Source organism: Amphiura filiformis, unplaced genomic scaffold, assembly GCF_039555335.1.
Source record: "Amphiura filiformis unplaced genomic scaffold, Afil_fr2py scaffold_28, whole genome shotgun sequence".
In the NCBI taxonomy this organism is placed as follows: domain Eukaryota; kingdom Metazoa; phylum Echinodermata; class Ophiuroidea; order Amphilepidida; family Amphiuridae; genus Amphiura; species Amphiura filiformis.
Genome location: NW_027305492.1, coordinates 405190 through 477278, shown reverse-complemented (window position 1 = coordinate 477278; position 72089 = coordinate 405190). Strand labels below are relative to the sequence as shown.

Below are 72089 nucleotides of genomic sequence, written 5' to 3'. Positions count from 1 at the left end.
GATGTTGAAAATATTTCCGTAGGTTTGCAAGTCTGCGTTAGGTTCAAAGTGTAATTTTTCAACAATAGTTGAAAAATTCATTTGGTGGTGTAATAAATTCTTGCAAAAATGATATAATTCAGTTATATTCTAAGTATGTACATTTTCTACTTAAACAGGGCTGCCTATATTAATGACCACCATTACAGCCGCTATTGGTAGAGAACATTTGCACAACAAAGAAAGGTATTACTGTAATAAATAATTAAATAGTTTAACAATCAGTGAATCGATATATAAACCTAAACTATTTACATATGTAACGTTCGACCTTATTGGGTAAGGCCAATTTAACAGAAAAGATTAGCCATGATGATATAAAAATATACAATGGTTAACAACTAGTCCTCAAGCAAACAGGCTTAACCGGCTTGTCATACAGCAATAATTAGCCTACGCCTCTCTTGAAAAGAGAAATACTGGTAGCTTGTATAATCTCATAAGGTATTTGATTCCAATTTTTTGGACCATAGGAGATAACGGTACTTGTTTTATTATGCTTGATTTTAGTATTATAACTGTGAATATCCTTGAAATGTTTAAATATTGCATTAAATGATTTGGTGAATATAGAGCGTGGGTTTACTTACATAAAAAGAGACCACTTTTTCCTATATATAAATTATGTATATAACTTCGACACATATAAAAGGTTTGCCGACCACTAGCCATCTAGTGACAGGGATAAATAAGGTATAGTCGACAAACTTACAAGATTTCTTTTTTTATTTAGTAACAATCTGTAATATTGTTCTACTTAGGTGTTGGTTGGCAGGACCATTTATTTGGGCCTTCATCGCACCTGTGATTGCCATTCTGACGGTACATATTTAGGTTGTTTTTTAATATTAAGTAATATTGTGTATTTGTTTTTAAATTCTAAGTTCTATGTGTCCACTTCTTGCGCATTTATATATATAGCCAGAATTAAAATGACTAGTTTGCGTATGACGTCACCTGTCAATCAAACTCAGGATCGAGTTGTCGTGATGGTTGAGCGGCTGGAAAAAGCGTGCCTTTATTATGGTTAAAAAGTTAGGTTTTAGTAATATAAAACTTTCCTTCCTGAAGGCGACATGTAAATAATGCCTAGATAAGTTGTTTTGCTACTACTACTACTACTACTACTACTACTACTACTACTACTACTACTACTACTACTACTACTACTACTACTACAATGGTCCTTAAATTTAAATTTGTGCTATTTTCTTTATTTATTAACCGATTTTAATCAAATAAAAAGGTAATTATACATAATAAACAATTGCCATTCTTCTAAACACATTAAATTTGATCTACGATAATCGTATAAGCAAAATTTGTTATTTTTTATTAAGTATTGGCCATTAGTGGACACTGTTAGGGACCAAAAGTGATGGCATGTTAATTGATCTTTATAGATGATGTTCAGGTACAAATTAGACAGAAATACATAGTTTAATTGTTATTTTGATATTTTAGCATCATAACTCTACTACTGATTATAAAATGACCCTATGCAACCACCTGACGAAAAATGAAGTTGTCTTATATTAAGACCTAACATGCATGAAATGTTTATTTTGATGAAATTGTGCAAAACACCAATAGACCATAGTTTCTTTATTTCCATCACAATTAAGCTCAAATTTTCAGGGAAGGAGGTCAGACACGCCCTAATACACATATCAGATGATGGGTTAAATACTATTCAAATAAAGAGCTTTTAATCGATTTTGCGTTTTTCACGTATCATGTCCTCTGATGTGCAATGTTCACTCCCGCTTACGTCAATGCACATAGACCATTTTGGGAAAGTCGAATATTCTTTTAAATAAACTATACAATTGATCAACACTCTAATGATTTATTAGTAAATCATTATGAAAGCAAATTGCACGCAATTTAAAAATCAAATATAAAGAACTAAAGCGTCAGTGATTGAAAAAGAAAAAACGCCGTTGAGGGCGCTAAAACACTTCATTAAGTAAAATGATTATTTTTTTCATTAAATGTGACCACTTGTATAGGGTCAATAAAGATATGTCAATGTATGCAAAATGTGCATCTTGCACCACCATACTGCGATTTTGTGCACTAAAATGAATCCCTATTAAGTATCACCCTCTTTCATCATTGCATGCTTAATTAAACATTAGCTCTTGGAAGTAGCTACGATCAGTAGATCGTGGGGGTTGGTTTAAGGGGAAATGTGACTAAAATGTACCTATATAGGCTAAAAGTACAAGTCCTAAATCTCTAAAATATCACGGCGGACCCCGGGGGTCGAGCACGTGGGGGAAGGGCAATATATCCCACAGGAGCAGCTTCACCCACTCCTTCCCCACTACGCCATTGGTCCCATGTAAAGTAGGAGGACAGGTTCAGCATGTAAACCATTCGTGAATTTTAGTACGTATTAGCTTGCAAATTATGCAAATGTGTTAATGTTATTACTGCTGACAGCAATTATGAAATTATTCATTAATGTTTAAAACAGTAATTATGCAACTTTTATCGGCGTATGGTAACTTTGTGGAGCAGGGTCATTTGGTGTCATCGAAATTATGCAATTTATTATTGCTATCTACTGAAGACAGTTGTTAGGTAATTTATATGGCAATCTACTGGAGACGGCAATTAGGCCCTATTTAATTAATTCTGGGAGTAAGTTTAGGGTAACTGTGGCGTCAGTAGTCATTTGTGGTCACTTTGAAGACAGACTAATTAAGGTCCCTTTGTGGAGCAGCGTCATTTGGAGTCACTATCTACTGAAGACAATATTGATATCGTTATCTATTGAATACAGTGATCAATTGTATATTGCTATCTACCGGAGACAGTAATTATTTAATGTATTCTTACTATCTCCTGAAGACAGTCATAATAGAATAATTATACTGAAGAAGAAGTATGTGTGTTATTATTGTTATTATACTGACAGTAATCATTCAATTCATTATTACTATCTATACTATAGAAAGCAGTAATTATGTAATTAATCATTACTGTATAGGTCTATACGCTATTGGTGCCAAGTGGATTAGGAGGACGGGCAGCGTATGTAAACCTTGCTATAATTAGGCCTATGTTAATTAATCCCATTTACACTAAAAATGTTATTGTTTTTTTACCTGGATGCATAAAAGGGGCGATATTTCACATAAGCTCGAGTAAAATCCATAATCTATTTAACTAACATAAATCCCCTTTAAGATAACTAAATGAATTATGACTATAAAAACGCCTATACTTTAAAGATATAAAACCTTGAAATTATTTTGGGATACATTACTGTCACTATAGTGGGTTTCTTTAAGGCCTACATTGTACATTTTTTTTATTGGTTTGCATTTTGATTTTGTAACTGTTACGGTAAAGCCACTTTAGGCCTGCTTTTATATAAGGTATGTAATATAGGCCTAATCGCATTAGTATTTTTTAGAAACGCGTTTGTAGAATCCGCATGACCGAAATCTAATACGCTAGCTAATCTAGTATCCCAGACATTTTTCCTAAATGCATATGCATTTTGGGATCATCACATGATGGCGCCCTACTCATTCACTCCAGCCGGGGTATGTTCCCTATTAAACATGTTAAAGTGCCTTACACATGTTTTGAAGAACAGAATGTTCAGTTACTATACTGTAGCCTATACTGGTACACAATAGGCATAATTATGATTATTTCATAGTGTACATTTAGAGACAAAGCAATAATAATTCCTGTTTTATTATTACTGAAGCTGTGTACAAAAAAAATAGTAAGACACGTCAGTCAAGCAAATTGTCGGGGTAACAAAAATGGCAAACAAGTGCGTGCAGAGATTTATTTTTAAAGGCTAAATTCTATAGGTCCAATCTGTAATAGAGGTTATGAAATAGCTTGTAACTTTCATTTTGCGAGGACTTTAAAATGATGACTGTTAATGTACGCGCACGAAGAGTTTATGTTTAATTAAAAAAATAAGAGGGGGAGGGTAAAAGCGCAATATGTGTAGAAGCGATTGTGAATGTAGTAAAAACAAAGTCTGATTTTTGTTTTTTTCTTCTTGAAATATACCTCAATTTAAAATTGTTACGTATTATGCCTAATGAGACTGTCGTCTAGTATAAAGGGTATATTACAGTATTATACTGTATAGGCCTACATAATATCACAATAGCAGTGAGGACTGTGCACTAAAATGATGCGATGACCCGGTGCTGCGTGCAAAAGCACATACTTATGCAAAATATGATGTTTTGCATATGCAAAACTACATACTTTATGAAAGTATGTACTTTTGCATATGCAAAAAACACATACTACGCAAAACATGGAGTTTTGCATAAGCAAAACATCATACTTTACGGTAAGTAGAGGGCTATACAAAAATAGATGTTTTGTCTAGAAACACGTGATGGGGCATACGGGCTCGCTATATGGAATCAGGGCGCATACGGGGCACACCACTAAATAATCGTCCCATTGAAATACACGTGAAAACACAAGAAAGTAAATTCGTTTTTCTACCCTTTTGCCTAAAGTTGAGAAAATGTCGTATGGATTTTCTAAAAGTATAAAGTCTGAAATTTAATAAAAATTTATTTTTTGGGGTCCCTTCAGTCGAACTTTTGAGCTACGGGCACCTGAACAGCGCCCTCACGAATTTCAGCCGATAATTTCGCCTCTTTGCCAGTTCCGGCCTTGATATTATTCCGACAGCCTGTCACTAATTCACAATCGATTTGAAACATTTTTGGAACAGATTTTTAATGTTGAGGTCCTACTCTATTCTTTTCATAAACACAAGCACGATTCACTTAAATTCAGTACCCTCTAGAGGCTGATATATTTCCTTGAGGCGCTATTTTTTACCGGGACTATACAAGGTTACACCAAATGCGAAAAGGATTTAGTGTAGTGCCCCATTATAAGAAGAAAAATTCATTTTTTTCCTTTATTTTTTTAAATATTTTGAAAGAATAGACAGTTTAAAGAAAAAGTGTCAAATATTTTTCTTCTATGTATCTTAATTACGTAATGAGAGCGTTTTTCCGAAAAATGGCAAATGCCGCTTTTGTCAAATTTGAGCCAAAAAAGCACGTTTATCTTGCATTAGGCCTTTACCCAAAACACGTGATGTAGGCCTATCTAGTTTTACCTCTAAATGCTCAAATTTTCTTTAAATAAAAGAAAGCCACGTCAATAATTAATTGGAAGGGTCCAGTAGCTAAAAATTGTGCAGTAATTTACCCCCCCCCCCCCTCATAAAAACAAGTTTGGAAGGGTTTAAGGACCCGGGCAGATTTATAACCTTCAAACCAAATCAATTAAAATCATAGAAATCTTATTTTTTTCACATATCTCGACACTTTGTTCAGCTTTGAAGCCCCCTGGCGGAATTATATCAAGCACGATTTGCATCTAATTCGATTTAAAATTACACATTAACATCTAAACTATCAATATAAATCGAAATTAACATAATTCAAGCAAAAGCCGACTTTAATTTTGCCTGAATTTATTAAAAAAAAGCGGATTATAGCCCCAGTTGAAAAAAGCGCCTTCGAAGGGGCACACCACTAAATAATCGTCCCATTGAAATACACGTGAAGAAAAGTAAATTTTTCTACCCTTTTGCCTAAAGTTGAAAATGTCTTTATGGATTTTCTAAAAGTATAAAGTCTGAAATTTAAAAAAATTTTTTTTTGGGGTCCCTTCAGTCGAACTTTTGAGCTACGGGCAGTCCTGAACAGCGCCCTCACGAAATTTCAGCCGATAATTTCGCCTCTTTGCCAGTTCGTGCCTTGATATTATTATGAAAGCCTGTCACTAATTCACAATCGATTTGAAACATTTTTGGAACAGATTTTTAATGTTGAGGTCCTACTCTATTCTTTTCATAAAAACAAGCACGATTCACTTAAATTCAGTACCCTCTAGAGGCTGATATATGTCGCCCAGGCGCTATTTTTACCGGGACTATACAAGGTTACACCAAATGCGGAAGGATTTGGTGTAGTGCCCCCTTCAAGGGGGGCACACCACTAAATAATCGTCCCATTGAAATTTACTTTCTTGTGTTTTCACGTGTATTTCAATGGGAAATTATTTAGTGGTGTGCCCTTCGAAGGCGCTTTTTCAACTGGGGCTATAATCGGCTTTTTGATAAATTCAGGCAAAATGAAAGTCGGCTTTTGTTTGATTTATGTTAATTTCGATTTATATTGATAGTTTAGATGTTAATGTGTAATTTTAAATCGAAATAGATGCAAATCGTGCTTGATATAATTCCGTCAGGGGGCTTCAAAGCTAAACAAAGTGTCGAGATATGTGAAAAAATAAGATTTCTATGATTTTAATTGATTTGGTTTGAAGGTTATAAATCTGCCCGGGTCCTTAAACCCTTCCAAACTTGTTTTTATGAGGGGGGGGGGTAATTACTGCACAATTTTTAGCTACTGGACCCTAACAATTAATTATTGACGTGACTTTCTTTTATTTAAAGAAAATTTGAGCATTTAGAGGCAAAACTTGATAGGCCTACATCACGTGTTTTGGATAAAGGCCTAATGCAAGATAAACGTGCTTTTTTGGCTTAAATGTGACAAAAGCGGCATTTGCCATTTTTCGGAAAAACGCTCTCATTACGTAATTAAGATATATAGAAGAAAAATATTTGACAATTTTTCTTTAAACTGTCTATTCTTTCAAAATATTTAAAAAATAAAAAAAAAAAAAAATTTTTCTCCTTATAAGGGGGCACTACACTAAAACCTTCAGCATTTGGTGTAACCTTGTATAGTCCCGGTAAAAAATAGCGCCTAGGCGAAATATATCAGCCTCAAGAGGGTACTGAATTTAAGTGAATCGTGCTTGTTTTTATGAAAAGAATAGAGTAGGACCTCAACATTAAAAATCTGTTCCAAAAATGTTTCAAATCGATTGTGAATTAGTGAGAGGCTGTCGGAATAATATCAAGGCCGGAACTGGTAAAGAGGCGAAATTATCGGCTGAAATTCGTGAGGGCGCTGTTCAGGTGCCCGTAGCTCAAAAGTTCGACTGAAGGGACCCCCAAAAAATAAATTTTTATTAAATTTCAGACTTTATACTTTTAGAAAATCCATACGACATTTTCTCAACTTTAGGCAAAAGGGTAGAAAAACGAATTTACTTTCTTGTGTTTTCACGTGTATTTCAATGGGACGATTATTTAGTGGTGTGCCCCCATACTACCAAAGCGGGAGCACACCACTTAATAATGTGCCGTACCATTCATTCCACGGAGCTTTTTGAGGTAGCTGGAGGTATTTGGTATTTTAACAGTCTCATCTCTCGCTTATACCTCATCCAAACTGAGATTTGGCTATCATCCTTAGCTCATTTACTTCCAATTTTACTAATTATATTTAGTACACTGTGTGAAAGAAATACGGGTAAAAAACTACGGGCAAAACGTGAGTGGGGGGGGGGGCAATCACCGTAATGATGTACAATAGGCCTAAGACATTTCTTTTATACGTTTATTATTATATATGCTTATATATATAGGCCTACCAAGTTGCATATGCAAAGCACATACTTTTGGAAAAATATGTCACTTTGCATTGGCCCAATCATGCAAAATGACATATTTTGCAAACGTACGGTATGAAAGTTGGCATAATTAGTAAACTTAGGGGTAAAAGTGGTATGGTGCATAACCACCACCGGAAATATAATTTTTAATTCTAATAATGTCTTAGTGTATTCTATATTAACAAACGTATAATAAGTTGCATAAGCAACATACTTTTGGAAAATGTAATTTTGCATAACCATGCAAAATGATATATTTATGTATGTGGTTTTGGCCAAACAAAAACAGGGGGTGCATAAACCACACCAAAATATAATGTACTGTAAGACATTAGGTCTTTATACTAAGTTGCATAAGTAAAAGCATACACTTTTGGAAAAGTATGTAATTTTGTATAACCATGCAAAATGACATACTTTGCCAAAGTATATGGTTTTGGCAATAAAAGGGGGGGGGGCAGGCATAAACCACCACCAGAAATGTACTGTATTATAAGACATTATGTCTTATATACCTTTATTATTATAGTATAGACTAATGAGTTGCATACTAAAGCAAAAGCACACATTTTTGGAAAAGTATTTAATTTTGTATAACCATGCAAAATGATTATGCAAAAGTATGTGGTTTGGGGAAAAAACGGGGAGGGGGTGCATAAACCACCACCAGAAATATAATATACTATAAGACATTAGGTCTTACATATACGTTTATTAATATAGTATAGGCTTGAGTATGTTGAATCAACAAAAGCACACACGTTTGGAAAAGCATATGTAATTTTGTATAACCATGCAAAATAATATATTTTGCAAAAGTATGTGGTTTTGGCAACAACGGATGGGGGTGCATAAATCACCACCATCAGAATTATAATGTACTATAAGACATTAGGTCTTATATGTTTATTAATATAGTATAGACCTATACTAAGTTGCATAAGCAAAAGCACACACTTTTGGAAAAGTATGTAATTTTGCATAACCATGCAAAATTACAAATTTGGCAAAAGTATGTAGTTTTAGCAAAAGGGGGTGGGTGAATAAACCACCACCAGAAATAGAATGTACTATAAGACATTGTCTTATACGTTTATTAATGTACTATATAAGACATTAGGTCATTCATATAATGGTAATGTACTATAAGACATTAGGTCATTCATATGACATAGGCAAAATGCAAAATGACATATCTTGCAAAAGTATGTGTTTTTGGCAAAAACGGGGAGGGGAGTGCATAAACCACCACCAGAAATAATGTAGGCCTACTATAAGACATTAGGTCTTATATACGTTTATTAATATAGTATATACTAAGTTGAATAAGCAAAAGCACATACTTTTGGAAAAGTATATGTAATTTTGTATAACCATGCTAGTATATACTAAGTTGTTGAAACAAAACCACACCTTTGGAAAAGTATGTAATTTTGCATAACCATGCAAAATGACATACTTTGCAAAAGTATGAAAAAAAAAAAAAAACAGGGGGGTGTATAAACCACCACCGAAAGTATAATGTACTATAAGACATTAGGCCTTATATACTAGTATACGTTTATTAATATAGTGTCGGCCTATACTAAGTTACATAAGCAAAAACACACACTTTTGGAAAAGTATGTAATTTTGTATAATCATGCAAAATGACATATTTTGCAAAAGCATGTGGTTTTGGCAAAAACAAGATATTAGGTCTTATACGTTTATTTAAAATATAGTTACTAAGTTGCATAAGCAAAAGCACATACTTTTGGAAAAGTATGTAATTTTGCATAATCATGCAAAATTACACTATTTGCACGAATGTGGTTTTGCATTGACGCAGGATTGTTCATTGCTTGAAAGGGTAGGCATACGCTTTAATATGCTTGTCCTGAAAAATCTTAAAAGAGATACTTTTAATTGAAAGTGTCTTTCACAAAGCAGCAATTAAAAATCATTTGCAAAATATGTAATGGCCTATAATAACATTCTGGATTGATATTTTGAATATTGTACACATAGATTTAGCATGTTATATATGTCATGTAGGCTAATAAGGCTTGTTATGTCTCAAAGTCCACGACAGTTTCAAAAACGAATGCGAAATGAGGAGGGTTTTTTAAGATATCTTTTTTTTAAATTTTCGACTGCTCAAAAGTACACAACATAAAATTGTGGTTGATTTACACAATTGAAGTACAATATTCATTGTTTTTTGCCTAAACAATGCGAGTATTGAATCAAGTAACTCTTCTTCCAAATTTGTCAGAATTTCATGATTTTACGGCAAAAATGAATTTGCTGTTTCTTAGCCTAAACAAACACCAAATAAGTCTGTGAGCTAATCATGTAGTTGGACTTCTCACAAATTATGTGCATTTTTTCCACTTGACAAGTAGAACAGTGTTCAAATAACCATAACCAGGAACTGGTATGCTCTGCTGTAGTGTTACTCATTGTCATTGAATCACACAAGTAAACAATTCACAAATAACATTATGCTTTGATAACCTTTATTTCCCAAATCACTGTTGACACAATGTGACAAAAAATTGCAGGTAATACTTTGTTTCACCTTGTATTTGGTAATGAAGTGACATCTGTTTGTTGTGTGTTTACGAAGCGCCCTTGTACATACAGGTAACACAACTTTTAAAAGTTTCCCCGCATAAATGTTTTTCAACCGATTATGTAATTGTATGGCATGTTGGGCATCTTCAGTGTTAAATATGCAATGATGCTTCACATGTTTCAGAGCAATTGAACAAAATTTGAAATGAAAAGTTGCAATGGCATGATATCAGAAGCACATTCTTCGTATTCGGAATGCAATTCGATTTGTTTGCTGTGCTCTCATGCCACACAAAAAATACTGTGCACACGCTCATACCAGTCCAGAGCCCTTAAAAAGAGCTTTACTGTAACTTTTAAAACATGATATAAAAACTGGGAAAATCTGTTCCAACTGACCAGCTGGGGAATCAAAGGATACAATCAGTGTCACACTTACCCACTAGCAATGGATGAAATTAAAAACAGGGGAAATATGACAACATCCATGGGGGAGTAACAGTAACACTAAACATATAAAAAAAGTTTAAAATCCGATGTTTTTAAAAGACAATTTTTTTCTTTTTCAAGGATTAAATAAGAGACCTGCTCTCAATATAGTGGAGACCAGCTCTCTTAAAATATGGTCAAACTTTGTTCAACTACTCATAGTAACTTAAAATAGCTTGAATGGATTTCCTTTAAAAAACACTGAAGATGCACAACATGTTTTTTATTATATTATGCTTTTTCTGTTTTTAAATAGGCTAAAACTACATTAAATTTATTCAAACATTTATCAGGGGGAACTTAGAAGTTGTATTATCTGTATATATGAATAATGTTTATACACTCTGTAGATTTGGGACAGCAGGTGCGATTCAACAGCAACGTGAGTCAAATATTGTTACCGAGTCGTCAAGGCCAAACACACCTTTCACCCAAATTCACTTCAGAATGCACAAGAAAAAAATGTTTGAAAAGTTAACAGTATTTGAATAAATAAAAGTAAAATATGATTTATAATGTTCTGATACATAAACATAAATAAATGTCCAGTTCTATTAGCACATTACATATTCACTCTTTCACAAAATACGATGTAATCTGGAAATTCCCAAGCCTAATTTTAAACATTAACCTTTCACTTCCTGGGGAATTTCCAAAATGATGTTATATCTACTTTACACTAGGGAATTGTGAGTACATAGTCCTGACTTTGTTTACTGTGATTACACGGTAAAGGGAATTCCCAACTTTCATGCAGTAGCTTTAAATTGTAAACAAAGAAAAATTTTCAAATTGAATTACTCAGGGCTACTGTAATAATGTTCTCAAGCAGAAGCAGATGTGTCTAAATGTTTAAAAACCTATGCCTTGGAATGAATTGGATAATGTGACATGTGGTCTCAACAATTTGGTTATTTTGATACACAAAATAACATTGCATAGCTTGAGATGTTTCCAAAACTAAGGAAATGATAATTGATTTCAGGACGTCAAGTACAACTCCAAGCCCTATAGTGGTGAAGGGTAGTAAGGTTAGCCCTACTAGTATATGGCCTTTTGACTGTGGTGATCCAAAACCATGCTATATCATAAAACCTGGCTATATCCAGAGAACTGCTAAACCCTGTGACTGCTATTCCCCAGAAATCGGGTGGAGCGGTTATAGTGGGTTTTAGCAGTTCTCGGATATAGTGTGTTTAAAAGGCCCTATAGTAGGGCTAAGTAAAGTGGAGCATATGTCCTCATATAAATATCTTGGCACTATGATTGATGACAAACTCAATTGGCATACACATGTAGAATACTTGATCAAAAGACTGAACTCTAGAATCACATTGGCACCTCATTCGCTAGTCAAACTGGGTAACAATGTGTGACCTACAATCCCGGAAAAAAATGTGTTCGAACACCCACTGTAATTCCCATGTTCTTCTTAGTATAGTGTGCACACTATATCCACTGGAAACTAAGGATTATAGTAGTGTTGTCTCAATGTTTATCTTAAGCATACTCCCTCCCCTTTCCCCAGTCAACAATGTTGGGAGAAGATATGGTGAAGATGCGCATATTGGGCATGCTAATATTGTAAGGGGGTAGAAGGGGGACCATTTCCAATAAGGCCTTAAAAGTGTTCAAACAATTTTTTCTAAGATTGTAGTTCTTTTTACGTGATAATCAGAAAGAGCAGAAGGACACAGCTGAAGTAATTTGCTGAATAGTACAATAAAGTATTACTTGACTTGACTGGACTTGACTTGGCTAATCATTCACAAAATCTAATCATTCACAATATAATTATAGTTTACATTATTTGCTAAATATAGTTTCCATATGTTTTAATAACATGCTTCTCATTCTAATAAGGTAGGGATTTGACTTGAATTTTTAGCCATGCTGTCAGCTTTACAATGAGTTCTGCTAACACTGGTAATATGAAATGACCAGTCACTGACATTTCCTTCGAAACAAATCCATGTAAATGTGCTGGTCTTAAAAGCCTTGCTTTTTTAAATAGATAAAGTGTATATATTTGTTCATCATATTTATGCAGCTTGTATCATTCATTTTTATACACATCTGTGGATGTTGACAATTGAGAAAGTTTCCCCGCTGCTAAACATGAATGACTGTGTCGCTGTTGTCACTTGTTCCCTTGTAGCATCAATGAGGGCATCAAATGATTCTACGGATAAAAAGAGTCAGAGAAAGAGAAGATAATAAGAAATACATACATTTGTACAATTGACTGTGGATACTCATGAATGTGTTATTAGCATTTTGGAACAGTAAATTCTATAATTAATGGAACTTAATTTAATATCCTGATCTACTCGTACTGTTAGCCACACTCCAGCAATAGTGGAATTCCTTTCTTTTGTTTGAATAAACATAGTTCAAAAGCATTTGGGACCAGGTTGCTTTTGTATTACATTAATTTGAAAATGGCACATGGACACTTAAAATGACATGCGTAAGAATATTTGTGTTGTGTATCTGGATAATATTGTTTCCAGAATTGCTAAGTGGAATAAGATTTATATATAGACAAAGCAACTTCAAACAGTGCAATAGGGGAGACCGGAGGAGTCTTTGCCCTTTTTCCGACTAGTATCTATATGTCAATTTTAAGGTTAGAAGGGACCTGACTGACCCATATGAGAGCCATGTGTCTTGGCTACATACAAACCCAATCTCAGGACTGCAAGCCTTACAATACTAAGAGAGTAAAGCAGACAAACAAATTTAGGGAGCAGGGCAGGATGGCCCATATGGTAGGTCAGTTCGCCCTAAAAAGTTAAAAATAACTAAACAAACATTTAGTAAAGGGTACTAGTATATTGGGCAGTTATTTACTTCCGGGGAAGAACAGGGTAAAGGGTAAAGTTCAAAATTACGCAGACCTGTTCAAAACTCACACCATCGTGACTCTCTGGCAATACTACTTCAGATAAGGTATACTTTGACCAATCTATGATGTACGGTTATGGAGTTATGGGCATTGGGGGCTAAAATGGAACTTGCTCTGATTTTGATGAAACTAGTCTCAAATTATTTGTATTGTTGCAAGAAATAGTTTTAACGATCTTGGGATTAATAGGGGCTGTCAGCCAATTTCGCCATCTTGTGGATACAAATGATCTGTGTGTTCATGTGTTAGACACTACGCGCAGGTCGCAGCTTGCCACGCATCGATGGTGCGTTTAGCTGTTCACATATAGATCGAACGACCATCGCAGCGTGCACCCACAAGATAGCGGCATACAACATCACACTGATTATCTCTATTTTATATGCAAAAACTCAATATGAACTGTGAAAAGGGCTAGTGTAGGTTCATGGCTAAAGCCCCAAGAAGTAAGAGAATTAACTGAAATTGCAGGGCAAAAATGCAACCTGTAATTATAGAAATGTATACAAATAAGCCTGACAGGGGGGGTCCAGGGAGGCATTTACGTTTTAGACCTTCAGCTAAAAATATTCTAATTATATGAAAATATAGGGATTATAGGGCTGAGAAATCTTAAAAATATAGGAAATATATGGCCACTTGCAGCCCTGCTCATAGAGCTACATGATACACCTTACCTAACTCAAGCACCTGTAAAATGTACAACATTGTCTGATTGCAGCTCTTGTAGGGTTCAGCAGAGAGAACAGGAAAGTATGTTTGCAACTGTTACAGCACTCTTGTTGTATTAAATCTCGTTTCACATATTCAGCTCCGACTACTTTCAACATGCAAAATCTGGAAAAGAAAAAATATAGGTTGAAGACGAACTTCTCATAACAATACTAATTATGGCGTGTCCGTCCGTCCCTCTGTCCGCGCGCTATCGCATATTTATGAATATAAATGAGCTTATTTGCAAATTTTACCTACATTTCATTCATTATTCCACTCTGCAGATTAAACGCAATCACCGATCACCTTCAAACTTGGTATTGTAATGGTGGCCTGACGTGCAGTATAGTTTTGTGCCATGTTATTTGCATATCATTATGAATATTTATGTCCTTATTTACAAATGTATTTGCATTTGCATATATGCAAAACCACATACTTTCAAAAAAGTATATACTTTTTTTGCAAAACCATGTGGTTTTGCATGCAGTACTGATCTCCCTCTCTTAACTTTGTATTGCATTTTTATATGAAAATGGAAATGGTCGTGTGTAATGAAGTGGTGTTCCTTTGTGCAGTAAATTTCAATGATCGCGCATCATTGCATTGAAACACTCCTAATTTACTAAATATAGACCCTATCATAGTAAATGTGTATATTTTCTGAAAGGAAAATGTCCAGTCTGTCCAAATATGGCATGTCAGTAGGGGCTAGTCTGTGCAAATCCTTGTATGCATGAAAATGATGTCAACAAGAAGCACCGCCTCAAAAACATGTAACATCTAAACCACAGCACATATAAAAAACCCAACCTTATCAGTGCAATGGCCCACCTAAATATATACTTTGAAAAGGTTGCCACTAGTTGATGAACTGTTATGATGTACACGGAATGACATATTACAAAATTTTCAGTCAAAATAAGTGGAAAATACAGGATATAATGCTTGGACTGCTTAAGACTTGCCCCTTTTTTGGAAAGAGTAAACTTCTTTCTTCAAGAAAATGTATAATTTTGATATAATATGTAGTTTGTAAATTAAGAATGTTTCAATGTATGATGGTGCGCGATATGTGTCCCAGGAACCAGGGAAGTGAGACAGATGGAACATAGCTATTGAATTATTTACGTAACATTGTATAGAAGGTACACGCCAAGCTATTGTGCTAACAATGTAGTCAGCCGCACAGCATGCCTTTTCAGTGGATCAGGTATGCCGCTTCTATTTCAGTTTATTTACAGGTTTATATTGTTATTAAAGGGGCATTTCGTGATCCACAGCCTCATCCCCCCACTTTTCTCAAAAAAAGTTGAGATTTTTATATCACTGGAAACCTCTGGCTACATAATGTACAAAATATTTCTTGCATATTAATTCGTTTAGCAAAGATATCGTGAAATTTGAATTTCGTTCTGGTGCACCAGAACGAAATTACAACGTATTGTCTATGGAGCAGTGTAATACACATAATCATGCATAACTCGCAAACGCAATATCGGAATCAACTGAAATTTTGGGAATATGCTTTTTTCGTGGATATGTACTGAAAAATGTCATAAAAAGAGGATACTAGGATCACGAAATACTCCTTTAACAAAAATTTTTATTTTCTCGTTTAATTTTCACATAAAATGTGACAGGACTTAGTTAACATCAAATTTATAGTCCATAAATTGCACAAAATCAACCAAAAATAATCATATTCTGCCATATGCTTACAGAATTAGAATATTGGAAATCAGTCATTTACATTAAAACCGCCAATTATTGCTATAAATATGCGCATTTGACACGTAAATTTATCTCACATCTATATGTGAGCCCAGGCCACCCCAAAATTGCTGTTGACGAAAATATTCTTGACTCTTGAGTCTGGTATTATATTTCCATTTTGCGTAAAATTAATTTCATTTCATTTTATTTTCTGTTTTGTCACTGCTATGAAAGTATGTATTTTTGCACATACCCGGTACATGTATGTAGAAATTGCATTTATGGCTACAGGAGACTGACTACATAGGGAAAATTATTTTGCAAAAGTATGTAGGTCCCTACTTTTGCATGTACATGCATGTATGCAAAACCACATACTTTTGGAAAAGTAACGGGTATGTAAACCGTAAACAAAATTTAACAGTAGGCCTACATACTACAGTATATGTATGTGCTTTTGCACGCTGCTAGTTCTGGGTCAATAATGAGATCAAGTAGCGTAGGGTATGCATTTTTGCATCCTTTGTGACCTGAACCGAGTTACTTTGAGATTAACTCTAGCGTCAAATTTGCACATGTAGACTATACAAATTCCATGCTAGAGTCCTTTGCCATTTTTTTTTTTTTTGGGGTCGATCAGCGTTGATTTAATATCATAAGTTCATAACGTAAATCATGAAATGTACGGTTGTCGGTTGGCATGACATCACTTGTGATAGATCGCTTTTGCTGAGATTTGGCTGAATTCCATTTGGCTCACCCCCTCAGACACGAAGGGGACACATACCGTTGCACTATGGGGGAAATTGTCTTGAACTAAGAGGTCCTGCACAAACCAATAGGGATTTCACAAGGGTGTCCCCTTTGACAGACATTCTCTTGGTCGGGCTGTTTAGATCTATTGCACCCATGCACTTTCGGACAAGTTTTGTGATTTCACCCACTGATTGCAACAGCAATTCAAGTGTCCCCTTTTGTAAGACAGGGGCCGAGATGGAACAGCCAAATCTTGGCAAAAGCAACCAATGGGTTTATATTCGAGAACTCCAGCTTCAAATTTGCACACGATAGTTACCGGTACTAGAGTACTGTGCCATGTTTTGTTGGTCAGACAGCGGTGCAATTTTTTGCACCGAAGGTTATTTATTGTAATTTTAGGAACATTTTTGATGCAATCGCCTGTGGTTATCAGCTGTATGTGTTTAATTCTGAACTTCCATTGCTTTAATTTATACGGTGTCATGCTTCAGCGAATCCTACTAAATTTTGAATGCAATGGTCTCTAGCCTAGAATGTGAAGCTATCGGTGAGCAAATTCTTGACTAAACTTCACGAGCAATGGAAGAAGCGATCTATCACAAGTAACGTCAGGCCGACCCGTCCGAAAGAATGACTGAGAAGTGGGCAAGTGATCTAGATGGAACTAGCATCCAATGTGATGTGAAGCTTCATGTACACCGGCAGCGTGTTCGCCCATGAGTGCGTACCGCAGTGAATCCAACCATGGCCATGCCATCGCACTCGTGATTAGTTTAGTACTATAATTAAGACTTAAAGCCATATTATCATAACATTTGCTGAGGAGAACGCCCTCAATTTTTTTTTTAATTCTGCGATTGTAATGTACGTTATTTTACGATTGTAATGTACTTTAGTCAATAAAGATACTCTGCAAAAATCAAGACTTTAGGTGCTGTAGTTTTGTCAAAATCCGAGATTTTGAATAAAACGATGGAACCGGCATTTTACGATGGAAATATTTGTCTAGTAACACGTATGCACAGTAGGCCTACGTACATGGTGTGCAGGATCTACTAATCTATTTTTACAGAGACGTTAGTATGGCTTTAATTATTGTATCCAAGACAAGGGTTGTTCGTTCGTGTTGTAGTTTGAAATGTATGTGATAGGACCTAATTTGAATCGCGGTTGGATCGTCACGTGTACAGGCTACAGCTGTTCAACTTCAAGCAGTGTTTTAACTTTGAAAGCTAAAAGCTGTTGAAATTTCTAGCTGATACATACATCAAACGTATGGAGCTGCAGTATATTAAAAGCCGAAACCCGAGAAAAATAGATAGAGAAGCGACACTCTCTGCAAACTGCCTATACCGTGCTATACCGCAGCTGAAGACATCTAATACAGCAGAGTGAGCAGCCAGTACATGTACAATGTGATTCTCTCATTTATAATTAGGATTACGTCATTGCCAGAGCTTTGTTTTGTGAGCGGTACAAAGCGTATAAGTCCGCCCACCGCTGTCAATCATTCTAATGAACAAATAAACAAGCTCTGGCAATGACGTAATCCTAATTATAAATGAAAGAATCACATTGTACATGTACCGTCTGCTGTACTAGATGTCTTCCAACAAGTGCCGGAGTGTCGCGGTCCTGCCGAAACTCACATACCTGATACATGACATACATGTACATGTATCTATCTATGACAATATATTGACATGTCTATGTACTGTGTACATTAGCCCGACACATCATGGCCCTACGTTGCTCCTTCCTCACAGTACGGAGAAGGCCAGTGGAAATCGTAGTACAGAGGTGTGAGTACCTCGCTCTATGTGTACATGCGATGCATGGTCACGATGGTGGATGTATGTAATGGGGTGTAGCGTGTGTAGTAAACACTGACACGTCGTATCTTATAACTAATTTGCAAAGACTTACCTGGCTACGAGGAATGATTCAACCACACCAACTATCTGTCAGTGATGCACAGATTCTCACATCGAATAAATATACACTACTTCGCCTAGCTGAGCGATATAAAGCGGTGGACATTATTGCGAGAATGACAAGCTGTCTATATTCATGATATTGGAAAGCACCGCACACCACTAAAATCGTCGTCATTGATTTTGCCACGCAAGTTCCATAACTTTTTTTTTATGCAAAAGAAGATTTTTTTCTTTACAGTTTCGAATTATAAATTCTGTATCATCTTAGAGAAGAATATTTTTCATAACAAAGCATGAATGGCTCAATATTATGAACATTGCTCGTCTACTTGTTGAGAAAACTAGCGATATATAAAATTCCGACTGCTAACTACATTTTGGCCTTGTATATTCATGCGCAGATAGCCGTAAATATTGCCCAAAAATTCCTGTTTTATTTAAACCTGTGTGGCATTCACATTTACAAATTCTATTCAAACATAGTTTTGAACACTAAAATTGCTAATATTGTATCAATTTGTCACATTTTGTATGTAAAGATGGCACTACATGACTGATAAACTTAGGCAGAAGTCTGATTTAGTGGTATAAGCCCTGGAATTAAAATGACCACGTGGTGATACATAACTGGGTGGAATATTTTCTAAAACAATGCAAAAATTCTTCAAATTATTTGCGAACCACGCAAAAGGTTAATCAAAATTGTTAGGATATAATGCAATATATTTCTTAATTCACATTTGATTCACAAGTTGACAAATATTTTTAAAGTTACGAACACGTATATTTCATTATATATCACCAAACTCGATTGAAGAGTCTATGCAAAACATCATACTTTAAAAGTATGTACTAAATTATGCTATACCGGGGCGATGACATGATCAAAGTGTATTGAAGGTCTGGTTTGTAGGCCTATACATGCACAGAAGGGCGAGAACTCACAAAACGCAAGATAGAAAAAAAGGTACACAATTTTGTTTTACTTCGTATCCGCGTGAATATTTCTCACACCTTTATATAGTTTGGAGCAAATTTGTGGAAAAGGAAAATCGTGCTTATGAAAAACATGAATACAAATGTGTATAATTAAGAATTAAAGTTTAAGTTAGAATAAAATATGATTTTCATTATCATGTAAAGGCAGTCTACTGTTGGAGGGCACTTATAGCATTACAATGAAGGGCGTATGTTCAGATTAAGAATCCATAACTTCGGCCTAACCTAGGACAAATCTTATTTAATAGTTGTTTTAATTGCAAACTTTATACACATTCTTGATTTTGTTAAATGAGTTGATTAGCAAAAATGCCATAGGTCATGGTTATAGGTATAATATCCTAACCAAAAGTGTAATTATAGGGTGGGGGAAGATTCCATTTGCTTTATTTCACAATAGTGATTAGTGAAACTGTAGAATCAAGCCTGTTCGTGAGAAAGGTTGAATCATGCGAAGTGTTTTAATATGGAGCAGACTCAAATAAGGGGCTATTTATAACTTTTTATCGGTAGTCAAACTTTGGTGGCAAGAAGAGGTCCTTTGGCACTTTTTTTGCAGGTCACTTTTAGCCCTGAAATTAAGAATTAAAGAAGCATAATTCTTTCTTTAAAAGTAATTAAATAGATTTAGAGTCGAATTTATAAGACCTGAACATACAAAGAGCTACCAAAGTTACTCCTATGAGCTGAAGTTATTTCCTTTTACTGTAATTATTTTAAGGGAAGCACCCAAAAGTCATATATGAAGTCCTATGAAAATTACCTATTTACAGACCTGTTTTATTTACAAATGTAATTGATGTTTAACTCCTCCCCTCTTTTTGGCTCTAAAAATCTCTCCAAGAACATTAATTTCTAAGTAGCCAAGTTTATAAAGTTTAAAGTGTGTGTTTGTATTTTACTTCTGATACATGTGCATTTTTCTTTATACAGACAAAGTTACCCTCCTTTAAAACCCTTGTTAAATATATCATTATATAAACTATGACATATAAATAAATAATTAAAAATAAATAAATAAATAAATAAATAAATAAATAAATAAATAAATAAATAAATAAATAAATAAATAAATAAATAAATAAATATCCGTGTAATGTTTTGTTTTTAATTTGATAATTTTATGTTACATCTTGAATTTTTATCATTGCATGTGATGAGCATTAAATATACCAGCACCAAGGATCTTGGCGTTGTTATTTTACATTTAGTTGTCTCATCTTTATAGGATGTATCGTTCTTTTAATATTAATGAATAAATAAGTAAATAGATAAATTTCTCATCTTTATAGAATGTATTGTTCTTTTAGTATAAATAAATAAATAAATAAATAAATAAATAAATAAATAAATAAATAAATAAATAAATAAATAAATAAATAAATAAATAAATAAAAATAGCTGTGTAATGTGCTTTTGTTATAATTGTATGTTTCATCTTGCATTTTTATCATTGCCCGTGATGAGCACTAAACGATTATGGCGTTGTTATTTTGCATTTAGATATCTCATCTTCATAGCATGTATCGTGGTTTTAATATTAATAAATATATAAATAAGTAAATAAATAAATGTCCCATCTTTATAGGATGTATCATTCTTTTAATAAATAAATAAATAAATAAATAAATAAATAAATAAATAAATAAATAAATAAATAAATATATATAAACATATAATTATATAAATATATAAATAGATATATAAATAAATAAAGGAAAGAATAAAATAACAATGCCCCAATTCTTCACCAGCCTGCTTTTAAACGTGTATTACGTATTGGAATTGTGCAATACACATTAAAAAAATCATACCAATTGGGGCAAAATATTCTCATTTTTATTTATCAAACGTAAAAATTAAACAATTTTACAAAAGAGCGCACTCTACCACTGACCTCACCAACACATCAGAATATTTACACTCATCCACACCCACCTCATACCCATCCCCACCTTATTACTTCACCCACACCCCGACACACGAATAAGCCTACGCCTATCAACCAAAGCAACGAATACACACGTATACGCACCCCCTGTAACCACACACTACACCCCCTCAATATAACCCGTGTTTTGCAGTTTTCACGTTGTGACAACAGAGGGCGCTGTGATTGAAATGCATGGTGTCTACTACTACTACTACTACTACTACTACTACTATACTACTACTACTACTACTACTACTACTACTACTACTACTACTACTACTACTACTACTACTACTACTACTACTACTACTACTACTACTACTACTACTACTAAATATGTTATTTTATCATCATTATCTTATCTATTTAGACAAATTTAGCAATATTGCTGGTTGTCGTATACAAAACTCAGGCTGCTGCAGGATTGCATGCAAGGATTCAATTTATTCCGTCAAGTAGGTTATATAAACTATAACAAATGTACTGTTTAAATTATGTTTTACATAGAATTATTGACATTAAAATCGGGAATGTATTATTTATGTTTTTTGCATTTCTTCCTTAATCTTGAGACTTTATTACAAGGACTTTTTTATTAGGCAAATGACTTTTTTTTATTCAAATAGTCGTATTTTATTTTTCATTATGTTTTTAATAATATAAAAATCAAGCCCTGAACTGAAATTGTAACATTAAGTGTATTGTATGATCAATGAAGCAGTGTGTTTTTATAACAAATACTAATTTTGAGTAAAAAAAATTATCTTTGAAGAATTGGTCTGCGGTGTACAGTCTTATTACTGCCGATGATTGGAGTAGGCTGGTTAGTTGGTTTCTTGGGGAATCTGCATATCAACATTGCGTATATTTTCGATATACTGAGTTCCTTACAGGTAAGGTTAGACATGCACTTAGTACCTTCGCACTTCAAAGTAAAAAAAAACCCAAAGCAATCTCAGAACGGAAGAAAATACTTACAATTAATATCATAATACGAACTCTTCTATGCATCTTCTTAATGTTCAGAAATTGGGACAAAACTCGAGGACTTTTCAAGCGACATAGTTCATCTAAAAAAATGTTGAGTGTGTTCTCCAACTTTAATTTAGCGGCGATAAACAAAGGTTTAACGAAAACTGAGTTTATCGTTCAATAGTTTTTCGATATGCTCAGTAATTACAAATTTCGATTGATAAACCAAGTCTATCGGCGCAAAGCAGAGCTTATCAAATTACTGAGCATTTAGCTCGGCATCTGGAAAGGAACCCAGCAAACACAAAAACGTTTTTAAAACGTTTTTAAATAAGTTATATTTTGGGTTTTGGTTTATATAAAAACGTTTTAATAACATTAAAATGTCGGGTTATATAAAGGTCATGAAATCGTTTTGTATGAAAACACACTACAACAATATTTTTAAAATGTTTTTGATATGTCATTGTAAACTATTTTTGCAAACATATTTGGCCAAATATTTTGTCAACACTTTAAAAATAACATTATGTTAAAATATTTGCACCCAGCAAACACAGAAATGTCCTTAAAATGTTTTTTACAAAACGTTTTAATAACATTTAAATGTCGGGTTATATAAAGGACGTGAAATCATTTTAAAAACGTTCTTGTAAATATTTTGGGCAAACATATTTTGCAAAATATTTTTCAACCCCAAAATAACATTCTGTTTAGAATGATTTGTACCAAGTTTTCAAAAATGTTTTTGGAATGTTATTAAAACGTTTTTACACCCTTTATATAACCCGACATTTAAATGTTTTCTGTAAAACATTTGTGTTTGCTGTGCAGTAAATTGCCAACAAATGTTATTTAATGTTATGAAAACGTTTAATACCATTAATGTTCCCTTTATATAACCCGACATTTAAACGTTTTCTGAAATCCTTTTATAACCTTTTGCGAATGATGTCGAAAACGTTTTGTGTTTGCTGGGAAACCACTGTTATAGTGTTCATTCTCTACCTACATCAAATGACATTAATGTTAACGTTATTTTCTGTTTAATACAGGGAGTGTATCTCGTTGTTGTTACCTGCATTATTAACTCAGAGGTATGTTACCAAAACTTTCACATGCACGGGGATTTTCTTCTTGAAAAATCTTGATAATTTACGTGCAGCGTTTAATAACTCGACCTTCTTTGCTACCAGTACCAAGAGTACACAATCATGAGCCTCAGGGAAAATAAAAAACTGCCAAAAACTGTTAGTAACTGTTTACGTGTTGCTTGGAACTATCAAGCCTCTATTGTGATTTTGATTAGAACATAATTTGGCCAATTAGTATTTGAAATTCAAACATTTTTTGTATTATGTAATTCTAATGATTTTTCATTATGTTCTCTCAGTCTTTTGTAATTTATTATTATTATTATTATTATTATTATTATTATTATTATTATTATTATTATTATTATTATTATTATTATTATTATTATTATTATTTATTTATTTATTTATTTATTTATTTATTTCAGGTCCGAATGGCATTGAAACGAGAGTGGACGCGAAAAAATGGACAGGTCGGTCAAGTAAGCACAATTTTTAATTTTCTGAAATCTGAAGAATAAGTATAGCTGGGCAAATTAGTGTATAGTTTGACCACACGGTAATACAAACAACAGTATTAGCATATTCATGAGGGTTGGACACGCATTACGAAACTACGTTAGCCAATAAGCTGCCTTTGTGCAATCCAAGAATTTTAAGGCCAAAGTTTATACAAATTTCTAAAGTGTTGTATAAAACAAATTCCAAACTATTCCGCTAGACATAGTGATTCAGAAAATATACAGTAATATATCGACCTTTTCAATAAAGAGAAGTTGTCAGATTTTTATGTTCTGTATTCTATTTTACATTGAGACAATATGCTTCCAAATTGTGAGTTTTGTTCCAGCGGTTTTGATATGGGAACCAAAGACGTGCGTGTCCCATACGATAGTCAATAGATCCTGTTGTGGTATACCTCAACTCACCACGTTTTTGTTCATCACATTTAAACAAACAAATCTTGGCATTAGATTTTACTGTAATAGTGAGAAGAATATGACCTGATACCAAACTCTTAGTTTTTATGACGAAATATGGGGGATGAGGCTGTAGATTGGGTCAGGGACTTTTAATTGCCTTTATACTGATAAGTCGTAGGTATGTCAAGCTATATTACGAATCCATATGATCAACGGCATATTTTGAATAGCTTTTAAAGAGGGATCCAGCTGACCAGGCAAACTTTCAAGGACAACCCAATTAAGTAGGCTTAAAATATAATCAAATCAATGTTCCCCTCTATACCACCAAACTTTGTACAGCTCCCAACTTAATGTGTTTTCCAGATATTCATAGCGGCCTAATAAGAACATTTGAGCAATTACTAATTTTTACCCCCTTGGATTTATTAGATTAAACAGATGGATTGCCATCACCCCAAGTGAGTCGGATTAGGATTATTAGATTTAAGATTTAGGGCTAAGATTAGGGAAATGTGATGTTGAAGGGTTATGGTTAGGTTGGGATTAAGAGATTAAAGTGAGGATTACGGTTGTGTGTGGATTCAATTGCTACTGTATAGTTTTAATCGAAATTAAAAAATAAACAGAGCGAAAGTACACACATTTAACGAAAACTAGTTTATGTGAATGATATTCTATACTTGTTTGTATTTTGTAGGTACGAACGATCCAAGTCCAACCAAGGCAAGAAACTCAAGACACAAATGGGTAAAATGACGTCGTATTGTTTGTTTGTTTTTCACTCACACAGGAGACTTCTATACTATGATTGAATTTTATAATGGCTCTTAACCTTTATCATTGCTGCTTTTCAGTTTACAGATATAAAATGTACTTAGAAAGTCTAACGAGCTACCTACAATCCTGGACTAAATGGTTGACGCTTTTATATTAAAAATCGAAATGTGTGCCTCATCAAAATTGGAGAGGTTGACATATTCATGCAATTATATGTAAAACCTGTATCTCACCTTTCTCCACTTCCCATATTTCAATGTTGGAGGGTGTCACGGACCTGCTGAAACAATTAGGCTTCCATTGACATTGAAATTTTGGAGCGGGCCAGAGATACACTAAAAGACGGCAAAAGTGTACCAAACTTTTACCAGGATTGTAGTTTCTACACTTAGGTAGTCCACTAAGATGTTCTTAATCAATCTTGTCAAAAATTATGACCACTCAAAATATTATGTGCGGTATTAAGAACATTTTCCGGGTGGTGACCAAGATGATTCGACCCCAGTCACAAAAAAGACAAACTTATTTAACACATGTAAAATACATGTATAACCAATCCTTGTGGAGGCAACACAACAGCACCCAACAAGCACAGATATGTTTTCTTAAAACTTTTAGGGGCTAAAACGTTGCAAACATTTAAATGTCGGTTATTTAGTGTCGTGATTGTTCTTATGCATCAGATAGTGTAAACATAGTTTGGAAATAAATCCAATTATTGAAACAAGACAAATTAAAAAACTTTGCTACGTGGCGTCATGAACCACCAGACTTCATCAGAGAACTGACCAGCTATAATGGTCACGTAATGTTGACCAAATTTGGGAACTTTCGAATGCCACTTTAATACTTTTCGAATCGGGGGATATATTCAAACAACAACATGTGTCCCGATGGCGATTATCTTGTGTATGGAAAGCTTCCAACACGAAGCCTTAAAGTCGTACCCTGGTACCAAACCTGGTTACGTTTTGACGATGGTGACATGGTGTATTAGATTATGACTGGTTGGCAACAGGTGGTGAATGACGTGCATTCTCTAAATTCAGTAAATTTCCATCGTCAACCGTGTAATTGAATGGGATTATTTTGAAATTTTAAAACGCTTGAAATATCACAAACAAATATGCCTATGTTAATAAATAATATAAATACAAGCTAAAACCGTTGGGGTTCGATAATGAACCCCACAAAACTAACCGAGTATATGAAAAATACCATACGGCCGGGCGGTTTCACAAGTTGCCGGCTCTATCATGCCACTCGCCGCCTGGTTGGCAACCTAAGGTTACCAATATGGTTTGCAAAATTGCGTCCTACCGATGTGAGGATATTATATTGAATTATATGGATGCAATTTCGCAATTTCTATATATGTAATAAGATTAGCAGCATGAACCAGATTTAATTATTATCAAGTGTTATTCGTGGATGTACCGTTAATATAGCACAGGCTGTATTGTATTATTGCTCAATACAGGCTGTGTTGTATTAATACAGTCTGTATTGTATTATTGCTCGTTTTTGGTGTTTTTTAAAAAAGCCCGATTCTTTCACACGTATCCATTTGAAATAATCAGACTTTAGAATCTAAACTATAAAATACAATGTCTGGTAATTTTAAGTGGATCTAATGTTTAGAAGAAGCGGGATTTCAAAACACCCAAAAACAGTAGTTGCAGGAAAAAAAATCAGCTCTTGTACTACACGTCCTACAGATGTGAGAAAATTAAATTGAATTATATTGATGCAATGTATATATTTATCATATCAACCAGAAAAGGTGAAATAAGAATAGAAAGTAGTTTGAAATCATTTTACAGATACTTTGTTCGCAATTTGTATATATGTAATAATGGTAATAATGGTAGCAGAATAAGCCCGAATCAATCATTATCAAGTGTTTTTCGTGATGTTCTGTCAGTGAATATAATACAGGCTTTATCAAAATAATTGCTCGTTTTGGTGTTTTTGAAAAAGCCCGATACCTTCACACGCATCCATTTGATATAACCAGATCTTTAAATCTAAAGCTAGAGTACAATGTCTAAGTGGACCCAATGGTGCGTTTGGAAGATCGAGGCTGTCTTTTCAAAAATACCCCAACGGTCAAATGCAAAAAAAAAAAAAAATTGTACTAGGACTGGTTGGCATTCCCATTACGGTATGTTGAATAGTGTTTTTTCCCCACGTCCTACCGATTTGAGGATATTAAATTTAATTACATGGATGCAATTTCGCATTTTTATATAACATTGTAATAAGAGCAGAATAAGCCTGATTTAATCATTATCAAGTGTTATTCGTGGAAGTTCTGTCAATATAACGCAGGCTGTATCAAAATGATCGCTCGTTTTTGGTGTTTTTGAGATTCACACGTATCCACTTGAAATAACCATATTTTAAAATCTCAACTATAAAGTACAATGTCTGGTCATTTTAAGTGGATCCAATGGTGTGTTTGGAAAAAAACGGGATTGTCAAAAACACCACAAAAAACGGTCAATTGCAAAATCAATCAGCCCTTGAATTACATGGATGCAATGTATGTATTTATTATTTCAACCAGAAAAGATTATAAGAATAGACTTTTAAATCTAAAGCATTAAGTACAATGTCTGGTCATTGTAAGTGAATCCAGTGGTGCGTTTGGGTGAGGCTTCATTTCAAAAACACACCAATTGAAAAAAAAATTATATATGTAATTTATGTATTTATTATTTCAAGCAGAAATGATGAATTCAGAATAGAAAGTAGTTTTTGGTCCTTGAAATCATCTTACAGATACTTTTTTGGCAATTTTTTTTAAATGTCTATTGATGTAATTATTACGTGTATAGTATAAGTGTTATTCGTGGATGTACTGTCAAAACGTATTGCATTAGATTAGGACTGGTTGGCAACCTAAGATTTCCATTACGGTATGTTGCATACTGGTTTTTTTATTCATCACACTTCCTACACGTCCTACCGATTTGAGCTTAATTCCAAACCGTGTTAAGTCCACAAGACTCACTATAAAAAATAAGAAGTTATGGCAATGAACAATAGTTAAATTTCTATAAAATTACTCTGAAGTAAAGGTGACATACATGACCATAAAAACATGTTAAGTTAAAATCAGGTGAATTTTGATTTTTTTTTAATGAATGGATTTGTTTTAAAGAAGTGAGTGGACTTAAAACTGTTTGGAATTGTTCTTCATAATATAGATGCAATTTCGCAATTTGTATATTAAATAAGAGTAGCAGAATGAGCCTGATTGATCATTATCAAGTGTTGTTCTGTCAATATAATACAGGCTTTTAAAAAAGCTCAATTTACACGCATCCACTTGAAATAACCAGATTTTTACATCTAAACTATAAAGTGCAATGTCTGGTCATTTTAAGTGGATCCAATGGTGCGTTTGGATAAGGCGGGATTTTCAAAAACACCCCCAAAACGGTCAATTGCAAATTCAATCAGCCTTTGTACTACGCGTCCTACCAGCGGGGGGGGGGGGGGCCTGTGGGAAGGGTCCCCCCACCATTCGGCAAAATGGCCCATTTTGTATTCTTTTCAGCCACTTTTTAACAATTTTGGCCGGTTGTCACCCCTGCACATTTCAAGCCGGTTTGGCGCTAATGTGTCCTACAAATGTGAGAAAATTAAACTGAATTATATGGATGTAGTTTATGTAGTTATTATTTCGAGCAGAAAAGGTGAATTTCGGAATAGAAAGTAGTTTGTGACCATTGAAATCTTTTTACATATACTTTTTGGTATATATGTAATAATAGGTAGCAGAATAAGCATGATTTAATAATTACCGATTGTTATTTGCAGATGTAAACCCCATTTACTCTAACTGTAAAGGTTACTGATAATTGATAATTCCCTGTTGATAAACACCAAACTACATTACTGCACACTAGAGAGGTTTATTATCAACAACTGATAAATTTGGCATAATATTTGAGACTAATATACTGTGTATATGTGTAACTTATCATTTTTATGACTTTTTGTGCACCCTTTTGGAACTTGCGGTTAGTGAAATCAATATTAACGTAGTAAATTAAAACAAATCCAATCTAACATTCACTCTTAGAACGAATGGGGTTACTGACCCACACAGGCTGTATCAAAATGATTGCTGTTTTTTTTTGGTGTTTTTGAACATGCCCAATTCTTTCACACGCATGCACTAGAAAGAACCAGATAATTTAAACCGAAAGTATAAAGTACAATGTCTGTTCATTTTAAGTGGCCCCAACACCACCAAAAAGGATTTAAAAAAAAAAAAAAAAAAAAAATAGCAGAATAAATGAAAATTGGAACTCTCAACACTCTTTGAAATACTTTTACAGATGTGCTTCGCATACAATTTGTATGTAACTTATAATATTATCAGAGTAAGCCTGATTTACTCATTAAAGTGTTTTTCGTAGACATGGTAGATGTAGTTCAAAATGTATAGAGCACATGTGTGGGCCGTTCCCTCAAAATCTGGAACGTGTCGAAAATTCTAGGCCTCTAAATATCGGTTATATATATATTTTATTAAAGTAGGCCTGGTTGGCAACCTAAGTACGTTATTAATATTTTGCACAGGTTTTTTCAGCACCTTTTTCTACACGTCCTATATTGTGATATTATAATGAATGTTATGGATGCAATGTAGTTATTATGTCCAGCAGACATGGTGAGGACGGAATTGAAAGCAATTTGTGACCATCGAAATCCTTCTAGATACTTTCATAATTAGTTTTTGTGTACTTTGTACTTTTTATTCGGTATTTAGAAATTTATCAGGGTGGGAACCAAGCTCATCTAACCCCGATCACAAATAAGCCAAACATGTGTAAAAATGACGTATGCCTACGACCCAGTATAACCATGAAGATTTTTAGGCCCGATTTCGTGAAGCTTGGCTATTGGTCAGGCTTCCTAAACTAGTAGGCTGGCCCTACCATTGTGGATCCATTTTATTGATTTATCTTTCTAGGTGATCTATGGTGCAAAATTGTAAGCACTGGTATATAGGACCAATTAGGCTTAAGTCTGATGGCTTAGGAAGCCTGGCCACTATCCATACTTCAACGAAATCGGCCACAATAGGCTAATATGACCCTAAAATATCACCAAAATGTTGCAAAAAATAATGTGATCATTTTTTTACAAACATATGAAAATGTCCCCAAAACGGCTGATTTTACATGATTTTAGGGAAAAAGTTTTAAAAAAGAAAAAAAAATCCACCCGAAACGCACAATCTGGGTCAGTCGGGCCTAATGAATGTTTTTGTTTGTCAATGGTCGTGTACCTCCAAGATTTCTAGTTACTATAAGGTACCCAGCAAACACAAAACGTTTTCGACATCATTCGCAAAAGGTTATAAAAGGTTGTCAGAAAACGTTTAAATGTCGGGTTATATAAAGGGTATATTAAGAGTATAAAACGTTTTCATAACCTTAAAAAACACTTTTTGATAATCTACTGCTCAGCAAACAAAAATGTTTTACAGAAAACGTTTAAATGTCGGGTTATATAAAGGGTATAAAAAACGTTTTAATAACATTCCAAAAACATTCTTGAAAACTTGATACAAAACATTCTAAACAGAATATTATTTTGGGGTTGAAAAAATATTTTGCGAAAAATGTTTGCCCAAAATATTTTTAATAACGTTTTAAAAACGTTTTCATGACCTTTATATAACCCGACATTTAAAAGTCATTTAGTCAATAAAAGGTTTTGAAAAAAAACATTTTTAGAACATTTCTGTGTTTGCTGGGTTCAAATATTTTAACTTAATGCTATTTTAAGTATTGACACAATATTTGGCAAAAATGTTTGCAAAAATAGTTTACAATAACATTTTTTGAAAACATTTAAAAATAATGTTGTAGTGTGTTTCCATACAAAACGTTTTAAAACGTTATCATGACCTTTATATAACCCGACATTTTAATGTTATTAAAACGTTTTTACCTAAACCAAAAGCCAAAATATAACTTATTTAAAATGTTTTTAAAACGTTTTTGTGTTTGCTGGGTATAGGTCAAAGGTCATTATTAACATTGTACATGGGTAAATTATTCGAAATGCTCCAATTAAACGCGTCTTCACAAATAAAAATAAAAATGTTTTGCTGAGAAGTCACCTTATTCTAGAATCATGGGTCCGAGTTCAACAACCCTATTATATCATTATACAGTATATGTAGCCTTTACAGTTCAGAGGTCAAAGCATGAAATCTAGACTCCGTAGATATGACAAACTATATCCTATTTTGTGTTTAATTATCAAGACGGATAATTTGAGACCATTTCATTGCAATTGGAGCGTTGTGAAAATGTTACCCATGTACAATTTTGTTTTAACCATTTAACCTATTTTGAAATATTATCACATTAATTGGGCAATCTAGAGATATACGATCATTTACTTGTTTTTTACTCCTTAGGACCCAAAGAAAAACGTTGTTATATTTTTATTTAAGCATTTTAAAATTTTATCTCCGTGTGACATTTGACCTAAATAAAGCAATTTGCTTAACGGTGCCTTTATGGCTCTTGGCGAATTCTGAATCTACATACTCCTGGTTGTTACTTAAAAGAAAAATGATACATAATGAAAAATAATTCACACCCATACGGCCATTTCCTCGACTATACCCCTTGTAAAAGACAGCACGGCAGCAAACCCAGAAATTTTTTAAATAACGTATTGTTTTGTTGCCAAAATGTTTTGAACATTTATATGTCGGTTATAGTGTAGTAGATTGTATTATAGTAGGTCTGGTTGGCAACCCAAAATTACTTTTGGGTATTTCGCACAGTGTTTTTTTTCACTCAAAACTATTCCTACACTTATTAAATTATATGGAAGCAATTTTTGCAGTTTTTTAAATAAAAAATTCTATTTGGAAAATATTGGAATAGAAAGTAATTTAGATAAAGATAAAGGACAATTAAGACGAATATTATGAGAAAATAAAAATTATAATAATTTGATGAAAATGTGAAAAAGATATATTTCAATTGTTGATCTTATAGAGTAAGCCCAATGGGCATTGAAATCGTAATGCACTGTGGGACAGTTTTTGCAGTTTTGGAACACTTTGCCCTCCCACCTATCAGGATATTTTTTTAGTACAAAATATTATTTGAAATGTTTTACTAGTATAAATGAAAATGAAAAAAACATGCAAATTTCATAAATCAATTATTTAAAATATTTTAATTATAACACGTCACGCGGGTACCCTTGACCAAATTGGGTTATTGAGGTCAAAGGTCGCACATGGGAATTTTCAAATATTTTATTCAAGTTCAAAAAAGGTTTTCCGCTGGTCCCAAGGAAGAAAAAAAGTCAATGGTCGTGTACCTCCAAGATTTCTAGTTACTAAGGTATAGGTCAAAGGTCATTATTAACATTGTACATGGGTAAATTATTCGAAATGCTCCAATTGAATGCGTCTTCACAAATTAAAACAAAAATGTTTTGCTGAGAAGTCATCTTATTCTAGAATCATGGGTCCGAGTTCAACAACCCTATTATATCATTATACAGTATATGTAGCCTTTACAGTTCAGAGGTCATAGCATGAAATCTAGACTCCGTATGACAAACTAATATCCTATTTTGTGTTTCATTATCAAGACGGATAATTTGAGATTGCAATTGGAGCGTTGTGAAAATGTTACCCATGTACAATTTTGTTTTAACCATTTAACCTATTTTGAAATATTAGCACATTAATTGGGCAATCTAGAGATATACGATCATTTACTTTTTTTTTACTCCTTAGGACCCAAAGAAAAACGTTGTTATATTTTTATTTAAGCATTTTAAAATTTTATCTCCGTGTGACATTTGACCTAAATAAAGCAATTTGCTTAACGGTGCCTTTATGGCTCTTGGCGAATTCTGAATCTACATACTCCTGGTTGTTACTTAAAAGAAAAATGATACATAATGAAAAATAATTCACACCCATACGGCCATTTCCTCGACTATACCCCTTGTAAAAGACAGCACGGCAGCAAACCCAGAAATTGTTTTAATAACGTTTTGTTTTGTTGCTAAAATGTTTAAAACATTTATATGTCGGTTAGAGTGTAGTAGATTGTATTATAGTAGGTCTGGTTGGCAACCCAAAATTACTTTTGGGTATTTCGCACAGTGTTTTTTTTTTCACTCAAAACTATTCCTACACTTATTAAATTATATGGAAGCAATTTTTGCATTTTTTTAAATAAAAAATTCAATTTGGAAAAATTTGGAATAAAAAGTAATTTAGATAAAGATAAAGGACAAGTAAGACGAATATTATGAGAAAATGAAAATTGTAATAATTTGATGAAAATGTGAAAAAGATATATTTCAATTGTTGAGCGAATTATAAATAATAAAAATCTTATAGACTAAGCCCAATGGGCATTGAAATCGTAATGCACTGTGGGACAGTTTTTGCAGTTTTGGGACACTTTGCTCAAAATGACACAAAATATTATTTGAAATGTTTTACTAGTATAAATGAAAAAGAAAAAACATGGAAATTTCATAAATTCATTACTTATTATTTTAATTATAAAATTTATAATAAATGAATAATAATTAAAACAATTTCCCTGATTGTCAGATGGCAAAGTGTTCCAAAACTGCCAAAACCGTCGCACAATGCTTTTGGAATTTGTAATGCCGATGTCGCTGATTGTATATGCCTACTATAAATAAAAGATGAATAAGAACAGAGAAGTGTTGGAAGAATGAAAGGGAAATATACCATAGGTAATAAAAACAATAAGGATATAAACAATTAACACATATATAAAATTAATAGAGTTGTAATGAACCTGGAAAAAAAACCCAGAACGGTGGAAAGAAAGAATAGAAATTCAAAAACAACGATATTAATGGTACATGAATAAATAAAAATCAATGAATAAAATCAATGAAAATAACTATATGAATATGAAAATGAAGAACAACGAAATAAATATATGTCAGCACACTGAAAATATTAGGTAGTTCTGAAATGTGTATTGTTTGATAGAAGATTTAAAGAACATAATTAGAATGGCTGAAAATGGCCGAAAAATTAATCTATGATCATTTATGTTTTTGAAACTGTTTTTTTATATTTCAAACTCAAATCGTGACCCGCAGGTCAAATTGCTAGAATTGTACATTAAACACACCCAAACAGACACATTGCAATTTGCAGGCAGCAGCTTAATCAGCGCCAATATTGCGACATTGAAACAAACAACTATACAAACATCCAATCCCACCCAACCACATCCCCCCCAAGAAGGCAATGAGGATAAAGTGCCTTGCCCAAGGACACAACACGTTGGCACGAGCGGGGCTCGAACTCACAACCTATGTATTATGAGTCGGGCGCCTTATCCACTCGGCCACACGTGCTCTTACGCGTCACGGATGGTAATGAACAGTGGGCGTGGCAATTCGAAAAAGCCCACTTTTTATTTTAACTTACAATAGTCACATGACAAAAGCATTTTATTACACGAATAATCTAAAGTGAAAAAAAAATGTTATACTCCCGGCTAATATTACTATGTTGCTTAATTATATTAATATAACAACTATTTTGTGAGCATTATGTATAACTGTTCAGACTGAAATCATTATCAGCAAATTTTCTATTTGTAAATAAGAATTGTTTAATAAAAATATAAACGAGCTAGGGTGAACTGGCATAATATACTAAGTGAGTGAAAGTAAAATTCAGAACCAGCTAGGTTTCGATCCCAGGCTCACTATATTATTTCTGGTCTTTACCCCCCCCCCTCCCCTTGGATGCAAAGACCACACTGCGCAGAATAGTAATATACCTATATCGTTAAAATATAATCTATGGAAATAGTAAAGATTTATTGAGCACAAAATGGCAAAAACTGTTATTGGACCGATGTTTCGTAGAATTGCCTATATGTATGAGTGAGTTCTCGGCGATGGTAGAAGGTAAATATTAATAACCACGACCGTCATCGAAAAGTTGTCGTTTTCACAACAACGCAGAGTTTGTCCCAGCAGTGTTCTAGAAACTAGAGAATGACGGAATTGAAAAGGTGACATACATCCAAGTGTCAATATCCGGTCGCAGATTTACCCGTCGTTCCAAACGAAAACTCGCTAATGTAGTATGTAATATGTAGTACGATGAGAAGAAAGTTGATAGTTTAAACAACGGGATTTCACAGCTGCTAAAATGGACATCAGTATTCCTTAATACAACGGATGCTACTCGTTTTTATGCAAAAAAACATTTGTTTGAAACACCGACCACTCGGCTCTTTCTGGAAAGGTAACCACACTTCTCTATCCGGTGCAATATAGTAGCCTAGTTTTATTTTATTATAGAAACACTTGTCAGCTTGTGTACCGCGGTGTAATTCACACACCGCACGTGGTTATTCATTATGCAGCCTATCCGCCCAAGGTTAGAGCAAAAAAGCCCATTTGATTTACACCAACGAGTAAACGAGAGTTTACCACAAGTAGTGTTTTAGAAACTGGAGGATGACGGAATTCATTTGAAAAGATGACGCATGCGCACATACCTCCAAGTGTCAATATCCGGTAGCACATTTTTCCGTCGTCCCAAACGAAAACTCGCTAATGTAGTATGTAGTACGATGAGAAGAAATTTGATTGTTTAAACAACGGGACTTCACAGCTGATCAATATTCCTTAAGGGCGTACTACACCCGTATATTGGTTTGATTGGTCTAAAAAAATGTTTTTTTCATTTATAGCTAGGCGATATATGCACTGATCATTTGAAAAAAACAAATATGAAAAAACATCATAAAAGTGTTCTTTTTCACCTATTTGTCTTAAAGTTGACTGGTTGTTAAGGACGCTTATTTTTTAGCGATCCACGATATTCACATACAGTATTAGACTCGCTACCAGTCCAAAATGCGACCTGCCTATGTATATTTATGGCTGACACGTCAATTTGTATTACCAAAAGAAAATAATACACAGGTCAGACGTTTGAAAATAATTCTTTAAGATTTGGTCAAAAAATTGGTAGCCGCCTCATTATGCTATACCTAATCAGAAATTTTGTCGAAATAAAATTAAGGATCGAATGCGTTTTAGTTTCCAAAAAGGCAAAATTACCGTCAAACTTTCGCCGAATTCTACACTCTTGCGAAGCGCTCGAGCGGGTGCACAGTTAAATCGGGAATAAAAAATATCCGACCTTTGCGATCAAAAACAACAAATTACAACTTTGGACCATGTTTGGACGTACTATAGGCAAAAAACACTATTGGCAAATAATATAGAATAGAACATTTGACATCAACTTGACAAACTAATGAAGAAAATGTGCTCCATAAACATTAGATAAGTGCGCAAAATGATCCCTATTCAAATGCGTGTATAAAACTGAACAGGGCCGGACGGCTACTAGACTACCGCATAAGTTCAAAGTTCTCGTGTTGCCAGATTCAAACATGAGCATGTATGCCTAGCGCCTTCTCTTGGTAAAATCCCTGATAAAATCAAGTGTTATTAAAATTGAATTTTAAGCGTTGGAACTTAACACAAATGACCATAGGACCTACGGGTATGCTCTCCCGGAAAGACCCCTCCTTTTTTTGGATTCCGCAGCTCCAAAAGAACCGTGACCAAAATAGAGCTTTTATAGCATACGTAAACACGGAAACTTGACAATTTCAGCTCTAAAAGACCTACATTGCTCGATCATTCTTCACATTTCTGGGTTTTTTTTTCAGGCGTTATTCAACCAGAAAGCCAAGAAAGACCCAATTTTGACTATTCGCAGCTCCAAAAGACCCCCTTCTATATTTGTTGGCAGCTCCAAAACATCCCTTGCCGGCATGACGCCGTCATCTCCCCCGGCGCTCCCCGGGACCCACCACCTACTAAATTCTGAGGGAGCCTACCTTAGGAGCATACCCACCAGAAATGTATGTTGTGCCCTCCCTGTGAAGTGGCGTCATGGGGGATCATGGGCGTAGCTAGGACTTTTTAGGGGGTCAAAGGAGTCAAAGGGGCAACCCTCATTCAAGGGGGAAATCTTTAACGAAACAAAATAGGCCGAAAAGTACAAAAAAGACCCTAGTAAAATTCTTCCGGGCGACCGCAGGGGGTGGGGGTAGCTTTCCCTATTGCCCCCTTTTGTACGGCACTGGACGTATGAGAAATTTGCTTAATTCCGCAATTTGAACATTTTTACATATCCGCATTAATTTTAGACATTTTAAATGGTAGGGCCTAGTTAAGTTTAAAAAAAGTGAGTAGAAAAAGTGAACATATTAAATATTATAGGCTAGTAGGACTATACCCCGGGTCGGGCCCAGGGCTGGCTTTTGCAATAATATAGGCCTTCGTGCCAAAACTTGCTTGCCCCTTCTCAGCCTGCCTAAAACTGAATACCGGCTGCCATGTAGGCCTAGGTATAGGGGGACAATGTTTTGGTATGTCGATAGATGGGGGGTTGGCATGTCAAAGCGGAGACTGGCAAAGATATGTTGGCATGATGGGGAAAGCAATTCACCACCCTAGATGACGAGTTGCGATAATATAAACTGAATCAGCGGTGAAAAGCACGAGTATTATAGGCCTACACTGATTCCGCAAGTACATTTTAAAGGTAACACTGGAAAATGAATGTTAAAGGTTATAGCCCGGGGTCATATAACACTACTAAAATATTAGAGGATGAAATAAGCATGATAAAATTTTTAAAAATGGTCTCACTGGGGGATTTCCAAATGGTGTAGGCCTACCAACATGACCAACTGAAATTTTTTACCCCTTCCCCGGCCTTCATAATCGCCTTTGTTGTCCCTGTTTGTTGTTATATAGTGTCCGTAGAAATGCTATTTCATTTTAGCTTAGTATTAGTGGTTTAGCCAAACGCCGAGTAAAGACAAAATCTCATCTCGGGAAAAAATCAGACGAATCTGATTAGCTAAGCCTATAGGCCACCTACATTATCAACTTTGTCAATTGGCCTACTGCTGTTAGGATCCTATGACAAATATTATATTTTAAAAATACCTAATGACAATTTAAATGACTTAACCTTTACTTTTAGACATTATAAACAATTTTGATTTTTCACACTTTGCTGGGATCACTGGATAGGCCTTTAAAATTGTCTAGATGGAATGTCTAAATGCGAGCGTAGGGCCTACGTTATATGCGTGCCGGATAACGTGCAGGAAATTTTTTCATATTTTGACTGCGTTTCTTACTTTCTTTAGGCGTAGGCCTACCCGTGACGTGCCTCCAAAGCATCATTGTGCGTGCTATTTAAAAATCAGTCTTGTCCCATTTAATGTGCGCCAAATATCGCTTTGCCCGTTTGATCTGCCACTTTTTCCCAAATTCTTTGCCCCCTCCCGTCTTGGCTTGTCCAAAATTTGTTTTTTCCTACTCCATGGCTCCGTATATATTGCCCCATACGCCGGAATTTGAGCTTAAAAATACCTAAATATACACATGTAATAAAACTCGGCAACTCGTTATAACGCAATGGATTGTGGGTGACTTAGTTAAAATGGCCGTATGTCAAAATTCGGATACCGTGGCGACGTGCAGAATTCTATGGAATATATTTGATTTTTTTTGCCTTGGGCAGCGACAATCATAGGTAAGACACAAATTATATTAATCTGCTTAAAATATGATATCACTGTATCAATTTTGGAGTTCATAGTTGAAATGGATTAGAAACAAAGCTAAAATAGTTACCAAAATCGGCAAATTTTAAGCTTAACGGCCTTATGCGAAATATGGTGGTATGGTGACGAGAAATGCAATTTTTCAACATTGCTGTAGTATGGTTGTGGTAACCTTTTACCTATGGCTTAATAAAGTTTCAGTGAAATAATGTCGCTAGTTAAAAATACAAAATATAGCTCAACATTGAAAATAGAAGCATTTTAACCAGTTCGTTTTTGATAGATGTGGAGCACTGAAGATCACCAAGTTCATGAAGCCATCAGGAACCACTTATTCCCATTTTACATATCAACATTATTTCTCTAATGTGTTAGCAACACGTATCCAAAATTTAACGAAATCCGTTGATAGTAAGCTTTCCAAAATGAAGTGACTTTAAAACATCAGTGATGTACCACCTTTTGGCTTCTAGATTTAAAAGTATGTAAGCTACGTTGATACCGATGCCACCAATATAACGAGAAGATTTGCCCCTTCATTTTGCATACCTCTTTTTTTCTCATTTCTTCACAAAATGCAAAAAACCCGCAAAAAATGTGATGGGTGTAGTACCCCCTTAATACAACGGATGCTACTCGGTTTTTTCAAAAACCATTGTTTGAAACACCTACCAATCGGCTTTTTCTGGAAAGGTAACCATACTTCTCTATCCTGTGCATTAAGGTAGCCTTGTTTTATTTTCTTCTAGAAACACTTGTCAGTTTGGTGTACCGCGGTGTAATTCACACACCGCACGTGGTTACTCATTATGCAGATTTACACCAACGACAAAAACGAGAGTTTGCCACAAGTAGTCTTCTAGAAACTTGAACTTTCTTTGATTGTTTTTATATTGTGGAAATGGAGCAAAACAACATAAAAATATAATAATAATAACAATAAAACAGCATTTATATAGCGCATTGTGAATCGCAGATTCCTCAAAGCGCTTTAGAGTAAAACGAAATATTCACAAAATAATGATACATCGGGATATAATGAAATCAGTATAAAAATTTTAAAAAGCCTTAAAAATACTAAACCTATACATCAACAAGCATATATATTTTGAAAACCAGACCAGCTGTGAATAAAATGATTAATTACAGAATTAAACATAGAATTGCACAACAAGAAAATAAACATGATAAAATAGCACAACAATCATAAATAACAAAATAAATAAATTTCAGATAATAATAAGACGGCAAGACCGAGTGCACCCAGCCACTTCCCACACGGAGAAGCGACTGCGTGCAGACACATCTCGAGAGATAATAATAATCAATACAGTGCATAATAGATGGCCAGACTGAGTGCACCTAGCCCCTTCCGAACCAGGAAGTGACTGCGTGCACACAGACCAAAAAGCAATGTGAGACCCACTGACATGGCTCAAGGGAGCAAGTCAGTGCACCTCACATGGAGCGAGAATCAAAAACAAAGTGTAGTTCAATACAAACCAGGAACACATCAGATTTCAACAAGCATAAATAAATACAGTACATACAATTAATAATCACATAGATGGCCAGACTGAGTGCACCCAGCCCCTTCCCAACCAGGAAGTGACTGCGTGCACACAGACCAAAACCAATGTGAGACCCACTGACATGGTTCCGGGGAGCCAGTCAGTGCACCTCACATGGAGCAGGGGCCAAAACAAAGTATAATTCAATACAAATTAAAAGGGCATTTCGTGATCCACAGCCTCATCCCCCCACTTTTCTCAAAAAAAGTTGAGATTTTTACATCACTGGAAACCTCTGGCTACATAATGTTTATGTACAAAACATTTCTTGCAGATTAATTCGTTGAGCAAAGATATCGTGAAATTTGAATTTTGTTCTGGTGCACCAGAACGAAATTACAACGCATTGTCTAAGGAGCAGTGTAATACACATAATCATGCATAACTCGCGAACTCAAAATCGGAATCAACTGACATTTTGGGAATAGGTTTTTTTCGTGGATATCTAATGAAAAATTACATAAATAGAGGATGCTAGGATCACGAAATACTCCTTTAAGCAACATATATTATTATACGAAGGATAATAATAATGAAAAATAACACAGTCATAAATAAATACAGTACACTAATAATCAAATAGACTAGGTGCACCCAGCCTCTTCCCTACCAGGAAGTGACTGCGTGCACACAGACCGAAACAATGTGAAACCCACTGACATGGCTCCTGGGAGCCAGTCAGTGCACCTCACATGGAGCAGGGGCCAAAACAAAGTATAATTCAATACAAATCAAGCAACATAATTTTTATACCAAAGATATTGATGATGAAAAATAACACTGTCATAAATAAATACATACAGGCTGTATCAAAATGATTGGTACCCATCTGTTTTCATGTTTATTGACAAGCATGCTGCTTCCAAATGCAGCGTTGGATCACAGTAACATTGCATCAATTTGTAGTTTATAATAACACTACTTTTTCCAAAATACGTTGGTTTAGAACTGTCTTAAAAATAGGTTTTTGTATAATACCATTCATTTAAAATGTACTAGCACATGAAAACAAGGCTAGTATTGATTATGTGGAAACGAAGAGTGGCGTGTAAAATTTGTCATAGTAATAAAGAGATCACACCACTAAATCAGGTCAACCCTATCTGACTGAAGAAATTTCCATTCGCTGAGCATACCTGGTACATTAAAATGGGAAGAAAGTTTGGAATGAAGGCTGATGTGCCCATTTTTGTGATAATTGTGCTCTGTGGATATTTTTCTCAATATCTAAGCATAAAAATATTTTAAAATGGGTATGAATAAGCAAAATAAGAAAAAGAATGAATACATAAAGGTTGGTCTTAACCCTGGAATAAGGAAATTTTCGGGTTGCTAAATTGTTGATCTTAAGTATATTAGAGTATACATATTTAGATTGCCAAAGACTCGATAAAAAATGCTCATTTCGTGGGAAACTTAATTATTTGGGTAGATTAACGCCACAACTTAACATAACCAAATAGTTGTAGTTGAAGAATAAATCAGCTATCACATACTTTTTAAATTTTGACAATTGACCATACCGTTCTTGAAATATAAGAATTTTACGAAACTCCCTTATTTTCAAGGTTTTCCACGGATTCAAATATCAATCGATGATCTATATATCGCCCGTTTTTTCGCGTTATTCCTGCTGGATTGAGTAAATCAGTTTTTTCGGCTGTTTTATTTTTTCCCTATCCACCACACAAAAATCTCACATCTGATATCGTCCTACGTCAACATAGCCCAAAGCGTAAATCTTAATAAAAATTTCTTCATTTTGACCACAGTGAAACCTCCCTGAGAGATGAAAAGGTGGTACATTCTTGCCATAGATACACAAAATTAAAGTAAAAGAAATATTAATTAACTTGGGCTTATTTTTACATTATAGATAAAAAAAATAAGATGGCATAATCACTGCGCATCATCAGTGTCTGCTGTCATATATAGATATTGACTCCGTGGAAAAGCTTGAAAATTGAGTTTCGTAAAATTCTTTTATTTCAAAAACAGAGCGGTCAATTGTAAAAGTTACGTTTGGTTTATGCGTTAAAGTATCCCTAAATATCAGTTCCCTATGATACAGTTCTTTCAGGGACACCCTGTATTAGCAACAAGCACCCATTTCTTTAATCACGTCAATACTGACGTATCATCACCATGGAAATAAACAAACTCTTTCTGCATCAACATTTATAATGCCAAATATCTAATTCAGAACCAGTAACTGTCTATTGGAATTGGCAAATACGTTAAATATAATTTTATGGTGATTAAAGTAGAACAGTGAACAATATATACAAATATGGACAAAACTATCTTTTCTAGGTGCACGTGGGAGTGTTTTGTAGCTATAATTTGCTGTATTATACTTGGCTTTGGAGTAAAGGGTGAGTATTATAACCCCTCTATTACTACTATAACTACTACTATCAAGACTACTAACAGTAGTAACAACAATAATAGCAGCAACAACAACAACTTTTATTGTAATTATAATTATTTCAAACGATTGTCTCTCTAATTTGGGATAGGCCAAACTTTTGATATCATTATTGCCAAATAGATCACTATCTCAATGAAATACAAATCAAGGGCGTACAGAACTTGCAGGAAATGTTTAAATGTTTGGGATATAAAGGTTATAAATAGCGTTTTAACATTTTCAAACGATTTGAAAACGTTACCACCGTTACGCATACCATTGTAACATCATATTGTTTAAGTGTTGAGAAACACGTAATTTATATTTTACAAAATATCTAACATAAAATATATTTCTTCAAAAGATCTTTGACAATACCTTTTTTATGTCATGCTTTGGTTTTCCTAATCCTTTAATAACCTGACATATTTAACGTTATTTAAACATTTTAAAAAAGACGTGCCCCTTTACATTGAAATCAAGTAGCATGGGACCTGTGTTATTGATGTTGATTATATGGCTCCCGTAAATATTTCTTTTCTGTTAAAATCATTTTGTTGAAGATTGAAGCTTTTTCAAAATACCCATCTAATCATTTTGATGATGTTAGTAGGGTTTCAAATCGATGAGGGCAAGAAATAGGATATGATTAATCGTCAATTTTGTTTTAAAATCCTTGACGGGAAATATATAGGCTTAATCAACTGTAGTTGCATGCCCTTAATATTGATTTTATGGTACAAGAAATCATCAGAATTACGTGTTTACACACCCTTGGGTAAGTTTGTTATAGCATGGTTATAGTAAAGAGTCCACTTTGGTCAATCTGCTCCAGTTCAGATTTTCGTGCAACATTAAGATAAAGCGTCTTATCGTGTTAAAATGTATTTACACATGCCGATCTTTTCATTTTACCCAGCTGTCATGTCTGTAAAGTGACATGGGCTAAGATATTTGTGTTGATAAATGCAGTTTTGGCGATTATTTTTACCTAATTTTAATGTAAATATTAAAGAAGCTAGAACTTTGAATGTAAATTAAGTATGAACTCCATACTCGCTGTTAAGAATACATGTTACATATTCAACATTCGTTAACCAAAAAAATTACACATTAATATCTTGATCCATTATTTGTGAGAAAATACATTATTTTGGTGATGTAAAAAGTAGAATTTACAAGGTAAATCGTGTATTTTTATTATTGTTATTTATATTTGAAATACAAAATATACCAATGTATTGGTATGAATGTGTACATCAAAAAATTAAATCATGACAACTTCGTGAAACCAAAGATTTTTCACCAATACAGTTTTGCCATTTCTGGCCAAAAATTTGCATTTCGTCATCCTAATTATGATTTGTTTGCTATACAAATTTTTTTTATTGCAATGTATATTATTTATGTGAACTGGTACTTCAAGTTCACCCGTGTGATATTTACCATGGGAAACACCAATTTATACCCTCTCAAGCAATCAGTGATTGTCTCCTCACAGTCTTTGACTACACTACACGGTTGAGTGCATAGCAATGTAAGAGCTGTGGAGCTTCTAGCTGAAAAATAGGCCTCTTTGATTGTTTTTTGTCGAAACCTCAAGTGTTCAATTCATCCAATCAGATTTTTTTAAATATCAAACGAAAGCTAACACTTCCCCTTAAAAACACTTTTGTCACTATGTCAACATATAACGCAATTCAATGTTATAGCAAGGCGAATGTGGTAGGTTTTAAAAGTCAAAACCTCAAGTGTTCCTTACAATATTTTTCAAATTTATGCCATAAAATGAAAAAGCACATTTATACTGTCCATATACTAGCGTCACTAGAATGAGCCATGGCCAATTCTCTGTAAATTGCAAAGTTACTATTTTCTACTGTTTTGTCATACGGTTGTAAATTCAATGAACTGTGACTTTGCTAAAGAGCTCTTACAAATTGATATGTAAAATGGATGATTTTCAATTCGCTCTTGTAAAATTATTCCAAGTGATACTGACTTTTTACTTGCTAGTTAGGTTAAAATAGTCATTTTATTTTATATTGTGGAGAAAATTCGGTCAATATCGCATTTTATAGAATTTATAGCCGAAAATCAATTTTGCCTAGATACTTTTGTACATAGCCAGAATTTCCCACATTTGCATGGCCCCTCATATTATGACGTCATAGCGACATTATGTGGGGAATGTTTGTACTTATTTTGGTATCACTGGACAGAGAAGACCCATAACTATACATTGGCACCAAATATAACGGTATATAATTGAAAATTGGGGTGCGCCCTTCGTAGTCCGTGTTACAATATGGCTCAGTAGTTCTAGGGCAAATATAAGGTGTCCCTGAAAGAACTGTATCGTCAGGAACTGATTTTTTTGGTACTTTAACGCATAAACCACACTTAACTAAATAACTGATGATATTGAGAAACACATCATTTTTGAATTTTGACAATTGCCTGCTCCGTTTTTAAAGAATTAAAAAAAAAAGGTAAAGGAGTCGATCCTGTATAAACAGTGATCGGAGTGCCCATCTCTCTTTCATTGGCGATTGGGCAAGACTCCTCCATGTAATGTTGCTATAGGGGGTCGCTACACCTCCTCTACAGCGAGTCTGTTAGCTTCCCAGCATTTAAGAATGCCGGTACCCATTTAAACACCTGGGTGGAGAGGAGTAATCGAGATAAAGTGCCTTACTCAAGGGCACAACACGATGGCGTCGACGGGGCTCGAACCCGCTAACTTTCGATTATGAGTCAGTGCCCGTTCCGCTAGGCCACCGTGCTCCCCATTAAAGAATTTACGAAACTATATGTACCTAATTTTCAATCCGTTCCACTGAGTCAATATCTACCAATGACAACAGACGTATCATGCGCTGATGATACGCAGTGATTAGGCCATCTTAATTTAATTGTTCGTCTCAAAGACCTTCCTAAAGCCATATTATAACATTTGCTGAGGAAGACGCCCTCACTGAATTTTTAAAATTCCTTTTTTTAAACGATTAAATTGTACTTTATTAAACCAATATACCCTGCAAAAATCAAGACTCTAAGTGCTGTAGTTTTGTCAAAATCCGTGATTTTGAATTAAAGGCTGATTCAGCCCTTTATTATTATGATGGAATTATTAGTCGAACGCATACACGATGTTCATAACACAGAGTACGTCACGGCGTGCGGGACGGTGATATACACAAGAAAGGGTCGTACCACAACATGACCGAAGGCGTGGTACGTATTGGCGACATGTGCGCTGGTAGTAAATTCCAATTGTCTTTGCTTTGCCGTAGTTATTCGGCTCAAAAATAAAAGGGGATATATCTGACAGTAAAAGCTAACATTTTATGGCAAAGAAATGCTAATCTATATTGTTTGAAAATGTTATAATATTGCTTTAAAGTTAAAAACCTAATACGGAATGCAGTATTATTTAATTAATTGTTTTAATTATTTTTTACTTTAATTTTCTGTATCTGTGGCAAGAATAGACCACCTTTTCATCTCTCAAGGAGGTTGTACTGTGGTCAAGTTGAAGACTTTGTATTGATATTACGGTTTAGGCTATTTGGACGTCTGACGACGTGAGATTTTTGTGTGGTGGATCGACCATAGTGCCCTGGCGACTTTATGCTCATTTTGTTGTAGGAGCAGGTGATTGTTAGTTGAGGCTTTCTGGCTTTCAACCCTCAATATGCATTACCTTTATATCATGCCTAACAAACTCCGGCAGTTGCTATTTATTAAACAAAGTGTTCCATTTGACCAAATCCGTATAAATACGTTGTGTTAATAATAATTCAGGTTGTCATTGAACAAAACACACATTAACTGTATCGAAATAGTGATTTGTGGGAAATATGGAATAATGAATAATGAAAACTGAATAATAGAAAGGAAATCATCGATTGTTTCTAAAGCTTTCACGGGAACCATATAATCAATTCTACTAGACTTACTATCGTGTGTAAGAAATCGACGGAAGAAAGTTTCTGCACACCCTTTAAACGAAGCTTTACTTCTGAAACAAACTTTGGCCTAAACAACAATTCCCATTCCCACAACAATTCTACAACGTGATATGCTTCGCACTGTTTATCATATAAACTGCTCAAATAAAGAAATCCCGCAGTCATGTAACCTGTCCTACACCAAAACCTGATCTTGTTATGACAATTTAATTAATAAGGTCGTGTGCAGAATCTTGTTAGCTCCATTTTGACACCAAATTTGCTACCAAACACTCCTAAATTCAGATAAATTGATCCCGGGAGATTGATACCAGTATATAAAATTTGGTGCATTTTCAAAAGTTGCAAATTAAAAACGGACCACGCGAATCTGTAGAGGTGAATGGCAGAGCGCGACCATTGACATTTTGGTGTAGGACAGGTTACATGACTGCGGACTTTATTTATTAGAGCAGTTTATTGTAAACCTGGCATCCTAAATTATTCAGTGCCAATAACATCAGAGAAACCGGTTTTAAAGAGAGGATTGTTCATTTTTGTTACAAATATTACAAATAGGCCATTTTGAAACAGCTTAGAATTTTTGATATTAGATTGGGTCCATTGTCCATAGAATTGCTGATAATGACGGTCTACATCCATCAAACTAAATAATTCAGTTCATGAGTTATGAACAATAGCAGAGTGAGGATGCTAAACGCGACGGTTGTCAAGTATCCTATGTTATGGAATGCGCTACCAGAAAATGTTGTCTGTTGTCCCACATTGTCCGCTTTCAGGGCTGCAGTTAAAACCCTTCAATAGTTGTCTTTTTTTATCTTGTTTTTGCTTTTCAGTTTATTTTTGTTCGCTTTGTATGTAGGGCTTCCATTTAATTTAGTGCTCTTTGAGCACTATTGGGTATTGCCTGTGCTTTTTGCCAAATGTAATAAATAAATAAATAAATAAATAAAGTATCCTATTCTCGATTCATCATGATATTCAAAGGCGCGCGTCATGTAGACATTTATAGCAGCACTAAGTGATGGCTTCAAAACCCAACAGTCGGTGTAGTCATTCATCGCTATGGAACAATAGACGAGTTAATATGCCGAACGCGGCGGTTATCAAGTAATCTATTATTCTCGATTCGCTTCCGTGATGACCAATTAGACGAATGCATCATGGCATTAAAAGGTGGGTGTCATGTAGACATTCATCAGCATGGAAAAATATTTCTTTCACTTCAGGAAATAATATGAAAGCGACAAACATTCATATGGTCAATTAGGCCAATTGATCATTTCCTAGTGCAATCATCAGGAATATTTTAAAATGTCATAACAATGAACTTGTGGTTAAATATCACTAAGTGTTGGCTTCAAAACCTAACACTCAGTGTACTGCTGGCACACTGGCAGACCCGATGGTTAACGTTTATTAACCGGGTTTAATTGTTCCGACAAAATAGAAACCAGGCCTGATCACTGCAGTATATTGCGTACAAACAATTCAACTCCCAACGTTCAAACAATTTTAAAGTCAACATAAAGGTTTGTGTTACACTATTTGGACGGTGTTAATAGAATACACAAGTGAGCCACTGAGTGGGAATAACATTGCTATTATTACCGCATCTATCAAATCACTGGTATGGATTAGTGGTAAATATTTGGAAGTTCGGTCTTGGTTCAAACCCCGCTAGCACCTCTCTTTGATTTTTGATAAACTCATTTGTTTAAATCGTAGTTTTTACATTTTTATTAAAGCCATAATATACGATTTCGGGCAAATTTGAAGTTTTGTTATTCCAAAAATTATAACAATATTTATAATAATTAGTAAATAACTGTCCGGAAGGTTTTCTGTTACATTTGAAGCAGAAGTAGCGAGATAAAATGAAAGAAAACACTTCTTGACCGCTTGGGGGATTTAATATCTTAATAAGACACCACAGTTAGTTACTCTATCTAGACAACGGACTTGGCTGATTCCAATTAGGTGTAATCCGAGGTGTAAGTTGGACGTTGTGTAAAAAATACAAATATGCCAAAATATTAGGTTTGAAATTCGTGCATCTCCTGATTTGATATGTATGCATAAAAGCTCATAAGATATGTAGTCGATAGGGGAGGGGTCTAGTCCAATTTTAAAAAATCGTGAAAATTTGTGTTGACGTTCCTTTATTTGATATACAGGGTGTAACAATAAAATTTATACAATTGCATTTTGACTTCTCAGCAAGAAACTAAAAGAGTTATGGCACAATTATACAATACAAGAAGAAATATCTTGGCTAGAAGAAGACGTTTAGTTGGTTTCTTTACTAGCTTGGGTTTAAAAGTTACGTGCGATTAATTAAATCGACCAGAAAACATGTTGGGTCACTTTTGCCATGTTTGCGCATATCAAGTTTGAACCGCGTAGATATGCTAATCGTTCATTAAACATCAAAGAACGGACACGAAAGAATTACAAGTGGTGTTTCTGCATATAATTAACATAATAATATGACATTTCTTTAAAATCTATAAATGAAGTCATGAAATTTCTTTCAAATTATCTTATAAATAAAGTAATTTCTTATATCCCTTAGATATCATTGGTAAAACTGAGAATAGTTTTTGCATCTATAAGTACAAAACAATAAAATTTTAAAATCATAGTTCAGCTGGGCTTCTAGCTGTTCTGGGGCGATCACTATTGCCAGCATTTAACAAATTCTAGATACTTCTCATAGTTATATGTAATTGTATGCCTTGTTGGAGTTGGTTTCTGCTTGACCCCATGTGCGCTCTTCCAACGTGAATTGGGGTTGAAGTTGTTATGCTGCAGTCACGATTTCTAGTAGATGAGGTTGTTATGTCAGTGCTTAGTTGTGACTTTCAAAAACTCAAGGAGATATTCTATTATGTAATCATTTCGACCAGTTCGAATATCCCATTGTTTAAAACTACCTATCATAAGAGCGTCGTCCAACTGGTCCATGGCTCAACTCTATCACTCAGTCACTTTTGTAACACTTAGACAAAAGTGGCCCAAGCGGTTTTAAGACTAGGTTACATAATTGGCCATATCTTCACTTGTATACCATGGATTTTGTTGGAACAAAGTTTATCTGGTGGCTAAAGAAATTATCTTGATAGAAATGTAAATATCAAACCAAAAACTAAGCGGCATACTTGTTTCATCATATTTTCAAAATTGTACAAATGTTATTGTTACACCCTGTATATTCTTGAACTTTTAAAAATTACTTAACTTTGATATGCTTTATTTCATATTGAAAGCTACTGAACTTTTTTTTAATGCTACTGAGTAGGATTAGGCCTAAATATGAAATATTTAGTAACAAGAAATAAATCATGAAAAAAGTGGGCCTTCAAGCTGACATTCATTAGGCCTATACTATTAAAGACAAAAGGGAGAGGGGGAAAAAGAAGAAAAACAAACTGAAAAATTCCAAATCATCGATAAGGATAACATGGGAATTGAACTCTAAACCATGTGCACTTTCATGACTTTGGGTTTACACTTTTCAGGAATCAATGGTCCTGAAGTGTATTTGTGCTAATGTCATTGGTTATTGTTAAAAGGCAATAAGGTGTGTAATTGCAATATTTCCTCTGAATAGGAAAGACTCTCTACATCGAACTATGGATGCTGGTGGTTCGCAATACTGTTAGTTTGGGGAAGGTATCTTCCAAACCCAGTTCCAAATGGTTACTCCCCACCCAACCCCATCCATGATGTAACCTATTTGTTTTGATTATGATCAGGGGACTCACAGTGGGATTCATGAGTGGAGTTAACATGCATCTGGGAAGTGAGAGTATTCTATTCTCACTTTCCTGCATTTGTGTAGCCATGTACTTAATGGTACCCGTACCCATGGGTACGGGTACCATTCAGTACATGGTACCAGGACCATGAGTACAAGTTCGGGTACAGGTCCCAGGCCATGAGTACGGGTACGGGTACAGATCGCAGTCCATAAGTACGGGTACGGTTCCGAGGTCGAAATAGGGCATGAGTACGGGTACGGGTACGGGTCTAAAGCCATGGGTACAAGTACCGGTACGGGTACAACAAGTATGGCATTCCCCTCCCTGTCAAATGAAAAACAATATGGGAACGTCCACTGTTATAAAAACATATCAAATAAAGACTGTTCAATGTTTTTTTATAAATTTGGGCATGGTACCCTTATTTCCTAACAAAACACACAGGCGTCCAGAACTTTAGCAGACAATAACTGTTGCTCTAACCATCCTCCCTCGGGTCGACGGAGAGCATTACCTAGCGGTGGTTGCGCACATGTTTGAAGTGTGGTGTGGGTTCTATAAAGGATATCCCAAGACTTGATAAAATGGATGTCATTTCTACCCCGTATGCGTGGTTAATTAAATCAAGAACCACAAGACATATGGAAATGTAAATCGGTTTCGGTGACTCATTTCCTTTAATATATTAATATTTAGAAGTTCATCCCTGGAAAAATAGGCTTCCTGCCATCTCGTTATCTTCCCTTAGCTGGCATCGATTTAATTACCCTTCTGGTTCTAAAATTCTTATTCAAAATTTTCCACCGAATTTAAAAACCTATACTTACTCGCGAAAGCGCTGGTCAGGGGAGTTAAAATTTTACTTTTTCTACAATGCAATTCCAGTATTTGGTAAGCTATTGATCACTTTTTGGTGTAAAATTACAAATTTTAATGACAATTATTAATCTTATCATTCAAAGTAATTTTGATGTTGAAAAACGACAACATTTCGGCAAAAATCATGTTTTTTTACCTTTTTTTTATAAATATTTTTTCAAATGCTTTGGAACAATTAATTATATATGGTTGGCCTAAGCAACAATATTTTTTACTGGTAAATGTGTAATCTTTTGTACTTTTAGTATTAATAAGTACCAAATTTGGCTAAAAATCGTGTTTTTACCATTTTTAATAACTGTTGTTTTTTCTAATGTTTTGAAACATAACTTAAAACATAATTCTGTAAAACAATTGTTTTTCACGAAAATAGTGAATTTCAAAGGTGAGAAATTCATTTTTTTACCAAAAACACTTAATGCGCAATATCGTTATTTTTACGATTATTATTATTATTATTATTATTATTATTATTATTATTATTATGATTATGATTATGATTATTATTATTATTATTATTATTATTATTATTATTATTATTATCATTATTATTATTATTTGAATTTTTCAGGCGCTAACGGGAATGACGATTCTCTCTGGACGAAATTTGTATTCACCTTCCCGTACATTTCTTTTGCTGAAACTCCCCGCGGATTTATCACAACTCAAGTGAAGGATCCAGTAATGGTGACGGTGTCGGTTCCTGGTATAGGATATTTCCATTCTACTAACGTAACACAAAATCAGAGTGCCACAATCGACCTTCCTGTGGAAGCTGGTATAACAGATTCGTACAGCGTCAAAGAAACAAATAAGACCGTGATTGTCGTCGCAACTGATAATATAGTTATTCATGGCTATTATGTTGGCGATTTGAGTCTCGATGGGTGGTTTATTCTTCCAACCACATCCTTGGGCACGGACTATATTACTGCAGGATATAATACGTTATTTTATTCCAATTATTCGGAGTTTGTAGTTACAGCAATTGAAGAACACACAACGGTGTATATTAAAGGACAGATAGAAGTATCGATGACCTTGCACCAGTATGAATCCTATCAATTCGTCTCTGATCATGCAAATCTTACGGACGTTACTGGAGTGTCAATAAACACCGACAAACCAGTATCAGTACTGTCAGGGCATCAATGTGCCAATATACCAGTCAACTTAGACGGTTGTGATTATCTTATGGAACATCTCCCTCCCTTGACCCTATTAGGACATCACTACATACTCGCTCCCTTCCTTGGACGTACTTCGGGTTTTATATACCGCGTGGTAAGTGCATCACCTGGTACAACAAATGTGTCATTATCTGGTGAAAACATTTCTCTATCAAGTGGAGAGTTTTATGAAGGCGACTTTGAAACGTCAGACGAGGTATTAATAATAATGGCAGACAAACCTGTCATGATTGTTCAATACGCGAAGGGATTTGATTCAGATAGTGTTGGTGATCCATTTATGGTCGTAATTCCATCAACGGAGAAGTTCTCGAGAGACGTGACGTTCCCGAGTGAAACCTTAAACGATCAACAACAGCAACACTATATTTCAATAATAACACCAGAATGCGATAGCATAACCTTGTTTAACCTGGATGGCCTGCCACTGAATAACACCAACTTGTTGCAAACATCTGATGGTGAGTTTTGCATTCTTCGTTCTTCAGTTAACTCTGGTTTCCATTCTGTAACGCATCCATCAGCATCATTCCTAGTTCTCGTCTACGGATTTGGCTTCTATCAGTCATATGGATTCGTTGCAAAATACCAAGTTCACACTGAAGGCGGGACTGGAGGCAGTGAGTAAATGTTTATTTATATCTCTGATGTAGATAAAACTAATGTCACCGGATAAATAAGATTAATAATGTCACAGACATATTTTCATAAAGAAGAACAAACACATACGACATTTTTGAGGCCGTGGTGGGGATGTGTCTATGATATGATGGTGGTATGTGGGGATGTATATGTGTGAGAGGGATAGAACATGATAATAACATTATTTGCTAAATTACATAAGTTGTGAGCAATAGTTCATAAATAACATGTCATTTTGTTTCCAGACTAGAATTACTCAATTAAAGCTATAATATTGTAAGGTTTTGGGTTTATTTTACAACATTATACAATTATATTAGTTTTTACTTACCGTAGCAAAATACCAGACAATTTCTATTTCATTTCAGGGTCTTAATCGTGAATATTGTGTGTATCATTGAGCCTGCTTGGCTTAATTAATCCCGGCCTAGATCATGAATGTATCAGCGAGCTTTTAAACTCGAGATTTGGTATTTAACCTGAGATTGGAGCACTTATGTGCAGGTATAGATTAAATAACCACTAAAAATCAGTCACTGAAAAATGCCAAGCTGCAAAGTCAAAAATGTACAAATTATTACGAGCCGTAATGACTCAAGGCCAAATTTACCTTTTCCCTGTTCTCACACAATGCACAAAAATAACACACTGATTGTTGAAGTTAACAATATGAATCTTTAAGTAAATATGATTGATACTTAACCGGCAGTCTTCTTCTCGTTGATTATAAAGTTCAATTGTACGTGTTCTGGACGACTGATTTTTTAAATCTTTCATGCCCCAAACGGGGCTTTTATTTCCCTGTGCTCAAAGAGGAAAAAAACATACATATAATACAACAAAGACAAAACCATACATCACATGAAATTGTTTTACATTACATTGATCAAGTAAATATATTTGATGAAATACAAAAAGGTATAGTTTACATTATACATTATACATGTTAACATATAATATGTACTACTCGGTACAAAAAGTTTCCAAGACACCCCACTTGTTTATAAAGTTTGACATGTTATTTTTACTCCTAGCAATCTGCTTTTCTAAATTATAATGAAATTTTATCAAGTTCTTAAAGGAGATTATAGAAGGAGTTTGGTTCCTGAATCTGCTGTCATAGATAACTTTTTTCATCAAAATAAGACATAAATTAATCAACCTGTCAGACTCTTTAAGACCAACACCAAACAGAATTTTTTATAATCCAAATTTTCAACATTATTTTGAAAATTTACCCTATACCATACTTTAAAATCATCCCACATCTTTACAGCATGGTTACAATTCCAGAAAAGATGCCTATAAGTCTCAGGAAAAGTTTTACAATGTGTACAAATTTCACTATCCACAATATTCATCTTAAACAATCTACTATTTGTCATCAAACAGTTTAAATTGATTTTATACTGAAACATTCTTGTTCTCACATCATATGATGACTTAAAAGGCATGAGGTATATGTCCCTCCATTCATCGTCATTGACATCTAATTCATCCCTGAACCTTTTCTGCGATGTTGGGGGTTTTTGAATCCTTTGAATCAAAATACGGTAAATAATTTTAGATGTCATGTTCTTCATAGGGGTTTCAACACCATTATTCATTAGAAAAAAGCCTTTTGGATTACACATTTCTCTTTCGAAACCCTGCTTCAAAATTCGTTTCCAAGGAAGTGGAACTGCATCAACCAAACTCCTCCACTGCATAAAAAACTTGTGTGGAATCCCTCTCACACCAAATATCAAAAGGATAATATTTCCATTGGTATAAAATAAATCACTAACTAATTTTAAACCACTGTTAAAGAAATGTTTATAATAACATGGCCTTTTATTAATACTGATGTGCTGATTATTCCAAATACATTGATGAAAGGGATTTACATTATCTGGATTAATAAAGCTAAAGTATGATTTTAGCATGTCTTTATAGAAGATGGGCACTTTTTTCCAACTTTGAATTTGTTTTGGAGTAATATTACAATAGAAAATCAAATTTCCACCAAAAGGAGAGATAAAATCATCAAAAAGAATCTTCCAACCTGATAGGGAAGTGTTATATTTATTTGCCCACTTGATTTTTTGTGCTCGAAAAATTGATTTAACATCCACCATCTTCAATCCTCCTTCATCAATGTCACCAATAATAGAAGTTTTCTTAATAAAACCTTTACCACCATTCCAAAGGAAATTATAAATGACTTTATCAATCTGATTAATAACATAGTCCGGAATATGAATTACCGATGCTAAAAAAATGAACTTAGACAAAGCAAAAGTTTTTATTAAAAGAATTTTACCAGACAATGTAAGTCTTCTTGACTTCCAAATATTTAGGAGAGTTTTGATCTGCTTAATCTTTAAGGTAAAGTTCATATTCTCAGCAGCACTCTCATCATATGAGAAGTACACACCTAAAGCTTTAATTGGATCTGTTGGCCATTCTATATTAAAAGGCTTTTCATTACAATGTCTTTTTGCACCAATCCATAGACCCTGAGATTTATTAACATTTAGCTTTAAACCAGACACTTCAGAAAAAGAAGCCAGAACTTTCAAAACATTTTTTGCAGATTGCTCCCCATCTAAAATACATGTTGTGTCATCAGCATATTGAACCAATTTGAGTTCTATATCATTAACAAAAATACCAGATATAGACGGATTTTCCCGAATAGAACATGATAGCAATTCCAGAGCCAAAATAAATAAGTAAGAACTCAAAGGGTCCCCTTGACGAACCCCTCTTTTTACAGAGAAGTATTGCGATGTAAGCCCATTATTTAAAATACAACTACTAATATTTGTGTACAATGTTTTCACATACTTTACAAAATCTGGACCAAAATTCCTACTTTTTAAGGCTTCAAATAAAAAATTCCACTCAAGTGAATCATAGGCTTTTTCAAAATCTAAAATAGCAATAATCCAGGAGCATTTTTATACATAGTATAATCCATAATATCTTGTATAGTACGAATAGATTCGCTTATATTTCTCCCTTTAACAAAACCGCTTTGGTCGATGTGCACTAACTTAGGTATGACACTTTCCACCCTCATTGCAAGGACTTTAGATGCTATTTTATAATCCACGTTAAGTAAAGATATGTGTCTCCAGTCTTTTAAATGACATCTATCTTTACCCTCTTTTTCAATCAATGTAATAACAGCCTGCCTTTGGGAGGATGACATTTCACCTTTATTTAAACCTCTGTTCAAAACATCCACTAGGTATGAACCAATTTTGTTCCAGAACTGAAGATACCACTCACATGATAACCCATCATTACCTGGGCTTTTGTTTTTTGACATTTTGTTAAGCACATTAAAACAATCTACCTTTGTAAGCTTCCCTTCACATTTAGACTTCTCTACATCGTCTAGGGTGGTTACATTGTTACCATGCAAAAATGCATTATTTCTTGAAACATCAGCGTCAACCTTCGAATCATACAAATCTTTGTAAAAATCACTCTGTTTTTTCAAAATTACATTTGGATTTACAATTTCGGTACCATCATCAAGAATCAATTTCTTACATTGTTTCTTTCTACAGTTCCTCTTTTCTAGGCCCAAAAAATATTTATTGCTCTTTTCACCTTTTTTCCGCCCATCTAATTCTTGAACGCACAATTACACCATCAATAATTTTGCTATCCAACTCTTCAAGATCATTCTTTACGATTTGGATCTCCTCCAGAATGTTGTCTGAGGGATTATTTGCTAAAGATTGCTCCAACACATTAAGCTTATTATTTAGCTCCTTTACCTTATCTTTCTTATACAGACCTTTCTTCTTAGCATACTTAATTGTTGTATCCCTAACCTTAAATTTGATCCACTCCCATTTTATCTGAGGGTCACTTATAGAAGAATCATCTAACCAAGTAGCTAAATTGTTGTTCATTTCGTTCACATACTCGTCTTCATTAAGATAAGAGTTGTTAAATTTCCAATGTCCTGGACCACGACACGGCTCTTTTTGCAACGGCACATTAATAACAACAGCAGAGTGATCAGTTCTTATCCCTGGTATAATGTCTGCATTTGTAACATATTCCATCAAAGAATTACTTATTAAAAAAGAATCAAGCCTACACTGAACAAGAGGATTTGTTTGACGCCATGTGAATCTAATTGTATTTGGATTTAAAACTCTCCATATATCAATTAAATCGTAATTATCCATAACATCACATATTTTATCAACAACACTCTCCTTAATTTTTTCAATACCACCTTTCTTATCAAGCTTAGCATTCAAGATACAATTAAAGTCACCACCAATAATTATTTTCTCCTTCTCTTCAAAATTCTTTTCCATAAAGAAATTCTTCAGCTCAGAATAAAAATTTATTTGCATATTCTCAATGTTGGGAGCATATATATTCACCAAGGTAAAATTCAGGTCATCTTTACTAAAATTTATAACCAAAAGTCTCCCATCGTTATCTTTACAAATGTCAATCACATCAACATTACTACCATTACGAAAGATAATTGCGACTCCTTTGCTATTATTTGTACCATGGGAAAAAAGGATCTTGCCACCCCATTCATGCTGCCACTGAGTTTCAACTGTCTCTGTACTATGAGTTTCTTGCAACAAAATTAAATCTGCACGAGAATTTCTACACCAATTAAAAAATACTCCTACGCTTCTTGAAATTACCAATACCTCTTACATTCAAGGAAATAATTTTTAAATTATCACCAGCTCGATCATTCATTATTTATATAAGGAAATACAATAACAACATATGTAAACATGCACGTAATATGTAGGTGAAGGTAAAGGATTACACCGCGCCGCGCACGTGTCTAGCAGCATGCAGCAGTTAATATGCAGACCTGCGCCTAATTTGAATAATACATGAATGAAAAACCTTTTCAATGAAGAAAGAAAACCTTTTACATGCAACATGCAGAGACTTGATTGAATGAAACATGATATATATCCAGCTACAAAAAGGTGTGTCTGCACACGCGTCATACAACGAGGTTGCAAATAAAATTTGAATAACAAAGCTAGCGACAGGTGCGGGAAATTCGTTGCTTGATACTGATCCATGGAGTGGTGCTCAAGCCTACGCGTCATTCGGCAAGGGTGCATAATAAAAATTTAAATAACAATATAGGTACGGCAACATGATCCCAATTTATACCAATCTAAATAAAAACATCCGCACTCATCATGCTGGTCAGGGTAGTGGCTAGGATTCATATAAAATCTGAATAACAAAACGAGCAACAGGTGATGGCACATGATGTGTTTTGGTACCGATAAAAAACTGTGAATGGGGATGGGAAGGGAGTGGATACATGTACAATGTATATGCACGGTGTCGGTGATAAGACGATACAAATCAAACATTTTGCATTTCATCATATTATAAACAAGCATTTTAAAATTACAAATACACAAAACAACAAACATGAGCACAAATAAATTTTTAAATACTGATTTACATACCAACAGAGTCCAATCACTTTTAAACCCGTAAGATGTACAATCGGGTTTGTGATGGCAAAACATAAAAACACGCACCACTGTACAAAGAGGAAAAACATGCAATTTTTTTCCTTCTGTTTGAAACCGCCGTAGAGGTATCTCAATAATTCAGTTCCACCTCTCAAGTGAAAAACACCGTGTAAAACAAATTGCAGAGAGTATATATCCACTGACGAAATAAAAAAAAAAAAAAAAAAACAGTGCGTTTTCCTGGCTATAAATCCAATGTTTCAATAATTCATAAATTAAAAAACTCACGTATATTCCGCGACAAATATATTACTTTCCTTCCACAGTCTTGAAAGATGTAAAATAGATCCAGGTTTACGTGCACGAAAAACTCTCCGTGTGTAATCCAAAGTTGTTAATCTCTATTCGAAACATTCAAAAAAAGTTACGGAGATGAGTATTTTTCCAAAAGACAATCGAAACAGCGAGTAGCGCGTACACTGTGTATTCCCGATAATACATCCAAAAGTGTCAGGAGAAAAAAAGTCCAATTTGAAACAACGTATATTCCATGACAAAACTCTTGTTTTCCATCCACAGTCTTTGCACAAAAACTAATTCTCTCTCCATTTTATGCATTCCAAAAACGTGTATCTACTCCAGAGCCGCGGTATCCATTTCGCCTATGGCCATATTGCTTGCGGTTAAACGCTTCAGACTACCATCATCGTTTTTTACCAACAAACATGCTGGCACTGACCAAGGAATCAAAGCAAACTTGTTTTCCTTTCTCAACTTATTTCTCAGCACTATCAGTTTCTTTCTATCATTTCTTATTCTCTGTGTGACATCGTCTGTTATAAAGATGCTTTTTCCCTTGTAATTGTTCTTCTTCAAAATCTTTGGGGCGCCTTGCAAAACTCGCTCTCTATCTATGTACCTTAGGAATTTGACATGGATTGGTCGTGGGTTATCCGGTAGCTGTAAAAGACAGAAAACAGAAATTACAGAAATGACAGAAAAGACAGAAAAGTTAGAAGTTATGATTTAGAGAGTTGTCAGGAAGCTGTGGGAATTAAAATGTTGGGAGTTTGCTGGATTACCATCAAACTTGGTGGATGCGACTACCATTGCCGATAATGGTCAAGGTCATCCGAGTATATAGATTGTTGGATTGCCATCAAACTTGGTGAATTTGACAAAATTTAGTTTCTGTAATTAAACAAATTTTTGAGCTACAGACACTTTAACAGTGCCACCCTTATTTACAGCTTCATGAATGCCTCCTTACCTGCCATGTCCGTGCAAGGATTACTTTCATCATTTCATGCACTCAGATCAACAGTGGCATGGCCAACGGGGGAGGGGCCCGGGGGAGGGGCATCAGGGGAAAAGGGGCAGCTTTTCAGCCGGCCTAGGCTTTTTTATTAAATCGTTTTCATCTAATTGTGGGTAACTTGTGAACTTTGCATGGATATAGAGTCTTCAATTGTGTCTCCTGCTTTATAACAATTTGTTGTGCCATATAAATAGTAAAAGCTAAATATAATTGTGATGATTTGTGGGGATCAGCATCCACCCCTCTCCATGGACTCCACCACCACAAAGTTTTCGCCAACATCACATGCACTTCAAATAAAGTAGCTTATACTCACTGCGCCACTAAGAAACTCTAAAAATATGCAGGTATGCAACACAAACCTGCTGTGTATCAGCAGGTCCTGCAGCTGGTCAAGGCTTTCTGGCTTAGAGCATAGACCATTTAAAACATGCTTTGAGGCACAGTCCAGACTTTTGTGACAGTGTTACATATTATGACCACATATAGTGTATGGTCAAACTGATTCATTTCGACTCATTCTCACCGGGATTCTCACTCATTTGCATTCATTACTATCAATAACTACTCTCTAATTCATAACTCCAAACTTTTCTGTCTTTTCTGTCATTTCTGTCATTTCTGTTTTCTGTCTTTTACAGCTGCCGTGGGTTATCTCTCCGTACGGCTTGTGCTTGCGCTAACTTCCCCATTGGGCTACGGTGTGCCCTTTCCACCTCGATCTTATTTGCATCTTCTATTTTCATATGTTTTTCAAGGAAGCTCGATATGAAGGCCCGGCAATCAGATGAATCTTCACTGTTTTCTGGGATTCCCCAGATCACAACATTATTTCGGCGAGATCTGTTGGCCAGGTCGTCCAGCTGACGCTCTAAATTCTCTATGTCTTTCTTCTCTGCACAAGTCCCTTGCTGCGTTTTAATTTCTTCCAAAGATACTTCTACATTCTCTGCACTAGCTTCTAACTGTGTGACTCTAGTCTCTAGCACTTTATGTTCTATTTCTACCTTTTCCAGGCGAGTGAGAACTGTATTTATTAATGAAGTCATATCGTTCAACTTTTGCATTAGTTGTCCATTACTCGGCTCGTCGGCGCCATTTTGCACTCCACGTGTAGATCTATCAAATAGCTCATCTTCACTCGTCGACATTTCAGGTTCAGCTTCCTTTTTCCGCTGAGATTTTTTGTCACCCTTGTTTGGCTTTCTTTTACCGCTCATTTTATTCAGCAACTCTTTCTTTATCACGTAGAAACAGTTTGGTGGAGCAATATAATTAAAAGAAATTAAATTTGGCGGTTTTTGCCCGGAGCTTTAGCAAAGCACGTCTAACCCGTACAGTGACATGCGCAGATCGATCTGGACGACTGATGGATAGCCTTGTTTACTTGTCTAGCGATAATCTCTATTCACCCCACTTTTCGTGTCTGTTTCCTTTTTTCAGGACAATGGGGTTCATGGAATTCGTGTTACACAATGTATACCTGCCGTAAGTGTAATGTTATAACGTTTTAATGAGAATGGTAATAATCTAATAATTTCCATGATCAGGAAAATAATGATGACCGTGTATGCGTGGACAGTGACGGCACCAGGATTCTTTTCGGGGAGGTTTTTTTTGGGGGGGGGGGCAAAGTGAATTTCAGGGGTGGGGAAAAATCGACATGCGCAAAGTTGCCGCAAAAAGTGGAAATTTACGAATGTTTGGGGTTAAGCCTCAAAAGTGTGTGTGTGTGTGGGGGGTAACTGAAGGGGGAGGAAATATATTTGGGCAAATGCAAGCCCTTGCACCCCTCCCCCATCCGTAGCGCCGCCACTGTGCGTGGGATGGACTCAGGCTCTACATTTGGATACCTTGAAGTAGCAACAATGAAAACCATTAAAATGAAATTATATCATTGTGATAGTGGCATCGAAAAACATTTGACATTTAACAAGCTGGGGTTGAACACCTGTAAAAATATCATTTATGTTATATTATTATATAATTATATTATATTTATGTCTCTGATAAAGATTTTTAAAAAATCCACCGGATAATTTGTATTTTTTATGTCATAGGCAAATGGACATGGTAAATATTATAAGTGGTCGAATTCATTTGATTTTAATAAAGAAAAACAAATACATATGACCTTTTTGAGGCCGTGGTGGTATGGTGGTGGTATGTAGGGTTGTATACGTGCGAGAGGGATAGATGTGATGTGCCCTGAGTAATTTAATTTAATTATTTAACTTTGTTTACAAGCTGAAAGTATTTCATGAGATGGGAAACCCCCTGCACTGTTTGTGTGTTATGGCATGTTCTAGGGGAATTCCCTTTCATTCATCAGATGATCAAAACAAACTGAATCAGAGTTATTAATACCATAGGGGATTTTCCATATTACTCAATATTCTGTGCATAGTTGCAACATCAGGGGAATACCTTATAACAGATTGTGAAATGGTCATGATTTTGGAAAGTCCCCAGGAAGTAAATGTGACAGAATGGTCTATTAATAGATTTTGGGTTTTCTGGTGTACTGTATAACAGCTGGCGGCTGGAGTTGGGACTTTACAGAATGTCATGGGAGATTGTAAACTCCACATGTGTGTGATGGTCTTCGTGCTTCAAAAAAGAAGTACATTTTAACCAGTTTATGTAGCCAATAATTGAGCTATTTTAATGCAGCAACGAAGAAGATTGCGAGCACAAAAAAGTACTCTTCCTCTTCAAAGGGTTAAAGTTCTTCTGTCGAATTGCTGGAGTTTGCTCTGATTGTGAGGGCCACGCATCTGTCAAAACAGCGGAGCTGTGTTAAAGAAACCTGTTCCCTGGAAAAGAGTGATTGGTGAAAGAAACACCATTTTTTTTTTTTATCTGCGCAAGAAGATATATTACGGAGTGAGCAGCGCAAGAAGATAAGCAATAGGAGAAAGCAGCATCATTTTTTGTGTGAGGATTTCAAACGCAAGGATATTTATAAACGCAAGTGTACACTGGATCAGTCGTCCAGAACAATGCAAGAACTCTATGATCACCAATAAGAAGACAGCTGGTTAAGTACCGATAGAATAAAACTGTGATTGTGTGATTTATTGTATATGCAATACTGTTGTTACATGTACCAAGCATACTTTGTTTTCAATTAAAGACTTAGATTTTGTTAGCTTAATCAAACAGTGTATTTGTGTTGTGCATTCGTGTGAGTTCGGGTAAAAGGTGATTTTGGCCTTGAGTCGGTACGACTCGTAACATAGAACATTATCATAGAATTATTTGCTAAATTAACCTAGGTTGTGAACAATGGTTCATAAAACAGATGTCATTTTGTTTCCTGATAAGACTTATTTAAAACTATAATATTGTAAGATTTTTGGACGTTTTGCCAAAATCGGCTTTTCTCAGGTCTCACACGAATACACAACAATATCAAACTGATTGATGAAGTTAATAATATCTTAATCTTAATATTATTGATACATTAACAATAAATGCACATACAATATAATCTCACTAAATATAATCTCTAGTACTTAACCGGCAGTCTTCTTCTTGTTGATTATAAATTCATTTGTTTCTGGACGACTGATGTATATCCTTGTTCACTTGCCCAGCGAAAATCTCTATTCATCCCATATTTCGTGATTTCGTGTATGTTTGCTTTGTTCAGGACAATGGGATTCATGGAATTCGTGGAGCAATTGTAGTCAAATATGTGGCGGTGGAACTAAGACTAGATGGAGGAGATGTTCAGTTAGTGGAGGATGCAGTGGATCATCAACGACAACGTGTAATATACATGACTGCCGTAAGTATGTTTAAGCAAGAGAGTATTAAAGGTGGGTAACCTGATTGACAACCTCATCCCCTCACTTTTCCCCATCAAAATGCTGGTTTTGGTTCATATTTTTCTCATTAACATGCTGAAATTAGACGTTCCAAATTGGTATATTTCCGGAGAAATCATCAACAAAACTCTCAAATTAGTCTCACATGTGGTATACCATTATTTTAGACTAATTCAACAGTTTTTTGATCATATCTTCGGAAATACACCGATTTGGAACTCCTAATTTCAATATGTTAATGAGAAAAATAGGAGCTCTCATTTGATATCAATTTATTACATAATTATGATGATTATCATTAATAAAAACACTGTAGACTACCAAAATCACGCTGTATAAAATGTCAGTAATTCCATAAGGAATTAGTCACATTTGCAAGGAACATTTACATGTTCTTTATGCATGAATGTTTGAAAGGGACGACATTTTATGTTATAGGGAAGTTTTAAAGAATTCGATTTTAACTCTTGAATGTCCTCTTATCTGTTTCCGGTATTATACAATTTTATTTTGGTTCTGAAGTCACTAAAAATCTTGAAAAGGCATCAAGGTACATTTGAATTCTTTTGTATTTAAGCCATTACAAATGTGTCATTTTGTTTCCTGATCATTGTTACCTAATAAAACTATTATATTGTATAAGATGTTGGGACTTTTTGTTCAACAAAATTGTACATTTATATTAGTTTTCACTTAGCGAAGTAAAGTACTAGAAAATTGCTCTTTCATTTCAGCGTCTTGATCACGAATGTGTGTATAAGTGAACCTGATTGGCTGAACAAATCCCCGGATTGTGAATGTGTGTATCAGTGAGCCTGATTGACTTAATTAATTCCAGGATCGTGAATGTTTGTATCAGCGAGCCTGATTGGTTTAATAAATCGCCGAATCGTGAATGTGTGTGTCAGTGAACGTGATTGGTTTATCTCCGGCCTAAATTTAGATCGTAAATGTGTGTATTAGTGAGCATGATTGGTTTAATAAATCCCCTTATCCCAAGAATTTTTAACAATCTCAGATGTTGACAACTATTATTATTGCTGGAGAAAATTGGACAACACCAACCAATAAAAATTGCATTTTGTTGATGTAGTTATATTGAAGTTGAATCCCCGCGCATGATGATTAATCAAACTTGAAGTATGACAGAAAATAAACATAAAAAAGTGTTTCTAAATTTAGATTTTCAAAAGAATTTTTTTTTTATCTTTCACAGAGCCGAGAGGCACTGTCATTTATTGCATCAAGTCATCTTTTTTTTCATTTCTTTATAAGAGCATACAAGCATGTACATGCATACAAAGTAATACATCACAATACAAAATAAGAATGCGTTGAAATTAGCACATATCACAAAAACATCCCATTATAAATTGACATTATTCCATCTGTCACTCCATTTTTTAAGACTATTGTTTTTAACAGCAATATATTTCTCAGTTTCCCTACAAGATTTAAGAAATTTTACAAAAACATTATAATTTGGTTTACTTTCATCCCATTTACAAGTGTAAATATAATACTTAGCATGAAGTATTACAAAATTATATTTAAAATTCTCAATATCCAATATGCCCAAAATTTTTTTCATGATTAAGCTCAAAGGAGTCTCTTAAAATATTAACCTTAACTTGATTCCAAAAATTTTGTTTCAAATGGAAGACATATTACTTTGAACCGGAAGTGCAATGTCAATATAGATCTTTTAAAACCTAAAATATGAGCACAATATGTGTGTATTTCCACAAAAGAATGTTTGTATTACATCATTTTAGGATTTCATATAAGAGATAAAATATCTTAAGGCTGTATCGTCCACGATATCGTGGATAAACATTGGGCATTATTTCAATGATTAATGTAATTGTGAACGGCCCGTGGCGGCGCTCTCTTCCAACACTCCCCCACTTAAAAAGGGAGATTTGAAATTGCATTTATTTTGTATTTTGTTTTCTTGGATATTATGCATACATTTTGATTTCTCTTGTTTATCGTGCAAATGAAACAAAATTAAGAGATATCAATTTTTTGATAATTTTTGCTCTATTTTCCCAGCTTGTGTTTTTGAATCATATCAGTTCGGGAGTGCTGGCAGCAAATAAAACATTTAGGTAGTCTCTTCGGTACATTACAAATTTAATGAGGTGTTTTTGCTTCAAATTCAAATTATATCCGTCCAATTTTTTAAGCAGAGCAAAATGGCGCAATAAAGCAGGGATATCCGAAATACTTGCAGCATAACTTATGTTCACAGTTTTTTTTTAAAGATATCATGTAGTTGTAGCACATAGGAAATGTTTAAACCACAACAATATAAACAACATCACGTAAGCACCTTGAAACAAAATTAGGTAAAAATTCACAGACGGTCTGTAAATGCAGAGGAGTCTTTGAAATCAAAGCGCCCAAACTGATATTAAACTTGTCAAACACCCGTATTAAATACACCAAAAGTGCTGGATATTTGTTTTGTTAGTTTTAAATATCAACCCAAGGCAAAATTGTGCCGCGAAAAGAAAATAGAGACAGTGGACAGGGGTAAAACCCGTATATACCACTGGATCTATGTGGAGGATCTCGACTAATTATTGTTCCCAACATAAAATTATTTATTCATCGATGTTGTCCATATCCCTCATTATGGAAATAAGCTTATTCATAGCATCAAATCAATTTCTCTTCCTTGTGAGTATTAGGTAACATAAGACCAATTTGTTTTGTTGTGTATTATGTAAATAAACTCCTTTTGTTTCTTCAAAAATGCAAATTGTATTATTTAACTCTCTTCTTAATTTTATGTAATCAAATCAACTTCTCTTTGTTGTGAGTGTTGGGTAATATTCCTTTGAGAAGACGAATAATGGTCTTGGTATTTTAGTGGTGTAGTAAAATGACATTGCCTACAGCTGGTGTCTACATGGTATTCATAAATTTGAGGTCAATGGTTAGAAACTAAAGCAATACATTGATATAGTTTTTCAAATGATTTGAATAAGTTTGAAATTTCACGTTCGATGAACTTTCTCGCAAACATGGCAAAAAAAGCTTTAATGGTATGTTAGTTGACACTCTCCAGAGCATTGAAGCTTACCAAATTTTATACATACAACCACCATACAATATGGGACCCCACTACTCCGGAACATTTCCCACGATTGAATTTCGTCCCCATATCATTCCGCAATGATTTGGGAACAGTAACCCTCCCCTAATTTGTCACATTATTATTATAGATTATGAGAGTACAACAACCCATGAGACGCTGACAACCTTGAAAGAGACTACCAGCACAACGCTCAAAGAATCCTTAACGACTTTGATTAAAGATAGATCTGATTCAGTGTCACCAACAACGAAGCATAAAACCAGTACGATGGACCCAGCTACATCACAGTCTACCGATGAAGTCCATTCTACCGGGGTAACACATGAAACAAAGGAATCAGCAGATTATGAGATAATAACCACCCATGAGATGTTGACAACCTTAAAAGAGACGACCACTGCAACTCTCACAGAATTTTTAACGACTTTGATGCAAGATAGATCCGATTCAGTGTCTCCCACACCGAGGCATAAAATCAGTACGACGGACCCAGATACATTTCAGTCTACCGATGAACTTCTTTCTAACGGGGTAACATGTGAAACTAACTAATAAAGCGTATCTACTATACTGCCTTTTTGTGCAAATTTGAACCTAAATTAAGAGATAATATTTAAGACTTCAATTTTTTGCGTCGGGTTAGCAAATATTCAAAAAAAGTTTTAGTCTAGAGGCTGGTAGCCTGGCAATTGACAAAATACAATTTCCACAAAAGTTAGACAGACAATGTACTTTCATCAGAATGAATGCACAAGTCATGTTATAAACGATATACAGCTACATGTACCAAAGTATGGTTAGCCATGTTATTATCTTAAATGTCCGAAGAAATGTCCGAGGAATCTCACCCACAAAACCAGAAAAATAACCCGCTCAAAATGGATTATCCTGTACAAGCCCTTCGAGACTATTCACTGTTTTGCCCATTATCTCAAAAACTCAACAATGTTAGTTGATTCCTTGTCGTTGTGAGGCAACTTAGCTTCCGATGCCATTTCACTTCGCTGAGTTGTACAGTAAAAATCTTTGAAAGTTAGTTGACCGGTACTGGATTTTTTGTTTCAGGTTGGAAATCACTTGTTATCAGCGTTTGAAGAAATAACATTAAGTTTGCCTGACGCATCTTACCTACCCATTAAAACAGATGTGATTGGTGAGTGTTAAAATTAAAGGCATAATTTGTGATTTGCTCCACAGCGTACGACCTCAATGAATATCTACTCAATGAATATCTACTTTTTGCATGATTACAATATCAAATGGTGTACTACAGTCATGGAAAAAGTTTGAATATTTTTATTTTGTATCAAATGCAGTTTTCATTCATATTTGGAACAGATTTATTGTTCTGGAGTAGTGCTCAGTTGAATTTTATTGAAAGATTAAATTGTCCTTTGATGTTCACATCACACAGTTTGTCAATTACACAAAGAATTACCCGAGGGAGCGCATTACAATGGAAGGGTCACAAAATCACAGCACTTTTTGGCGATATCTTTGTATCACAAAATGAGATTATCAATACTAGCAAACTTAATTGTTAAAACAAAAACTTTAACTTTCACTGTGGCATGTTCAGATCAGTCTCTTGCTTGAGAAAACACATCTCAATATTTGGTGTGTCCACCCCTTGCCAGCTCAAGGTCATTTACGCGACGTGACATTCCCTCGACCAGGTTTATCAAGGTCCCTTGTGGAATATCTCAACAGCAAGCAATAAGCCTGTCTAAGTTCCTGCAGGGTGATTGATTGGTTGTCCATGTTACCTATCCTGCGGGATACTTCTGCCCATAAGTTCTCTATATAGGGTTCATATCCGGGCTCAAAGCCGACCAGTCCAGGTGTTCTACATTCTCATTTTCAAGGAATTCCCTCACGCGTAGGGCTCTGTGAGCCGTGGTGTTGTCCTCTTGGATCACGAAATTGTTCCCGAAGTCTCTTCTTGCAAACGGAAGCATAACTGTATCAAGAACATACAGGTGAAATACTGTGAAATGCTCCCCATACTCTCATTCCACCACCATCTCCCTGGACTCTAGCAAGGATACAACCCTCAAGCATGGTGAAATCTATTCTGAAAACTACCAACCGTAAATTCATGTACGCCGCTGCATACAATTAACATACAACGTGAATCAAATGTCAGAGTGGACAAATTCCCGTCGCATTTCACGTAACAATCGCGAACTATCAAATTTTACAACTCTGGACGTTAATACAATTGATCAAGAGGGTTTATAGAAAAATATAAATACATTTTACCACCTTGTAGAAGTGCACGTTAATGCATTTGATCTACAGACCTTATAAAAATATGTATACAATTTTACAACCCTGTAGATGTGGACGTTATTACATTGGATCAAGATGCCTTAAAGAAAGATTTCCAGTTGAACCGTGCAGATGGCATTAATATGGCAATCCCAAAGGAATTTCTTAAATCTGGATTAAACAACGTTAAAGGTAGGTGCGAACTAGTTGAGATTGCCCTCCCACGTCAACAATCGGTATCTATAACCAACATATTATAATGGGCACGAAAGTCTAGAAGACACTGAACCTGAAGTATCATAATATGACACTTTAAAAAAAAAGTATTTTAATGCCTCATTTGGCACAATGCAACTAACTCCAAGTTATACCGAATTGAATAGAAATAGATCATTTCAAAAGTGATAAATTTGGGCTATGTCTGCCTTCAGGGTGATTCCTACCAACTATACTAATGGGTTCATTATAGCGTGACAGATCAACACCCACTCGCCGTGCTCATAATTAGCGTGTTTGAAATATGTTTAGTATCTTTAAGATATTGTTTTTGTTCTATGTGTTCGGATACTTTTATGCGCAGTATAGAACATACCTTGTTTTGATTTCATTGGCGTAGATACCAGGGGCTTACAAGGGTTTGGTCCATTTCGTCTATCACCAGAAAAGCTAATTTACTTTTTTTTGTCTATATAGTCTAAGTGAATTAATAATGACAGTTATTGAGTTCTTATCACTAGAATTTATTTCAAATGACATAATATCTGATAGGTTCACTCTCAATAATTATTCTGAAAACACCCAATGCCGACAACGAATACCAAGGAGACAACACGGATACGGTGTACATGCTGGGAAGCTCGTTAGTATCGCTAAACTTATTTGATGATGATGACAGTTTGCTGAAACATGAAAATGCACAAAGCGCATTACAGATTACTTTTCCAATACAGGTAATGACATTATCGCAATTTTTTTCTCACGAGTCGGCCAAGAAAGGGATTTCATCCGTATGAGGATTTAAACCTGGAACCCCTGGCTCTTTTCATCATGGTATTGACTTGATCAATTATGACAAACAATGATGCAACAAAATATGGATACGTATAAAAGGTAAAGGAAACGAACTTGTGTTCACTGGTGGGAGTGCCCAATTCTCTTTCAAAGCGATTGCCCAGACTGCTCCGTGAAATATGCAGCGAGGGATCGCAATACCTACTCTACAGCGAGTCTGTTACCTTACAGGCATTGAATAAAGTTGGTATCCATTTTTACACATGGATGGGGTGAGGCAATAGAGGTGAAGAGCCTTGTCTAAGTGCTTAACACGTTGGCGCTACGAGGATTCGAACCCACGACCTCGATATACCTCTCGTAATTATGAGTCGACGTCTTAGACCGCTGCGCCACTGTACCACCAAGGGATACGGTTTTATTTTTGCAGTAAACCTTTGACGAGCATGTACTACCGTCATGTTGCAAAGTTGGAGCTAATAATGCGTACGGCGCAAAGAACATTCATAAATTTCCACTCGGCAACAACATATCGCCTCAGCAGCCGATCAGAGACAAGTGCGTTTCAACGCATTAAATATGTGATGTACGCTCTCGTCAAAGCTTTAGGCCTACTGCAAAATATTATATCAGAGATTTGCTCTACAACATATCTACTTTGTCTGGCTGCTCTACCAATCAATTAACAACTTATATCCAAAAGCGCATAACATTGGTGAAGAGCAAGAGGGGACCAAGTTTTGAATCCTCATGAAAGATAAAATCCCTTTATTCGCTGACTCGAGATATCTATGGATATTATCACAATTCCATATAACCTTGCATAAAACTCGTTCTGTAAATGTGAACTTCTGTCCTCAATATCGACAGTTATAGTTCTTTTATTATATTTTCATTTTTATTTTGTCCTTATCAATATAACATTTACATTTGTTTCTGAATTTGACTTTTGATAGATTACGAAAATAAATTAATTCAACGGACCACTGTTTTTAGAAAATTTCACCTCGATAGTTTTCTAGGAACTTTCTACATGTCTTGTTGTTTTAGCACTAATCTCCAAAGTATACGTTAATGAGCTTTTTCAAGGGGTGTTGTTGTGTTCTCAAACAACATCATGTAAATCAGTCCCGGTACAGGGGTCAATCGTTGTTTATCTGTGATTACTCCACACTTGTACAAGAGCGTATACGCGAAGGCAAGCTAAAGAAAGCGCCCGTATGCCTTACGCGTGACCGCGTAAATTCTGTCATGCCTGGAACTTGTATGCGTACACACGCCGCTCAACATTTATAGATACAAGTAAATCTAGCAATACACATGCTCTGTGATTTATGTTCTTGTATCTTATTGACAGCCACTTAGTGAAAATGCTTCAAGTCTACTGGGGAATCATAGCAAGATTGTTTGTGGATTTTGGGATGCTGAAAACAAGTACGTAGTCTGTGTAATGTAATGTGCAAGGTGTAATGGGAGAAGAAGAAAAAAAATATAATGATTTGCAACATCCACTCGTAAAATACCATGTTCTTATTCTGCTGACACACAAATGATCCAATTCAAGTTATTGTGACTACAT

General features: G+C 34.8%; 3 protein-coding genes and 1 long non-coding RNA gene across 4 annotated transcripts; 2 read left to right on the top strand and 2 right to left on the bottom strand.

The window, feature by feature from the left end:
* Positions 1 to 11328: 11328 nt before the first annotated feature.
* Positions 11329 to 19535, bottom strand: LOC140143793 (uncharacterized). The gene is made up of 3 exons (XR_011857794.1): positions 18659 to 19535; positions 14221 to 14380; positions 11329 to 12817 (listed from the first exon to the last, which is right to left on the bottom strand). It is a non-coding gene; the product is annotated as an uncharacterized lncRNA (long non-coding RNA).
* Positions 19536 to 22407: 2872 nt separating this feature from the next.
* Positions 22408 to 25386, top strand: LOC140143778 (adhesion G protein-coupled receptor E1-like). The gene is made up of 4 exons (XM_072165590.1): positions 22408 to 22494; positions 23629 to 23670; positions 24096 to 24149; positions 25291 to 25386. The coding sequence occupies exons 1-4, from the start codon at positions 22408 to 22410 to the stop codon at positions 25342 to 25344; spliced, it is 237 nt and encodes a 78-aa protein (XP_072021691.1). The 3' UTR covers positions 25345 to 25386.
* Positions 25387 to 48173: 22787 nt separating this feature from the next.
* Positions 48174 to 53471, top strand: LOC140143777 (IgGFc-binding protein-like). Its single transcript, XM_072165589.1, has 5 exons — positions 48174 to 48186; positions 49586 to 49609; positions 49866 to 49902; positions 50855 to 50934; positions 52225 to 53471. The coding sequence occupies exons 1-5, from the start codon at positions 48174 to 48176 to the stop codon at positions 53469 to 53471; spliced, it is 1401 nt and encodes a 466-aa protein (XP_072021690.1).
* Positions 53472 to 57084: 3613 nt separating this feature from the next.
* Positions 57085 to 61590, bottom strand: LOC140143776 (uncharacterized). Its single transcript, XM_072165588.1, has 3 exons — positions 60955 to 61590; positions 59697 to 59931; positions 57085 to 57530 (listed from the first exon to the last, which is right to left on the bottom strand). The coding sequence occupies exons 1-3, from the start codon at positions 61507 to 61509 to the stop codon at positions 57085 to 57087; spliced, it is 1236 nt and encodes a 411-aa protein (XP_072021689.1). The 5' UTR covers positions 61510 to 61590.
* Between the last annotated feature and the right edge of the window lie 10499 nt (positions 61591 to 72089).

Coding starts and splice junctions, on each gene's coding strand:
- LOC140143778 (XM_072165590.1), top strand. CDS start 22,408: ATGATTGGAGTAGGCTGGTTAGTTGGTTTCTTGGGGAATCTGCATATC. Junction 22,495..23,628: donor ATATACTGAGTTCCTTACAG/GTAAGGTTAGAC, acceptor TGTTTAATACAG/GGAGTGTATCTCGTTGTTGT. Junction 24,150..25,290: donor AAAATGGACAGGTCGGTCAA/GTAAGCACAATT, acceptor TGTATTTTGTAG/GTACGAACGATCCAAGTCCA.
- LOC140143777 (XM_072165589.1), top strand. Junction 49,903..50,854: donor TCAAGGAGATATTCTATTAT/GTAATCATTTCG, acceptor GCATTTGTGTAG/CCATGTACTTAATGGTACCC. Junction 50,935..52,224: donor GACCATGAGTACAAGTTCGG/GTACAGGTCCCA, acceptor TGAATTTTTCAG/GCGCTAACGGGAATGACGAT.
- LOC140143776 (XM_072165588.1), bottom strand. CDS start 61,509: ATGAGCGGTAAAAGAAAGCCAAACAAGGGTGACAAAAAATCTCAGCGG. Junction 59,932..60,954: donor AGTTAGCGCAAGCACAAGCC/GTACGGAGAGAT, acceptor TGTCTTTTACAG/CTACCGGATAACCCACGACC. Junction 57,531..59,696: donor TCCTTGGTCAGTGCCAGCAT/GTTTGTTGGTAA, acceptor TTACAAATGCAG/ACATTATACCAGGGATAAGA.